General features: G+C 34.3%; 9 protein-coding genes and 1 pseudogene across 12 annotated transcripts; 8 read left to right on the top strand and 2 right to left on the bottom strand.

Annotated features, from left to right (window-relative positions):
- The first annotated feature begins 2,120 nt into the window (after positions 1–2,120).
- Positions 2,121–4,205, top strand: LOC125424211 (probable amidase At4g34880; annotated as a pseudogene).
- Positions 4,206–5,242: 1,037 nt separating this feature from the next.
- On the top strand, positions 5,243–6,013 carry LOC107427588 (dirigent protein 4-like). Its single transcript, XM_016037976.3, has one exon. It carries the CDS (start codon positions 5,279–5,281, stop codon positions 5,849–5,851), a length of 573 nt encoding a protein of 190 aa, XP_015893462.1. The 5' UTR covers positions 5,243–5,278; the 3' UTR covers positions 5,852–6,013.
- An 11,719-nt stretch (positions 6,014–17,732) lies between these two features.
- On the top strand, positions 17,733–18,502 carry LOC125424314 (dirigent protein 23-like). Its single transcript, XM_048481380.2, has one exon. The coding sequence runs from the start codon at positions 17,762–17,764 to the stop codon at positions 18,329–18,331; it is 570 nt and encodes a 189-aa protein (XP_048337337.1). The 5' UTR covers positions 17,733–17,761; the 3' UTR covers positions 18,332–18,502.
- Positions 18,503–21,612: 3,110 nt separating this feature from the next.
- Positions 21,613–22,480, top strand: LOC125424373 (dirigent protein 22-like). The gene has a single exon (XM_048481619.2). The coding sequence runs from the start codon at positions 21,661–21,663 to the stop codon at positions 22,234–22,236; it is 576 nt and encodes a 191-aa protein (XP_048337576.1). The 5' UTR covers positions 21,613–21,660; the 3' UTR covers positions 22,237–22,480.
- Positions 22,481–26,316: 3,836 nt separating this feature from the next.
- On the top strand, positions 26,317–26,904 carry LOC107427544 (dirigent protein 22-like). Its single transcript, XM_048481027.2, has one exon. The coding sequence runs from the start codon at positions 26,317–26,319 to the stop codon at positions 26,893–26,895; it is 579 nt and encodes a 192-aa protein (XP_048336984.1). The 3' UTR covers positions 26,896–26,904.
- Positions 26,905–36,286: 9,382 nt separating this feature from the next.
- LOC107427543 (mitogen-activated protein kinase kinase kinase 20) lies at positions 36,287–37,237 on the top strand. Its single transcript, XM_048481025.2, has one exon. The coding sequence runs from the start codon at positions 36,287–36,289 to the stop codon at positions 37,223–37,225; it is 939 nt and encodes a 312-aa protein (XP_048336982.1). The 3' UTR covers positions 37,226–37,237.
- A 727-nt stretch (positions 37,238–37,964) lies between these two features.
- On the bottom strand, positions 37,965–43,951 carry LOC107427577 (translocase of chloroplast 120, chloroplastic). Of its 3 annotated transcripts, none has more exons than XR_007242804.2 (3): positions 43,787–43,951; positions 39,661–43,408; positions 37,965–38,467 (listed from the first exon to the last, which is right to left on the bottom strand). XR_007242804.2 is itself a non-coding variant. In XM_048480213.2 (2 exons), the coding sequence occupies exon 2, from the start codon at positions 43,377–43,379 to the stop codon at positions 39,753–39,755; it is 3,627 nt and encodes a 1,208-aa protein (XP_048336170.2). In that variant the 5' UTR covers positions 43,380–43,408; positions 43,787–43,951; the 3' UTR covers positions 39,253–39,752. The 3 variants fall into 3 exon arrangements, 1 of the variants encoding a protein (XP_048336170.2); XR_007242803.2 differs by lacking the exon at positions 37,965–38,467 and adding an exon at positions 38,625–39,084; XM_048480213.2 differs by lacking the exon at positions 37,965–38,467 and having other exon boundaries at positions 39,253–43,408.
- Positions 43,952–45,352: 1,401 nt separating this feature from the next.
- LOC107427559 (pentatricopeptide repeat-containing protein At2g21090) lies at positions 45,353–47,846 on the top strand. The gene is made up of 2 exons (XM_016037945.4): positions 45,353–47,460; positions 47,575–47,846. The coding sequence occupies exons 1-2, from the start codon at positions 45,611–45,613 to the stop codon at positions 47,579–47,581; spliced, it is 1,857 nt and encodes a 618-aa protein (XP_015893431.2). The 5' UTR covers positions 45,353–45,610; the 3' UTR covers positions 47,582–47,846.
- A 1,555-nt stretch (positions 47,847–49,401) lies between these two features.
- Positions 49,402–50,792, top strand: LOC107427591 (uncharacterized). The gene has a single exon (XM_016037980.4). It carries the CDS (start codon positions 49,592–49,594, stop codon positions 50,546–50,548), a length of 957 nt encoding a protein of 318 aa, XP_015893466.2. The 5' UTR covers positions 49,402–49,591; the 3' UTR covers positions 50,549–50,792.
- A 1,172-nt stretch (positions 50,793–51,964) lies between these two features.
- On the bottom strand, positions 51,965–56,928 carry LOC107427563 (uncharacterized). Of its 2 annotated transcripts, XM_016037948.4 has the most exons (8): positions 56,565–56,921; positions 55,460–55,665; positions 54,904–55,357; positions 54,595–54,802; positions 53,411–53,518; positions 53,173–53,322; positions 53,017–53,086; positions 51,965–52,347 (listed from the first exon to the last, which is right to left on the bottom strand). In XM_016037948.4, the coding sequence occupies exons 1-8, from the start codon at positions 56,795–56,797 to the stop codon at positions 52,262–52,264; spliced, it is 1,515 nt and encodes a 504-aa protein (XP_015893434.2). In that variant the 5' UTR covers positions 56,798–56,921; the 3' UTR covers positions 51,965–52,261. The 2 variants fall into 2 exon arrangements, 1 of the variants encoding a protein (XP_015893434.2); XR_009634255.1 differs by lacking the exon at positions 51,965–52,347 and having other exon boundaries at positions 53,443–53,518; positions 56,565–56,928.
- Between the last annotated feature and the right edge of the window lie 5,706 nt (positions 56,929–62,634).

The raw sequence follows: 62,634 nt of genomic DNA, 5'->3' as shown, positions 1-62,634 counted from the left end.
AGCATTAGCAGCAGGCTCCTGGGGTTTCGGAGTTGTTGTAATGAATTTAATTCTCTCAAAATCAAGGACAATATAGAGATTGGTTTTCCATAGCTCGTAGTTATTTCCATCCAATGGTTTTTGATTCAAAATTGTAACAAGAGGATTAAAGGATGTCATTTTCTGAAAATTAAAATGCACACATATTAACACGTAATCAATACAACAAACATACAAATATGTAGATCCCTTACACTATTTATTATTAATATTTATTGCAACAATAATTTAATTTCCATTACAAATACTTACGTTGGGCAAGACATTTGTAATAAATTAAACTTTGAACATGGTATGTTTTAATGTCCTACTAAGTTAGCTCCCAGGAAATGTGAGATAGGTCTCAGATTCCTTAAAAATCTACCTCCTTAGATAGAGCCCTCTTAGATAACACCAACACACACCACTCAAAATTGATTTACAAAATTAAAACTTTTTGAACCCAATATGTATAGTGTCCTATCACATGTCCAAATTGGACGTGCCGCTAGTCTACGGACTCGTATCGACGAGCACTTCACAACCATGCATGAGTCAAAGCTCAACCTTGCATGAATAAAAAGTCAACCCCGGCACCCCTTGGACAGTTTAGACCTCAACTTGTTTTGCTCATAACTTTCAAACCGTAGCTCCGTTTTCAACGTGCTACCAGTCTACGAACTCGTGCCAATGTGTACTTCGTAACGGTACCTCAGTCAACCTAGAATTCCAACCGGAACAAAAAGTCAACTTTTGACCCCTTGGTCAACGGTCAACCTCGGTCAACGTGCGAAAATTCCGACATGATTCGGGACGGGGTGTTACAATATTCATATAATTTAAACAATTATAAAAATAGAATAATTAATAGGCCATAATCCATGGTTTCCTAGAAAAAAAAATTACAAGCCCAATAGGGCTAAGAAGCCCAACTTGATACCTGGCCCGTTCTTCTCTTTTTCTTCTGATCTTGCAAGTCTATGGGATGTGGGCCATGTTAGAATTGGTTTCTAGGGTTTTTGGCCCAAAAACACAAAACCCTAACATGTCCTATATTGATCCCGAGCACCATAACCGCCACCGGCCGCCACATAAAACTCGGATCCTTACGAAATTTTACAGGGAGGTAGAAAACCATCCAAAGAACCATCCCACCAAATATTATCAAAATCCGACCATTCACACGCCCCCACGCGCCTTATGAATTCAGGCGCGTGAATCCCACTCTCAGCCACTTTGGATGGCGCGTGTAGGCGCATGAAGGTGTTTCCGGCGACCGTTATCCTCCCACCGGTCCTCCTTCGTGTCCTTCAACTGCTAATGGTGTTGGTTTATCAGGGCGCAGCTCCGATCCGCATGAAAAATATTGAACAGTAACGAGTATGCAATTTTTTTTTCGGGTACTTTTACATATTTTTCTAATAAATCCGAATTTACATATAAAAATTCAAATAAAATTGTAGGAAAAATAAATAAATAAATCAATCAAGGAGGAAACCCTAATGTTATGATTAGCCTCGTTCTTACATCCCAAAAAAAAAAAAAAAATACAAGCATCTACCATGGATTAAGACCAAAACCAAATCATTCATTCATAATACAAAAAATTATAAATAACATGAATAATAGAATACTAGGTGCCATATATCTAATATACATCACATATACATGAAAATAAAACTTGTAAAAAAAAAAAATAGATTCGATTTATCACACACCGATTCAATCACGGCTTTGATACCAATTGTTGGAATCATATATACAATGGAAGCCTGATCGAGATTGAATAAACCATGTGATAAATTATGTCATTATCCATTAATTTTACTAACCTTTATGTGCAGGACCTTCCAAACTATTTTCTAGTGACAGATCTGCGGGTGGACGCACCTGGTCACAAAAGAAGTAAGAGGGTTAATCTGAAAAAATCCTGAAACTCACAGTTTCTGTTTTTCTTTCAAGATGTTTTTAGTTCTCTACTGAGATTCTCAATCTCTAGAAAATAATACGTAAAACCTCTTTTTTTGAGGCTAGTAAGCAGTGTATTTATACACTGCTAACCCTAATCCTCCTAGAGTTTCATAACACCTTAGGCCCACTTAATGGGCTCTTTCTTGTATCTTAATAATCAGTTAAATGGGCTCTGTCATTTAATAAGCTAGTTTGGGGATCCCACGACCCATTATTAATCAAGATTCCTGATCATGGATTAGCTTGCTCCAAGAGTATAAATCCAACACTTTCAAAGAGAACCAAGTCACTTCGAGACAACTCGTTGAGTTCTACATTGAAGAAATCAACTGGCTCAACCCGATTTTTAATAGGGTCATAGAAGTGAACCCAGATGCGGTTTACGTAGTCGACAAGGCTGATGTGGAATGGAAGGCTAACTTCTATGGCTCGCTATCTAAATTGCATGGCATTCCAATTCTTGTGAAGGATCTAACTGGAATCAAGGATAAGCTCAATACTACTGATGGCTTGTATGCGTTGCTTGGCTCAGTGGTGCCTCGGGATGCTGGTGTTATAAACAAGTTGAGAAATGCGGGTGCAATCATACTAGGAAAGGCCTATTTAAACTAGTGGTCCAAGTTTAGATCGCTTAATGTACCCTATGGCTGGAGTGCGCCAGAGGTGGCCAAGGAAAGGTTAGTGCACATGTAGTCTTTATATACGTTGACCATTTCATGTTGTAATAAATGATTTTTAGAAAATGGACTATCATTAAATTTTGGACCATGATTGTTACATATAGAATCCATATGTTCTATCAGCAACACCTTGTGGATCTAGCAATGGATCATCAATGTTAGTTGCAGCAAATTTGGTAGCAGTATCATTGGGTACTAAAACCGACAGCTCCATTCTATGCCTGCCAGTTGTATCTCTGTAGCTAGGGCTATCCCTATCATGCCAACAAGACAGGACACTATTGGGTTAAGTTCTGTTAAAACCCCAATTTTAATGAAATTTACGTTAATGTTTATGAATAATATTTTTAAGAATAGTCTGTTACAGTCTAAATAATGAGTTTAATGTTTAATTGAACTAGGCCAATCAGCAGGATCGTATCGGATGCTGTCGTGGTTCTTGATGCCATTGATGGATTTGATAACAACAGCCAAGTGACTAGTGAAGCATCAAAGTACATTCTGCCTGGTAGTTATGAACAATTCCTCAAAGTTGATGGTCTACATGGCAAGAGATAAGGTATAGTTAGGGACCCTTTCTTCACTTCCGGAACTGGATCTTCCCAAACAGAAGCATTTAAAATCATTTCCAAACTTTAAGGTATCAGACTGCAGTGAACTACCTAAATCATTTAGGATTAACCAAGAGAGTTGCTGAATCTATAATTGATGTTTGTATCGATTAATTACAGTTCACCTTTTTTAAGTTCTAAACAAAATGGATTAATTTCTTCATATTAGATTCTATTTTGCCTAATGATGATCATCAACATTGACAAAATAGTGAAACTTATTAACAATGTGATGAATACACTTAATTCTGTTGATTATTAAAGGGAAAAAAGTGCAATTTTGATTGACAATTTAGAAATAGCCAACATTTACGAAATCTTGAAATCCATGGCAAGCAGAAGCAATAGCCTTACTGGCCAAGTTCAAATTATCCTTGAATCAATATCTACAGAACTTGGTGATTTCCCCTGTTCAATCCTTTGCAGATGTGAAAGCCTTTAATGGAAGGTACCCAGATTTGGTATGTATATATTAAACCATGAAACAGAAATAAATAAATAAATAAAAGAGTTCTTTATTTTGTTATTTCCACTAAAAATTGGTGCACTGGGTTTTGTGTAGGAAATGACGGAGGAATATGGGCAAGAAATATTTCTTGCAGCACAAGCCACAAATGGAATTGGGGACGTAGAAAAAGCTGCAATATTGAATTTGGAAAGACTGAGTAGAGAGGGATTTGAAAAGCTGATGTTAGAGGAGAATCCAGTTGCATTAGTGAGTCCTGGTCCTGATGTTTCACCCGTGCTTGCAATTTGGGGATTTCCAGGAATTAATGTGCCTGCTAGATATGACAGCGATGGTGTTCCATTTGGGATTAGTTTGGGGGGTTTAAAAGGTTCAGAGCCTAAGCTAATTGAGGTTGTATATGGTTTTGAGCAAGCCACCAAAGTTAGGAAGCTATCCATGAATCCTGAAATAACGTGATGTGAAATCATCTATATATTAGCCAGTAATATTTATGAATAAATGCCTCTATTAGTTAAGAAATCACGATCCTTAATTTTTCTTTCAATTTGTCCTAACTAGGGAACAATATAAGGTCTCAGTTATTAATCAAATATATATATATATATATATATATATCATTTTTAGAGTTAACGGTTAACCACTAATTGCTTGAGTAATAATTTTGAATTTAAATTTCTACATTTAAAAAAGGAACGAAAAAACTATCAAATTTAGTTGTTACTTTGAAATTCTAAACAATTGAAACACAAAATTGTCTATTTTTCAGCACATAGATGACATATGGGTTTGCCAATGGAATAAATTTCTGGTGCTCCGAAGTACCAACTCCCGTTAAAAATATATGTTCTTTTCTGTCTCGGCTTAATCTGATTAAATTGTTCGATTAATGTCATTGCATCCTATTAGCCGGCCCAATCGCCATCTATTTGATTGAACAGCTGTAGATTAGGAGAATGCACGATATTCTTCACTTGCCATTTTGGAAATATTTATGATCTTTGTCATTCATGTAAAAAAAGGGAATATATAGCAACCCAACCAAAAAAAAAAAAAAAAAAAGTTCTACAATATTAAACCAAAATCCGTATAATAATAATGATAGTATAAGGTAAATTTTTGGTGTATCTCTAAAATGCCAGAAAAACAAAAGTTAATTGCCATATTTGTTTGGCACTTTCTTTAAAAATCAAGAAAATCTGAGCAAATTAGCAAAGCAATGAATCGGAAAGAGTTATTTTCAGAAACTTTTTAACACTAATCCCGCTCTAGGATAGAATACAAATTTGATGAGCACATAAGGATAAGAAGTTTTAACCTTTTCTGTACCCTACCACTAAACAAAGATAAGTATCTATAAACATCTTGTATACATGATTTTGAGCCGTTGGATGAATTAAATTTTAGACTTTGTCAACGGTTAGGATCTTCTTGATTCAAAAAAAGAAAAAGAAATGTAACAAGCAGCATATATCTATAAAACCATATAACCTTAAGGCAAATCTCATACCCAAAAGAAAAAAAAAAAAAAAATGGAAGGAAGATTGATCATATTGGGATTGGCTTTGATCCTTATTAGCATTGCAACCATACCAGTAGCAGATTGTGCTTACCACTCTGAAACTCTGCCTAATGTCATGAAGGAGAAGATCACAAAGCTCCACTTCTTCCTTTTCGATATCCTCAGTGGCTCCAAACCAAGTGCAGTGGAAGTAGCCCGTGCCAACATCTCCAAAGGTGACACGTCACCGACGCCGTTCGGCAGCCTGTTCGCCATCGACGATCCTCTCAAAGACGGTCCCGAGGCGACTTCGAAGGTCATAGGCAATGCACAAGGGCTCTACGTATCATCATCAAGTCAGCCTGGCACATTGGGATTGGTGATGTATGTGGATTTTGGTTTCACCACCGGTAAGTTTAAGGGAAGCTCTTTCACCGTGGCTTCGAGAAATCCGGTGACGGAGGGTAAACGTGAGCTGGCCATCGTCGGAGGGAGAGGTGAGTTTAGGATGGCTAGAGGGTTTGCGAAGCTTAACACCTATTTTTTGAATACTACTAATGGTGATGCCATTATTGAGTATCATGTGACTCTCATTCATTATTGATGAGAAGGCATCCAGGAATATCTAAATTTGTTTCTTGATTATTATGACTAGAGTCTAGGAAACGGCTGATATAGAATTATATATAATAATGATGATGATTTATTATATGGTTGATCGAATATTACTATGGTAATACTAATATGATACTCTTTTGTGTATTAAGTGTCCATTCAATTTTACATATTTCCGTGGGATTCGCTTTCTTGAGACCAGCTTTCTTCACATAAACATATAATTTTGTTTTAAAAAAGAGAGAGAGAGAGAGAGTGAGAGAGAAAATAAATCAGACAAAGATATATATTGAAGAAAATTGCGATGATATTATGTTTTTTGTTTTTTCTATTTAAATGTGTGCGTAATTTGTTAATCTTAAATGTTGATTTGTTAATATTAATTTATAGTGGTTAGACTTTAGTAGGCATTTCAATTGACTACAAATTTAAATGTAATAAAAAATTCAACACAATTTGAAAGTTGTAATTAATCTGGTATTTATGATTTTTTTTCTCCCTTAATTTCGTAGTTATTATTTGTAGGATAACCTAATGGTAAAAATCATTATTTCTAAAGTAATGATCTGAGTTAGAATTCTCATATCTCCAAAATAATAATAAAAAATAAACTTTGAAGTTGTTGTTGCTGTTATCCATACAGGGATAATCCAATGGTAAAGAATCCTCTTACCTCCACAATAATTTAAAAAAATAAAGGAAAAAAAAAAACCTTTGAAGTTCTTATTGTTATTATTATTATTATTATTTTATATTAGGTTTTTCGCATTCAACATCATTGTTCACGAGATTTCCATATGAACCCACGAAATTACCACTAAAAAAACATTTTAGATAAATAAAATACAGATAATTAGGTAAAAAAATAAAAACCATCATATACCGAATGGCAAATAATTAATTTTACTAATTTAGGGTTCGGGGAATATTGCTTTCATCTAGTTTTGTACTCGATGTGAGATAATTACAAAAATCACTCCTATATTTTGGGTCCTCAATTAGGCTTCTTAACTTTTTTGTTTAAGCAAAATTTCACACTGATTCTCAAATGGCTGTTCGTTTAATTATGGAGCCTATTCTAGTTTGGATGTGAATTATTATTTTTGCTCTTATGTTGGAGGGTCCAACTTAGTTTCTCCAAGCACTTCAGGCTGACGTTTTCAATTCTTTTATTTAGCAATGAAAATCGTCTACCTTCATTTAAAAAAAATAAAAAATAGATAAATAAAATAAATAAATAAATAAAAAGAGCAATATTTTCACTTGGACTATAAATTATTCCCTAGAGTTTAACAAAATTGATTAACTAAAATGCAAATAGATAGCTTTTGTATAATTAAATTATAAAGTTTTCTTGCAGCAAAATACATACAAATTGTAAACAAAAATTACATATTATTCATTTTGTCTGGACGCTACAAGAAAATTGAGTATTTGCCACAGACTTTTTAGCACTGAGGAATGATCATGGCTAAAATAATTTTGGTCATATATGTAGTGATAATTTTTATCCATTACTACATATGTATTTTTTGATAAATGTACCAACTATATGTTAAAATTAAAATTTTGTAGTCATGGTTTAAAATATAAAAAAAAATATCCATGAAATTTTCATTTTTTTTAGCATATGGATAGGAAACTTAACTCCTAGATGGAAATAATATAATTTTAATAATATCCATGGAAATTTTTGATATTTCTTCATAATTTCCTTATAAATTTATATCAAAATATCCATATCCATATCAATTGCTTCACAATTATTTGGATAAAAAATCCACAATTTCAATAGAAATTTGGAAATTTCAAAAATTTCCATAAAATTTTTGGAAATATGATCTATTAAATTTTACTTTTTTAAAATTTTTTACCAAAAAAAATAAATATTAATGATGTTTGGTAAAACATTTTGCCATATTAACCTTATTGATATGTTTCTTTTACCTTTTAATTGTTTTCCAAAAATTAAAGAAAAAAAAATCACATTTAACAAATAATGTTCAAAATTATACCAGATAAGTCTATGTAGGATCCGTTTGGTATAGCAGATGAAAGTAAAATTTTGGTCAGTAGACCTTTCTATAATAGATCTTTTTGAAAAAAAAATTTATTAAAAAACTAATAAGTATTTGATTGTAAATAAAAAAACTGCATTAAATGCTTATTAAATTTTCATATAAGATAAAAAAAAAAAAAAAGAGTTTTTTTAGATAAGCTCAAAATTTGGGCTTTTCTAAAACAGTTTAAAAAAAAACTTATTTTTTGATCAATAAGTACTTATTGACTTTTGCCAAATATTTTTATTTTTTGATAAAAGAACTTTTAGTCGTCAAGTAGAGCTTTTAAGCCCAAAAAAAGCCCTGCCAAACAGAACCCTATTTCATTTTCAGACAAAAATTAGTATGACAAATCATAAGCCTATCTACCTATTATTATACTTTTATTACAATAATAAACTTTAAGATTTGTATAAATATTATAAAGTAAATAAAATTATTGTAACAGCCCAGACCACCCGCTTCAAAATATTGTCCGCTTTGGGTCCGACCCGCACGGTTTTGCTCTTCCCGACCCCAGAACAACGGTGGGTCACAGGAAAAGACCTCTTGAAGGGAAAGGTATCCACGCGCTTATAAGTCATGCTTCGTTCTCCTAATTTCTAACCGATGTGGGATGTTACAATTATAATGTAGATGAAAATTGAAAAAGATGTAGAAAATATATTATTTGCAAACTAAACCAATAAAAAATAATAGTTATGCATAAAGTTAATATATATTATACAATGATTATTATCAGCTATCACATTTAATACAAGATCTATATATAATTGGCATATTAACAATTATATGCAAATTATCAAGGAGACATACATTTTAATAAGTATTTTTCACATCTCATATCTTAAAATGAGAATGAGAAAAAAAAGTAATAATTTTTAACTATCCAAATGTTTTATATAATATTGTGATGTTATTTATGAAATATAATGTACTTATAATAGTTATTTTATATACTTAACGTAATAATAATTTTATTAAATATGTATTCAATTTTGCATATTTTTATTTATAATGGTAGATTTGTGGATATTAATGTTTACCACAAATCAAATAATTAACAGAAATAGAGTATCCATTTAATATTTTTCAATTTTTATAGTTAATTTGATAATTAATTAATTAAATAAGTTAATGCTAAAGTTTTGATAAAATATTTTTTAAGTAAATTTATGTCAACTTCTGTCATTTTTTATTAATTCTTATGGATATTCAATAATTTTTTATATTTTCATGAACATTTTTATATTTTAAACTTTCAATATCTCTATCCAAATATAGAAATTTTGAGCCTTGTTCATTGTAAACACTTAATATATATAAATTGTTTTTATTAATTAATTAGGCGCAACATGTTAATTTGTTGCATATTGGATGCAATGACACATGCAAGGGAACATGCTACAGGAACAAAGGATCCATTTTTTTAACGTCTTTCAATTAATTGCATTTTTCATGTGTAAGCATTAACAAGGAATCTAACTTATATAGGAACTTTTCTTCAAAAAACAAACAAAAACAAAATAAAACATCAATAGGAACTCAAAAGAAAAAAGGGAAAAAAAATAGTAGGAATATTATTTACTCACAGCCTCTCTAAACAAAATGATAACGACTACAAAAGTTGCAAAAAGAAAAATGTTACTCTTGTAGTTTGAGCATTGTTGGACGGTGTCTTAATTTACTTTTTTAACTCTAATTTTGACAGTCCTTGCAAGACAATTTTTCCTCCATCAATGACTCAAATTTGAATCCCTTCATCTTTAATATTGAAAAAAATATATACATTTTGATTTTGAGTTTGATACATTACCTTTTTTTTCAAAAATATTCACATGAATATGTTATATAGACAGTATATTTGAGTTACAAAGCTTTTTTTTTTTTTCTCTTTTTTTATTTAATAAAAGTGATGTTAAAATTTTTATAAAAAAAAGATAATATAAAGTTTGTAATAAAATTAATCGAATAGAACACGAACTAAGTTATTTCCTTTTAAAACATATTTACTTTCCTAATTCAAATTTACATTACTTTTTAATTCGTGTATGCAACCTTAAAAAACAAAAGAGTTGGTGAAGGTGATCAAATATATATGCACACTTGGAACCTTTATATAATGTAGCATCTTAATGTACTACCAAGCTCCTTGGTCCAGGCATTTCGTGACATGAAAAAAGTTGAAATTCTTGCTAATTATTTGTCCAGTGCACCCAACGTTGACCAGATTCATCACCCAATTCGCTGCCAATTCTTTGAAATATAATTTAACTACAAATAAACATAATGATTAAAAGATGAGTTAGGTTGGCTATATAAGACTTTGATTTGAGCCAACCCTCCCTCTTTTTTGATTTGAATCTAGATATCCTTCTGCTAAATACTGCGTTTTGAATATTTGAAGTTTAACGGGAACCACCAGCAGCATGTTCAACTAACGTTCCAAAATTTGAACAGACGAAAAAAAAAAAAAAAAACAGAGCACCAAATCATTGAGGCTAATCTCATTAATTTCTTGCTAAATCTAACAGCACTTATTTTCCTGAAAGTTCTAATGATGCTTTCCTGATTTATGTTTTACTACAAATGGGAATTATTCATTAGGCTGTTATAAATATGAATATGTTTTGCTTAATTTATTAGTTCTGATCTTTTTTGAGTTCAAATAATTACTCTTCGACCTTAGATTGGAAAAAAAATATATCATAATACTTAGGAATAATAAGTTTTTATTTTTTAATAAGGTTAACTATAGTTTTGTGCTCTCTGTTTTGTCCCCAATTTCAATTGAGCGTCCCAAATTTTAATTTATTTGAGTGTCCCAAGTTTCATTTTGATTTTAAAAACAAAATGAAAATAAAAGCGCTCAATCTAAAATTTTGAAACGTGGAGCACTTAATTAAAATTCGGAGCAAACTAGAGGGCTCGAAAGCAGTTAACCATTTTAAATATATTCCACATGCTTATCCCTCCCGCACAATAGATTTTTGAAGCTACATATATATACACACACGCATAGTGTAAGAGTCATACACTCCTCCGCATTTTGATTGTAAATACCAAGCCAAGTTCATCCAGGGTCATTAGTCAAGCCCATGGTTACTTGCTTGGATCTCTAGCTTTTGTTATTCGAAATAGTGCCATTATGATTCCTCGTATATTTTGATATGTATTCCTGTCGGAATGAAAATGGCTCGATAAGCTCTTTGGAGGGGGGTGGCTAGTCGGCGAGTTGTTAGGCTAGACCACTAGCATAGGCGAGAACTTGTAATAGCGTGCTTGTAAACCTCTCTGCTGTTCTCTCCATCGAGACCGAATAAAACGAACGCATTTCTAGTTCATCGTATTGTTGCCTTGTTTACTGACCCCATTTTCTAACGATTGTGTGATTACATGCTTTATTTTATTGCTTGCTTGGTGCATGCACAATACTAATATCGTGTGGGTTATTTGCTTGCGAGGGACATTAACGGTTGGCTTACTACCCGCGAGGGGCGAGTAAGCACCGCACGGCCCCGTTGTACGCTTAGAGCGGTGGGACCGTGACAGTTGGTATCAGAGCAAGGTTGGGAGTCACTCGCACAAGATGCCGAAGCTGACAAACGAAATGCGGTTCGATAACATCAACCAGCAGCTTGGGGAGCTTGCTGGCATTGTAAATGCACATATTAGAGGCCACAACTGGCAGGAGGCCTTCGAAAAGATGGAGACACTCGATGACATAGCCAGTCGAGTGAGCGCACTCGAGAGGAATCAAACCACATGGGGCAATACCGGCCCTTCGAGCTCCACTGCGGGTGAGCGAGATGGAGCAATGGAAGAGGCCATAGAGAGATTGATGTCTACGGTCAACGAACTGATGGAGGACTTTCGAGCCACCGTGGAAGCCCTAAAGATTGAAATGGGGCAAATAAATACCAAGCTCGCCATCACCATGCAAGCGGTAGAAAATCGACCTGCTGTCCCAATGGGCGGGGACTATGGATGAATGAAAGTGCCTGAGCCCTGAGCGTATGGAGGGGCACGAGATGCGAAGGAGCTCGAAAACTTTTTGTTTGATATGGAACAATATTTTCGAGCAATAAAACCGGATTCGGAGGAAACAAAGGTCACCATGGCTACAATGTACCTAACCAATGATGCAAAATTGTGGTGGCGATCTAAATACGAAGATATCAAGAACAACAGGTGCATCATTGACACATGGGACCAGCTACAGAAGGAACTCAAGAACCAATTCCTTCCCGAGAATGTGGACTACATTGCCCGACGACATTTGAGAGAATTGAGACAGACGGGTAATGTAAGGGACTACGTGAAAGCTTTCTCGGCCCTCATGCTCGATATACGCGACATGTCTGAGAAGGATAAGCTCTTCTACTTCCTGGAAGGGCTGAAACCTTGGGCTAGGACAGAACTTCAACGACAGAGAGTACAAGACCTAGCCTCAGCACTAGGGGCAGCGGAGCGCCTAATGGACTACTCAACAGAGAGCCCCATCAATAGAAGGCCCCAACCGTCTCCTTCGAATGCCAATAGCAGTAGACCCTTCAGGCCTGCCAATCTCCCAAGACCTGGGGGAAGCGACAATAGGAAACCTCCGAACACGAGAGAGCCTCCACCGCGGAACCCCAATGCATTCGGATTTAGACCCCGACCTCTTACATGTTTCCTATGTAATGGTCCCCACAGAGTGGGCGAATGCCCCCATAAGACCGCTCTTAGTGCTCTATAAGCATCTATTCGCTCCCAAGAGCACGAGGGAGGGCGAGAGGAGGTAGTAGAAGAAGGAGAAGACGACGCACAAGTGGGAACGCTGAGATTCTTGAATGCCCTTAATGGACAGGTCGTTCAGGCCAGGAAGACCAATGAGAAAGGTCTTATGTTCGTGGATGCGGCGATAAATGGAAAGGCCGCAAAGAGTGTGATGGTGGACACAGGTGCCACCCACAACTTTTGTTCAGAGATTGAAGCTCGAAGGCTGGGCCTACGCTTACAAAAGGATGCGGGGCAAATGAAAGCAGTAAATTCCAAAGCCTTACCTACGGTGGGCCAGGCGAAACAAGTGCCTCTCAAGTTGGGAACTTGGGAGGACCGGGTGGATTTGATTGTAGTACCAATGGATGACTTTGATGTAATCTTGGGAATGGACTTTCTAGTGAAGAAGAAGGCAATCCCTATTCCCGCCGCTAACAGCCTGTTGATGATGGGGGAACAAATAGGAGTAGTTCCCGTACAGAGGAAGCAACTGAACAACCCCAAACTTCTATCGGCCCTCCAATTTAAGAAGGGAGTAAGACGCAAAGAACCCTCTTACATAGCATTAGTGGTAGCGAGGGAGGGTGAAGATGATGAAACTACCCCTCCTATGGTGCTGGATGCCTTAAAATCATTCAATGATGTGATGCCGGACAACTTACCAAGGAACCTACCTCCTCGACGAGATATTGACCACAACATCGAATTGATACCAGGAGTAAAACCTCTAGCAAAGGCACCCTATCGGATGGCCCCTCCTGAGCTGGCAGAGCTACGGAAGCAACTCGGGGAACTTTTGGAAGCAGGGTTTCTGAGACCCTCGAAGGCACCTTACGGCGCTCCCGTATTATTCCAAAAGAAGAAAGATAGAACTTTGCGCCTGTGCGTAGATTATCGAGCCCTGAACAAGGTCACGGTGCGAAACAAGTACCCGATCCCTTTAATAGCTGACTTGTTCGACCAGCTAAGCGGAGCCAAATTTTTCACTAAATTGGATTTGAGATCGGGATACTACCAAGTGAGAATCGCTGAAGGGGACGAAGAGAAAACCACCTACGTCACACGATACGGAGCCTTCGAATTCCTGGTGATGCCTTTTGGGTTGACGAATGCACCAGCAACATTTTGCACCCTCATGAACCAGGTATTTCGAGACTTCCTTGACAAATTTGTGGTGGTGTATCTTGACGACATTGTAATCTTCAGCCCTACCTTGGAAGAACATGTCGAACACATTCGAATGGTACTCCAGAGACTCCGAGAAAATCAATTATTTGTGAAGAAGGAAAAATGTGCTTTTGGCAGAAGACAAATCAAGTTTCTGGGACACATCATCGAGGAGGGGAAGATCCGTATGGACATGGAGAAGGTTAAAGCCATCCAAGAGTGGAAAACTCCCGCTAATGTGAAAGAACTTAGATCATTTCTGGGATTGGCAAATTACTACCGCCGCTTCGTAAAAGGATACTCGAAGAAAGCAACTCCCCTAACGGAATTGCTAAAGAAGGAGGTGCCTTGGGAGTGGAGCAAGGAATGTGAGGGCGCATTCCAGGATCTAAAGGAAGCTATGATGAAAGACCCAGTGTTGGCCCTGCCGGACATCACCAGACCCTTCGAAGTCCAAACCGATGCATCTGACTTCGCTTTAGGTGGAGTCCTACTCCAAGATGGTCATCCTGTCGCTTACGAAAGCAGGAAGTTATCAGCGGCAGAAAAAAACTATACGGCTCAAGAAAAGGAGATGCTTGCCGTAATTCATTGCTTAAGAACCTGGAGGCACTACTTATTGGGGTCAAGCTTTGTAGTAAAGACTGATAACTCAGCCGTTAGTCACTTCCTTACACAACCAAAACTGACCCCAAAACAAGCTCGTTGGCAGGAATTCATTGCGGAGTTTGACCTTCAATTCGAGCACAAAGCGGGGACCAAGAACCAGGCGGCGGATGCCCTAAGTCGCAAGACGGAGCTTGCGGCACTAAGGGTGGTGGCTAACATGGCTGTGAGTACTATCGCGAATTCAATGCGAGAGCTGATAAAGCAGCATTTAGGGGGAGATCAATGTGCCCAGAATATCCTCAAGCTGTGCAAGGAGGGAAAAACTCGTCAATTTTGGGAGGAAGATGACCTGCTGTGGACAAAAGGAAATAGGTTATTTGTCCCGAAGGCTGGAGACCTAAGAAAGATGTTAATGAGAGAATGCCACGACACTTTGTGGGCTGGACATCCGGGGTGGCAAAGGACGTATGCCTTAATCAAACAGGGTTATTATTGGCCACAGATGCGTGACGATATTATGGACTACATCCGAACCTGTCTTGTGTGCCAACAGGACAAAGTTGAGAGGCAGAAACCACAAGGGCTGTTGGACCCTCTATTCGTCCCGTCATGCCCATGGGAGAGTGTGTCAATCGATTTCATCACCAACCTTCCGAAGATCGGGGATCTTTCAAGTATTTTGGTTATTGTGGATCGATTCTCGAAGTATGCAACATTCATCCCTGCCTCAAAGTTCTGTACGGCCGAGGAAATTGCCCGCTTATTCTTCAAGTATGTGGTGAAATATTGGGGTGTGCCGCGCCACATTGTAAGCGATAGAGATGCCAAGTTCACGGGATCTTTCTAGACAGAACTATTCAAGCTTCTTGGGTCCCAGCTCAACATTTCCTCCAGTTATCACCCACAAACGGACGGGCAGACAGAAAGATTCAATGGCATGTTGGAGGAGTACCTACGACACTTTGTGAGTGCCAACCAGAAGAATTGGGCGCAACTACTTGATGTAGCTCAATTCTGCTTCAATGCACAGAAGGGATCTCCCACAAGTAAGTGCCCCTTTGAAATAGTTAACGGCCAGAAGCCCTTACTTCCACACACAGTCGATGAGTACCAAGGAAAGAATCCAAGGGCTTTCAATTTCACCAAAGAGTGGAAGAATAACATGGAAATAGCCAGGGCCTACTTGGAGAAGGCAGCAAATCGGATGAAGAAATGGGCAGACAAAGACCGGCGACCCCTAAAGTTCAATGCGGGGGATATGGTGATGGTGAAGCTAACTCGAGAGCAATTTCGCTGGCTAAGGGACAGAGACCCCAGGTTGATGAAAAAATATGAGGGACCAATGCCGATCATTGCCAAAGTAGGGAGGGCATCATATAAGGTGGTTACCCTAGGATGGATGAGAGTGCACCCGGTATTCCACGTCAGCAACCTCAAGCCATACTACGCCGACGAGGAGGATCCAGCGCGCAACACTCCAGCAAGAGCCGAAGTCAAGACCAAGCTGCCGAAGACAACCAAGGAAGTGGAGGAGATCCTTGCAGAAAGAACCAGAAGCGTGCATCGTCAGCCAGTACGAGAATACCTCATCAAGTGGAAGGGACTAGGAGAAGAAGAAACCAGCTGGGAGAAGGAAGGCAACTTAGCAGCCTACAAGCAGCAGATCGAGGAGTTCAAGGCAGCGGAGTCGTCGAGGGCGTCGATGGAATGAGTGGGGGAGGATGTAAGAGTCATACACTCCTCCGCATTTTGATTGTAAATACCAAGCCAAGTTCATCCAGGGTCATTAGTCAAGCCCATGGTCACTTACTTGGATCTCTAGCTTTTGTTATTCGAAATAGTGCCATTATGATTCCTCGTATATTTTGATATGTATTCCTGTCGGAATGAAAATGGCCCGATAAGCTCTTTGGAGGGGGGTGGCTAGTCGGCGAGTTGTTGGGCTAGACCACTAGCATAGGTGAGAACTTGTAATAGCGTGCTTGTAAACCTCTCTGCTGTTCTCTCCATCGAGACCGAATAAAACGAACGCATTTCCAGTTCATCGTATTGTTGCCTTGTTTATTGACCCCATTTTCTAACGATTGTGTGATTACATGCTTTATTTTATTGCTTGCTTGGTGCATGAACAATACTAATATTGTGTGGGTTATTTGCTTGCGAGGGACATTAACGGTTGGCTTACTACCCGCGAGGGGCGAGTAAGCACTGCACGGCCCCGTTGTACGCTTAGAGCGGTGGGACCATGACACATAGCTTTGGGCCCGACCAAATGAAAAACGTAGATCAAAGTTAACGAGAATTTGAAATTCCCTGTAAAATGGATTTTTCTAGTATTTGAAAAGTTTTTAAGAGTGGAAAAATATGTACCATGCAAAGTTATTGCCATCCGTGTTATTCTAATATCTTCTTACAAACTTGTTTTATATATTTTATTAAAGATAATTTTATGCTCAATTTTAAAACATAAATCAATATAATTAAGTTTTTATATTAAATTAATTTAATTACTTGTATATTTGAAAATTTTCATTACCAATCAAATACCAAAAAAATAAATATCCTGGAAATTGATTCTTATGAAACTAATCAGGGGTACACTATTTTCTTAGATTGATTTCCTTAAAATTTTAATACTTCTCAAGTAAAACTTTAAGGTTATCACTAATTGTTATTACCATTTATTTCAAAAAGTTGAATGATTTTGAATTTAAATTTTCACATATACAATAATAAAAAATAAAATCATGTAAATATGTTTTTAATTTTTAAAAAATAAATTCTATAATAAGTTTCTAATTGTATATTTAAGAAGAAAAAAAATTATTTATCATAATCAACAGTGAATAATCACTTAATGAAATTTACATAACAATTTAAATAATTACTATTAAAAAATTAAATATTAAAATATTAAAATAATAAATAATAAATAATAAAATTAAATATGTTAATTAAAATTTATAATATAAAATACTAATTATGACAATGATATCAAATTTCAGCAACTCGCAAATGTGAATGATTATACAATCTGAGGAGGTGAGGTCGTGCGGATCGGACTACCAATAACTGGCTAGTAGGACCCACCAAAAGGACCAGCCAATGAGCCAAAGCCACATATATTTCTTTCCATTTTAGTTCACCTGTTTTGAATCCCATACAAGACTTTTTTACACAAGCCCAGATGCTCCATCTATAAAGCCACTCTAGCGCCCTTGTCTCTTTTTCTTTGTCCCATAATTTGGCTCTTTCTTTAATCTGATTCTTTTATCTACCCGAATAACTGACAAATTTAAGCCATGGCAAAACTAGGCATAGCTCCTCTGATGGTTGTCATCTCTCTAATTGCGACTATTCCATTTCCACGGACTACCCAAAGCTTTGGGGTAGAGAATTGGGCCAACAAGCTTGATGCCGCCAAGGAGACAGTCACCGACATTCAATTTTATTTCCATGACACAGTCAGTGGCAAAAGCCCAAGTGCCATCAGGGTTGCACAAGCTACTAATACTGAGAAATCTCCAACCCTTTTTGGTGCTTTGCTTATGGCGGATGACCCACTGACTGAAACACCCGACCCGAAATCCAAGCTTCTGGGTCGAGCTCAAGGACTATATGGGTCGGCTTGTCAGGAAGAGCTTGGATTGATTATGGTGATGAACTTCGGATTCACAGAAGGTGTATACAATGGTAGCTCAATTAGCATTCTCGGTAAGAACTCGGCTTTGAATCCTGTCCGTGAGATGCCGATTGTTGGTGGTACCGGGCTTTTCCGATTTACACGTGGTTATGCAGTTGCGCAGACTCATTGGTTTGACATTGCCACCGGGGATGCGATTGTAGGACATAATGTCACTGTGGTTCATTAAGTAAAGCTTATATTAGTTTACATAGCTTTTTTTATGCACTGATTCCATCATATATATATATATATATATATATTATGAAATGTTATGGCTAAACTATGCCTAGTGGAATTTCAAGTTTGCCTCTATTCCATGTTTATTTGAGCTGGTCGCCTAGGTTCATCAGCCTCACAATTTTTATGTACGATTCACTTCCATGAAGGTTAAAGTTGGTTGCCTTTCTTTTGAAGTTCTTTCAAGGAAGCATTAAAAAATACAAATAAAAAAAGGTTTATTGATAGCTGTGTGGGGTCCTATTGCCTTTCTCTTAATAATAATTTTGTCAAATTCGAAAATGTAATGGAGCACCATGGTCTTACACAAAAAGTATACCTTTTTCCCTTTTGGGCTCTATTGCAGATATTGACTAGAATTTCTTTTGTGATAATGCAATTCATTTGACCCCAAAAAAAAAAAAAATATATATATATATATATATATATTGACTATTATGCCCCAAAATGAATGTATACATACATACACAATATATATATAGATACCAGAGTTTCTTCATGAAAATTTTCTCACACTTCTCACATGACCAGCTTATTTATTTATTTTTCCAAATAAATAACCATCTTAATTTGGAGAAGAAATTATAGATGACAATAACATCTTTTAATACATCCTGGATTTGATGAGACTTTGAAAAATCCCATTCTATTATTTTGCATGCATCCAAATATATATACATATATATCTATTATATTACGCGGTAATTGATATTTATTTTATTTTCTTTTTTGAAAAATGGCATGAATTATTTTCTCTTTGCTTTAATATATATAGTTAAGATTAACATGTACATACATTATAATCAGCAAATCACAGTAAAAAAAAAAAAATTATCACAAGTATATATGAAAAATATCCCCATATTTATTTATTTTATAAATAAATAACTGAACAATAAATGGGCAACTCGGCTCTAGTCTCTATCCCAATCACTAAAAAATTAAGCCACGTAAGTAACTTGTTGACCTTTGGACTTGTCGGTGGTCTGGTACAAGTACAATTAACTACGTTTTGGTCTTGTATGACTCATTAATTAGATTTTTCAAAAAATAATAAAACTTTCAATAGAAAATTTGTTTAAGGTACAAATATAGGGAAAGAATTTATTATTAATTAATTTAATATTATTGTAACTTTTAAAAGAATGTTAAGAAAATATGAATTCTACAATTTATGCCATGTGGAATTATTTTATGGTTTTGAGGATTTTGAAATTGGTGTGGTTTTAATGGTAAATTGGGCACTGTCAGGACCCGTCCAGAATTCCTCCTCCGGAACCCTAGACAGTCCTGATCCCAGGGAAATACCACCGAATCTTCCAACGGAAAATCCGGCAGCACCTCCCCTAAGGGATTTACTTACCACAAATTTACCTGCACTGAAAACACACTTCAAAAATATCCCCTTATTCCTCCCACAAACTACAAATTTAGAAGTGTGTTTTCAGTGCAGGGAATTTTGTGGTAAGTAAATCCCTTAGGGGAGGCTCTGCCGGATTTTCCGTTGGAAGGTTCGGTAGGGTTTCCCTGGGATCAGGACTGTCTAAGGTTCCGGGGAAGGAATTCTGGACGGGTCCTGACAATGTGTGTTAGGTTTTGTACTTGACACCGATATTAAATTGCTATTTATATTTACCAAAAAAAATATTTACTGGCTATGTATTTGTTTTGGTTAAAATATACTTAAGAAAAATGCTATATTTAATTGCTATTTATATGCAATAATGCAATGATCTAGTTACGTTTTGGTAACTTGACATCAATTTGGAAGATGCCTTATTCACACCTTCAATTGTGGTTGTCCAATTTGACCCAAGTTATTAGTGAAATAAAGAATAACAACTCAAACCCGTCTACGTTTCAAACTATAATATTATATTATTTATTTGATCTCCTTCTATTTTTTTTTTTTTTAATATATTTGCTCTCTCGAAATTAAATTAGGTGATCTTTGGACCATCTATTTTTATATGATTTTTTTATAAATTTTTTAATATGTTATAAAAGTAGAATAAAAAAATTAAAATATTAAATCACATTAATTATTTTAAAATCACATCAATACTTTTTTACTACGTGTTAAGAATAGAATTTGTAAAAGGATCATATAAAAATAGGTGATTCAAAAACCATCTATTTTTTTCTGCTCATCATTAAATGGTATGAATTTTAATTTTGGACTTTAGGAATCCTTTTGAAATTCTAAAGAAAGTGAATAATTTAGAATTTTAAGAATTATTATATTAATATATATATATATATATATATTTAAATTTACTTTGATGAACCGAATTAATGAGAATTGTTTTTAAACTGAGAAGCAAAAGTTAATCTTTTCAGTCCTTTTCACTAATGGTTAATAATGACAGAGAAATCCTACATGATGTGGAAAGATCTAAGCCTTTAATAATTTGGACATGTAACCCAAAAAATTGTACCTAGTACTGTTTTTAAAAACAAATTAAAAAATTACCATAGTTTCCTCAATCGGCTCAGCCTGCAGTTGTAAAGCATGCATCTTCAAGCAAAATAATCATAAACTAACCAATAAAGAAAACAAACGTATGTGAAACACTTACAAAATGATTATCCATCGCAACAACCCATAACTCATAATCGAGACAACCAGACCACTCACAACTCGAGGAGTTTAAGTTGATCTAACACTGGGTATTATATAAAGTAACCTTATAGACACCAAAGATCTACTAATTATTTATAATTATGTGACAAAATGATGTGCTTGGATGATTAAAAAATTAAAATAATTTAAATATGGATAAGTAAATTATATAGGAAAAGCCATTTTATAAATGAATTTGATAAAGGTTTTGGAATCTCCAGCAATATTATTATTATTTTACATATAATTTTTGGCAAAAAAATCTCGGGGACTTGAAGAATCTATAAGAATTAAGAGCTGCTATAGCCTCTCCACTTGGTTACCCACCTAGGTTGCAAATTCAATATGATTTGGACAATAATTTTCCCTCTAAAACAACTCCAACTTTCCTTTTCTTCGGATGGGGCTCATTAATTCCCCAATGATCATCAAAAACCCATCAAGACCCTTTGATGAGGTTGGCCCACCTAAATGATCAATTGGTTAGGGTGTCTCCAGTTCGATCAATTCTTTGGGGCCCATTACCTATGATTCCCAGCTAAGATACACTAATCCCACTTAATTATAAAATAGACATAGCTAGCCTTCATTTTTGCATAACAAAAAACACACCCAAAAAATAAAAAATAAAAACAGAGAGAGAGAGAGAGAGATAAATGGCAAAGCTTGCTCTAATGCTTTCCTGCTTGTTCCTTGGCATGGCAGTACTAGTGGTGCATAGCACCAATATTCAAGGACCAAAAGAGATCGACGAATGGTTCAAAACTCTGAACAACTCGAAAGAGAAGCTGACAAGGCTCCACTTCTACTTCCACGACGCCATTTCGGGCAAAAACCCTACCGCAGTGAAGATCACCGAACCCGCCGACGGTTTCCGATCACCGACTTCCTTCGGCCAAGTAGACATGATCGATAACCTTCTCACCGAAGGTCCGGAGCCTGATTCGAAGCCAGTGGGTCGAGCTCAGGGTCTTTATGCATATGCATCTATGGAGGAGTTTGCTTTGCTTATGGTTATCAACTTTGTTTTCACCGGTGGTGACTATAACGGAAGTTCTCTCGCCGTTTTGGGCCGCAACCCTGTTCGTCATCAGCTTCGCGAGATGCCGATCATCGGCGGCACTGGTGTTTTCCGGTTGGCACGCGGTTCTGCCACCGCCAGGACTTATTCTTTTGAATTGGAATCCCTTGACGCTATTGTTGAGTACGATATTGCAGCTATACATTATTGAGTGTTGATCAAGACCAATAAAAAGCATATATCTTTGTTTGTGGTTTTGGGATTATACATATATTTTGTAAAATTTCTGGGTTTGGTTTCATCAAGATTTGGTAATTGATTATGTCACGTGTGTGATTGTCAATTATGTCTTGTTTTTAATTCTTGCATGCTTGTGGGTTTAACTTTAAGTAATTAGTTTGTTTGTTGTATTATTAATTTATTATTTATGGATAGAAAATTATATCTTGATGCTCTCTGAACAACTTATCAGAATCTCTCAAAAGTTGCACTATTTGACTATAAACTTCCTAAACCTTCAGCTTGATAGCTTTGATATATAGTACCCATTTCACCACTTTGAGATGTAGTTCTAATATTTAATCCTCTCCCAATGGCCAAAGCCTATAGTAGCTACGAGTACGACCTAAAATATAGTTTCCTACCACTGAGCATTGTGCTTTAATGAAAAATGTATTCATATATCTTTGGTTAAGGCATGGATTAATTCTCTACACACACCTTCCAGGCACCCAAATCTCAATAGTGCTAAGTTTAGATTCTTCCAGGCGCTCGATAGGTAAATTGTATCTGTATAACACTTGTACAATTATTAGAGTGATTATTCTAATTTTGTACCAATGGAGTACACTACAAAACTAAGCGATAAGGATCTATTTTCGGATATTGGACCTGTAGTCATTTTACTACATTGAAATGGACTATTTACTGATTCAGTGCATTCCAACATTGGAAACAAGCACCAAAAGTTAAACCCACCATGTTAATTATTGGGCCCAATACTTTCTGGGTGCCAGCATTCTCTACGTAATTTCTAAACTATACGATATCATGTATATTGTTCACTCCTTTAGACTTTTCTATCGAGGTTTTATGAACATAACCATGTAACATTCTAATTCAGAAAAAAAAATTAAAAAAAAAAATCCATGCAACATTCAAATATTGAGAGCTTAAAAAATAAATAATACTTTTCTATAATCATAATTTTAATCCAAAAAAAAAAAGGTTTAAAAAAACGAACAGAAGCAATTAACAATATTGCCCCTTGTTCTCTTTGATTTATTTATTATTATTATTATTTTATCAATATTGTGAATACAAGAAGTTCTTATTTTTGCAATTATTTTGAGAGAAAGTTTTGGTCGGTTGTAATCCCTAGTGGACTTAAAAAGTGAAGAAAATGTGTGATACGAAATGCTCATTATCGATGGACCACAACCCATAAGAAGCCAGGCGGCCGAACATCGTAACTTGCAAATTAGTGCAATTATTTTTGCCATTGCTAAGTTGAACAGGATAATATTATATTAGAACATGTTGGAAAAACAACTACGAACTTAGTTTGCAAACTACCTAAAAGACCTGCGATCCTTACCCACACGGTTACCCAACTAGATTGGCAGATTCAATATTTGATAAGATAACAATTGTCCTTCACAATCAGTAAAGCAAGTTTATTGTAGAGGCTCATAAATTCCCTCTCATAATAAAAAATAAATAAATAAATAAAACTAAACTAGCAAATGTGGTTTGGTTATGTGGTTGGTTTTTTATTTTCTATTTTATAATTTACTTATTTCAATGTTTGTTAGTTTTAGTCAAAGTTTGTTTGATATTTCAATTAATTAATTTTTTTATTTATAGTTATTTAAGATATTTAATAAATTTTAGAACTACCAATCAATACCAATAAACATTTATGACAATTAAATTAAAAAATAAACAAAAGCAAAATTAAATTAAAAAAAAATACAAAAACCGTGTTACTAAACAATACTTAAACATGATCTAAAGTTGTTTCAGGAGTACTGCAGTGCCTCCAGTTAAGCCATCAATTAGATCTCTGGTAGACAACCATCTCTTACTCTATATATCCATTAAATATATATATATATATATGATAATTCTAAACAAAATTGGGTCTTCCTCTATCATAATTCATAACCATCTCTTACGATATCCACTAAAAAGGCGTATTAGCTCTTCATTATATGTAATTCTCTGCCAAGACCTACTGTAGAAACGACCTAAAATATAGCTCCCTACCACCGAGCATTGTGGTTTAATGGGAAAAGTGCTCATTATCTCTGCTTAAGAGTTAAATTCTTAATAGAGAGATTCGATTTATATTGTTCCCATGGAGTATGCTCTTCCAAGTCTAAATTACTACCATAAAGGATCACCAGCTCACCAATCACTATGTTAAATATTGAGCTCAATTTAGAAGTGCTACGACAATGGTACGGTTTCTAACGTGCCATTTTGAACACAAGGCTTGTAGCGGATCATATACGGGCCTTAAATATGGATCCATCGGTTAGGCACCGTACAAGTCCGTAATTGACAGTACACGGATCTATCAGACATTATCTAATTTATAGATAAATATAATTATATATATATATATATATATATTTTTTTTTTTTTCTAGTTCATCAATATAATACTTTATGATCTTAATATTTAGTTCCATTTAGACTTTTTAGTAGTTTATTATCATATTTCTACTTATTTAAGTTTTTTTTTATATTATCTAAGTAATTAATTAAATGCATTGACACAAATACAAAATGTACCTATGTAAATATAAAATAAAATATGTTTCAAATCTATATTCCTCCAAGAATAGATATAAATAGCTTATCAATTAAGCTAATTTCACTTTGATGACTAACATGCCTCTTACCTTCTATCTAGTAACAAACACAATTGTAATCATTTATATTGGTTTTTTCTTAGGACGATGAGGTAAGCTTTTCCATATTGTTGCATTCTTTACATTTAAATGGGCTGAACTGGTATATGAAGAATTTTTTACACCTTAGGTCCAACAATATCCCAGTGCCTCACTGCTTACATACCCATTTTCTATACTAAACTGACAAAAAAAAAAAAAAAAAAAAAAAGAGGAAGTTCCTATTTATATATTAAGATTCTATAAATGAGAACATAGGAAAAGCATTAATAAAATAAAATAAAAAAATCCTACTATATTTTTATTATTAAATTTCCGCTCAACTTTTTTTTTTTTTTAAATCAATTTCTATCTTGAAATATGGTATGATATCATGCATATTGGTCACACCCTTAGGCTTATGGTGAAAGTTTGACTGAATTAACCAAACAATCAAATAGATAGCTTATATAATAATACATTTCTAAATCATGTTTTTTTAAGGAAATTGAAACAAAAAAATTACATATGGCCTTGTTCGTTGAAATTTTTTATCATAATATTATTGTTCCAAAAGTTATTATTTTTGCGATTATTTAGAGAGAAAAGAGTTCTTGCTCGGTTGTCATCCCTAGTGGCTGAAGATCACTTATAAAGTGAAGAAAATGTGAAATACGAAATGATCATTATCTTTGGAAATTAAGGACCATAATTCCATACGAAGGCAAGCTTGGCTGCTCGATTCTAACCCTACAAATTTATTGCAATTACTTTTTCCCATTTTTATATTTGAGCTAGACAAATATTACACTACAACATATTCTTGGAAAAACAAATACAAAACTTGGATCGCAAACTACCTAAATTCCATACAAAGGCAAGCTTGGATGCCTTTATTTGACCCTACAAATTTAGTGCAATTATTCGATCCCATTTTTATATTTGAGTTAGACTAATTTTATATTACAACATGTTTTTAGAAAAACAAATACAAAACTTGGATTGCAAACTACCTAAAAGACATGCTATCCTCACCCACATGGTTACCAAGCTAGGTTGGCAGATTCAATATTGATAAGATAGCGATCATCCTTCACAACTCAATAAGCAAAGTTCATTGTAGAGGCTCGGAAATTCCCTCCCATAATAAATAATAAAAAAAACCACCCAGCAAAACCTACCGCTAAACGGTCTGTTTCAAAAGCAGAACTAGTGCCTCCCAATTATATTTTTCTCTCCCTAGATCAACCATCTCTTACGAAATCCATTAAAAAAGGAAATAACATTATTCATCAGCAAATGTTGGGTTAATGATGCTGTTGCTTCGTGCTTCCTCTATAAAACATAGACTCGATTGGCCGGCATTTTCCACAGAATTACAGAAACAAAAACAAAATGGCGAAGCTTACTTTCTCTCTGATGCTTTTATGCTTTGTCTTTGCCATGGCAGTGGTGCAAAGCACCGTTCAAGGATTCGAAGAGAACAACCATGAATGGTTCCAAAAACTCCAAGATGCTAAAGAGAATCTGACCAAGCTCCATTTCTACTTCCATGACGTTCAATCCGGCAAAAACGCCACGTCGGTGAAGGTAGTTGAGGTGGCTAACACCTCTAAATCAGCCACCAGCTTCTTCGGCGAAGTAAACATGATCGACAACCTTCTAACGGAAGGTCCTAAACGAAGGTCGAAGCTGGTGGGTCGAGCTCAGGGGCTATATGGGTTCGCTTCTCAGGAGGAAATGACCTTGATTATGGCCATGAACTTTGTTTTCACTAGCGGCAACTACAATGGTAGCAGTCTTACCATTCTTGGCCACAACCCGGTTCTGCATCAGCTTCGTGAGATGCCGATCGTCGGTGGAACCGGTGTTTTCAGGTTGGCACGTGGTTTTGCGATGGCCAAGACTTTTTCTTTGAATACTAAAAGCGGTGATGCTATTGTTGAATATAATGTTACAGCACTACACTATTGAAAGATTGCAGTTCGGAGTTTTTAATGAATATTAATTAATTTTATCTCTCTCTTTTTATGGAAAAATAATTCTCTGGTTTAATAATGTAACACAAATTTGGATTTTTTTTTTTTTTTGGTTGTTTTTGCAAGAACAAATTCGGATGTTTAAGCTGCGTATAATTTATTCTTTTTCTTTCAAACAATTGTTTGAATAGTTGGTCCTTTTCTTTTTCTAGCTAAAAATCTTGTTAATTTATTATTAACTAATCATGTGCATTTGACAATTAATATTTTCTAGCTAAAAATCTTCTTTCGAACAACAATAGTTGGTCTTTTTTTTTTTTTTTTCCCTTTTTCTATGTAAAGATCTTGTTAATTTACTATTAATGATGTGCGTTTGACAATTAATATATACTAGTTGAACAACTTAAGTTGTTCGATGTTGCACAGTAGAATACGTTTATATTATATACATTTTGTTGCAAATAATTGATAAATTAAAATAAGTGTTAGAAAATCTTAATATTTATTAAAAAAATATATATTGATATAGTAATATCAATTTATACAAATATATTTTAAAAAAAAAACTTTTTTTAGGTGCTGTGTGAGATAAAATCTCATGTACGGTTTTGAATAAGAGAAAAAAATGAGAAATCCTCTTTTTACCCCCACAGTTTTCATTTTCTTTCTGTTACTTCGAAAATAGCCGCTTCAATTTTTAAAGTTCTGTAATTTCGATAAAATGATTCTTTTGCCTTTTGATTTTAGCTGTTTCAGTTTGTACTTTATAAATGACTTTGACACTAAATAAGAACACCATTTCCCTTAAGAAAAATTATAAAAACCCTTTTGAAGTAATTGTTTCTTTTAACTTTCCATTTTATCGATTTACAAGTATTAAAATTAAATTTAATTTTCTTTTAATTTTTATTTTTTTTGGATTTTTCTTAACTAGTAAAATAGTGGAGTAAGTTTAAATTGGTTGAAATATTTATATTATTCGTACTTTTTATTGAAAGAAGAATCTCAATTTGAATTAACCATTTTATGCCATGTAGACACATGAATTTAATGGTTAAAATTGTACCAAATCAATAAAGATTTTAAAGTGAAAAATATTGTAATATCATTGATTTGATTTTAATTTTCTTTTAAATTTCTTAAATGCGTGTTAAATCATTATATCTCAATTAAAAAAGGTTTAAATATAATATTCTTTCAACCATTAATATTAATTATTTCAATTTATAACATTAATTTAATAAATTTTGAAATGATTTATTTTATTTTCTTTACATCACGATTTATGAATATTTATATTATTTTTCTACTCAAATATTATATCCATAATTAAATTTTTTATTTAAAGATTTGACATAGTAAATTATTAAATATATCAATACATATGCATTAAATAAATAAATAAAACGTGGAATTATAACATAACAACAAATTCTTCTTTTGATATAACTTTCACTTTTATAATTTTGATATTAAAATATTATTCAATTTAAAAAACTGTAGTGAGTTTTATTTTTTGAGTTTGAGCCAATTTAAGCGTGATAGAGTAAGATGTTTAATCTTTAAAGCAATTTTTTTGTTTTTCTGTTATGAATCTATTATTTAAAATTTACAAATAACTTTTCTAAAATTTATATTCGTTTTTTTTTTTCTTTCTAGACGACATCTTTATTTTTATAATTATTATACTTAAACAATAAATTTCAAAATTTTAAACGTTCAAAATATGTTTACAATTAGTTTACATTCAAGTATCATGATATATTTGGCACAAACGAAGGAATATAAAAAGCAAAATTATAACCATTATTAAAATATTATTATATATATAATATTCCAATTAGAATATTATTAAAATATTCCAATTTAAAGATATAATTTTTTATGTACTAGCTATTGTAATTTATTGTATTTATTTTATAAAAAAATAATGGAACAAAATTGAGGTTATTTTTCTGTGGAAATAATTTTTTAAAAGAAAATTCTGGTCCTTTGAATCATACAAAACAAGTATAAAGAGGATAAATTAGTATAAGTAAAGTGGATGAAAGAATAATAATATAATTTTGAGATTGACTCTTAAATTATAATGTTATAAACTTAGAGATTAAATCTTGTTTGGAGATCTTAACCAAAAAAAAACAGTCAATTTGACCTAATTATTAACTTAAACAATTAAATAAATGAAAGGTTAATATTATTGAAAATAATATTGATGTAACACCCCGTCCCAAATCGCACCGGAATCCGTGCACGTTGACCGAGGTTGACCATTGACCGAGCGGGTCAAAAGTTGACTTTTTTTTCAGTTGGAATTTCTAGTTGACCAAGGTACCATGGCGAAGTGCATGATGCCCCGCGTTCGTAGACTGGTAGCACGTCGAAAACGGAGCTACGGTTTGAAAGTTATGAGCAAAACAAGTTTCGGTCCAAACTGTCCAAGGGGTGCCCGAGTTGACTTTTTATTTATGGGGAAATGAGCTTTGACTCATGCGTGGTTGTGAAGTTCTCGTCGATACGAGTTCACAGACTAGCGGCACACTTAAAACGGACATCCGGTCAAAAAGTTATGGACGCGTGAAGTTTGTCGGATACAGTAATATTTTAATGTTTTTGAATTGATGAACAGTGAAATGCCACGTGTCAGCTTCTGATTGGTCCACGTGGCATGAATAGTGTCGCACAGTGGTATTTATTTGACAAAATGCTCGGGGAAGAGAGAGAAAGAGAGGGAGGAGAGAGAAAGAGAGAGAGAGAGAGTCCGACCGGCGCCGGAATTTTTCAAATTTTCCGGCCAATATACTGTACATGCACCGGCCAGCAAGGTTCCCCTCCCCATTTCCGGCAAAACCTCAAAGTTTCACGGTGATCGGCCGCCGGAAGCGCCCGGATCGGACGTTCGAAGATCGGCGGCGAGTTTTTCCCTCCACCGCCGGCCACCGCCGATCGAACCACTTCCGGCCATTTTCTGGCCACATGCACCTGACACCCTTGATCCTCTCCTCAAGTCCGGCCGACCCACCAAGTTTCACGGCCATCAGACCACCGACGCATCGGGATCGGAGCGTTTTCCGGCGAGGGGCCGGAAATCTTCAAACCGTGATTTCTCCGCCGTCCGGCCTCCGTTTGCCTCACCTCCGATCCCGTTGGATTGCTCTCCCCACGATCTATAAATCTGCAAAAAATCACAGCCAACGGCCACCGCACGCGCCGCCTCCGGCGACGATTGCCGGTGACCTCGGCGGCTCGCCGAAAAGTACTGTTCCGGCGAGTACCCAGTTTCCCGGTCGGCTCCAGTCCACTATGTTCGACCTCCTGAACCCGAATCCGGCATCCGTTTCTGCCAATTCGCGACGGTTTGGGAGAATTTCGGAGCCGAAACCCGAAAAGCTTTCCGGCGAGATTCCGACCCCGTCGGGTCCGATCACCGGAAAGTAAGACCGAATCAGTGATCCTCATCACCTGAGCTTCGATTCGGTATATAACTTGTAACCTTTAGATATCGTTTGGTGTTCACTCCCCCGGTACCCATTTGGGAATTACCCGAATAAAATATTAATATTTTTGATTGGTACACTGTGGTTGTTTAGTTGCGCGTACGAGTGGCGGAGTTGATCCCGAGGAGGATCTTAGTTGATTTACGCGCTCAAGATGAGTGACCCACCTTCAAAAATTATTTTGGGCAATTAATTATGTTTAATTGGTATTTAAATTGATATTTAAATTATGCTCGTGTGATGTGATTTAATTATGGTTTTATTGTGGTTTAATTTATTTATTATGCATGAGCAAAATAAATTTTGGTAGTATTTGCACGTGGTTTTAAATTTGGTTTTTCGGGCATAATTGGGTTAAAGTTTTTACGAAAATATTTGTTTAAATTTTATAAATTATGCCCGCGGTATTTTTATGGTTACATTTCGTATTTCGAGAAAATTGTGGTTTGTTGTTATCAATGGTTCGTACCGGTTTATTAAATAAAAATATGTGGGATGGTAAGTGTGAGAATTTAATGTATTTCCCACGGTAATTTTGGAAAACGGTACGGTTGGTTATTAATGTTTATGTTTAGACGCACTCATACAGTATTGGTGTTCTGGTGTATGATGTATGGACACGTGGTAGCGCGCGGTTATTATGTGGTTTAGCGCGCGGTATTACTTCACCCGTGAGTTGCCATTGGACCATGGGCAGGCAAGTTTGTTGATGTGCACAGCCGCCCCCCTCCTTAGCCGGGTGATGGTTTCAGCAGCGGTACTGTTGGGACGCCGAAGTGCCGTTGCAGGTTTCTCTCTTTAACCCCCCCGCCAGTCGGTGCTCGGGACGCTGGATATCGGAGGGCATCACCGGTATATGGTGTGGTGCGTCAGTGTAAATTGCAAATAATGTTTTAAACCCCAAAGGTGTTCAAAGTTATTTACTATAATTTATTACATTTTAATTATATATTGGGGTATGTATTTATTTAATTATTGATTATCAAATGGTTTAATCCCTTGGTTTTCGGGAGGTATGTACATTAGGTTTTGCGAAAAGGTTTTAAAAAGGGAACATTTCAAACGGAGCGATTGGTAAGAGTTTTGAGGGAAATTATTATTTTCCAACAGTTATTATTATTAATTATTAATTGTTGGTATTTGTTCTATTCCTTAATTGTTATTATTATTATTTTATTATTATTAAAAGTGTTTAGTAGTTAGGGTCACTCACTGAGATGATTAGCATCTCACACTCTTAAATTCCGTTCCCTTACGTGCAAGTGGTGGTAGACGTTCTTCCGGAGTGAACCAAGTTTTCCGCTGCTGTTGTGTTTCGAGAAGTACTTCTGTACTCTTTTAGTTCAGTGTATTGTTTCTTTCAGCCTTGTTGTATTTCTGTTGATTAGCACTTCTTAAAGCTCTGTATAATATTGGGACATTTATGTTTTATTTATGCACTGGACTGTTGTTGTTTTTGAGACGTGCTGAAATTTGTGGAAACAATTTGTAGTTTGCGGGAGGAATAAGGGGATGAGTATAGAAGTGTGTTTTCAGTGCAGGTAATTTTTGGTTAGTCCTACCCTTAGGGGAGGTGCTGCCGGATTTTCCGTTGGAAGGTTCGGTGGTATTTTCCTAGGATCAGGGCTTGTCTAGGGTTCCGGAGAAGGAATTCTGGACGGGTCCTGACAATTGATGTATAATGTTAGTCTTGAATCCCATCAACTTAAATTTTGGGGACCAATTGTGATTTATCATTGAAAATAATATTGATGTATAATGTTAGGCTTGAATCCCATCAACTTAAATATTGGGGACCAATCGTGATTTAGTATTGTATCAAAGCCATGGTGAACGAAAGGTTTTGTGTTCAATCATTGGTATTCCATTTTAAATTTTTGTTTACGTTGTTCGGTATGTGTAAAGCTCAATTTATTCTCTCTTTTAATGAGCTTATATGTAGGGATGATAATTTGTTCATGTTTGGCAAAGTCTCTAAAACACCTGACTCAATCAAGTGGGTATGGGAAACTCTAAACAAGCTTTCAGATTGGGTTGGATTTAATTTTATATCCATTTTGGATTCGAGTTGGATTCGAGTTTCCACCAAATATACCTATTTTTTTCTTTTAAGGAAAATGCAATAAAATTTGAATTTTTCTTAACAAATCTATCGATTCGAGTCGGGAACCCGGCATATCAAGTTTGGCAAAACTTGGTTAACAAAAAAATTGAATCAGGTAATAATCAATGCGAATTGTTATGAATCGACTCTACCCAAGCTTGGGAAGACCAGCCTTGATTGCCATTTCTACTTACACGTACAGGGGGTTTATTGAAAAGAAGCATGATTTACATTGTTAAGCATATTTTCTATCAGTTTAAGTTTTTAAGATTAGTGGTGATTTAACAAATATCATTTTACTTTTTACCCTATAAGATGTCTTTCACTTAGCTCCTAAACTATAAATTTTCTCATAGTCCTCATAAATTATTGTTTTTGTTCATTTTAGACCAATTAAGCATTTCCGATGAATGAATTTGATGAAATTAATTGTACACAACATATGCAATTTTGATTATCAACAATTTTATTTTGTTTTTATGCAGTATGTTGGAGACTTTGACCCAATCCATTAGAGATGCATGTATAATTGATCTAAAATGACGTATAAACAATATTTTAGAGGAAAATGTAAGAAAATTTGAAGTTTAGAGACAAAGTAAAAATTGTATCATAATTTAGGAGATAAATGAAATTAACTCAAAAATTAATATAAAATTACAAATCTTATATTTCTAATTAAAGTAGTCCTAATTATAATTTATGTAAAAAAATTATAAATATAAATACAACAGAAAAAAGGGCCCTCCAAAGTATGGCCCCTAGCATGTTCCTTGAGCCATCATGGGTAGTAACTTACAGTGCGTTTGAAATTATTTTTTTTTTTAAATAAACATTTATTTTGTGTAGCACTTTTATTAATAAGTACTTCATAAAATAAGTGATAGAATATTTAGCTATATAAAATAAAAAACACTTTTAAATTTATATTTGGTATTTTTATATTTTAATTAATGCAATGAATGCCAATTTTCTTACGTCTAGAAGCACTTATTTTTTAGGTGCTTCAGCACCTAAAGTGCTTAATTTTTTAACAAAAAGTACTTTCTAATATTAATTTTGTCAAACACGTAACAATAATATTTTTTTTTTCTTATCTTCTGAGCACTTATTTTAGCTCAAAAAGCACTCTAAAATTCAAAAGTCAGAAATTTATATAGATTTGTGAGCCTCTATTATATAATTAATAGAAATGCCCTGGCATCTCCAAAGCATTTTTTAAATATACCATTTTTTATATTTTGGAGAGCCAACTCTTAAAAAAGAGCTTCAAGGGATTTTTTTTATTTTGGTTTTTTAAAATGAAAAATTGATTTGACTCTTCAAATGTAGAGTCAAATTCATTATTTATTCAATATCATAATAATATAATTTAATACAATACATATTCTCATGCCACTATTATAATATATAATAGATAATTCATATATAAATAAAAAGATATTATAACTAAAGGAATAAATGTTTATAAAGAAAATAAAATTAGAAAGCATAGACAAAGAGTGTTGTTGAAGAGTCTTTTAAATATTCACTCTTTATTTCAAAGACGTGCCTTATAATGAAAATTTTGCACTTAAAAGAGTACTTTTGGAAATGTTGTTAGTGTTGTACATATTGGCTACTTCTAATCGATAATAATATCTTTCCGCTGAACTTTTAGTCTGCATAACAGTAAAACAAGGGTGGAGCCAGGATCCTTTTTAGATTGCATACAAGAAATTCCAGGACAGAGCCAAGATCTTGATTATATGAGGGCTAGATTTTTTTTTTTTTTTCCCCAAAAGAAAGCATGGTAAAAAATTATTAAGATACAACATTCTATTTGAAAAAGGAAAAGCTTATATATATTTTAAACTTAAAAAAATATAAATAAAAAGAAATAAAAATTTAAGAACAAAAGAAATCATATTTTATTAATATTTTAACTCAATCATATATCAATTCATCAAATCTGTAAAATGATTTTTTTAAAAAGAAAAAAGTAGAAGACAAATTATGAAGTCAATGTACCAAGAACAATAAGAAGATCGATCTTGGTTAGTTTATTGTTTATATTTGGTTGTTGCTATCTGCTATAATAACAAATTATTGGTTTAACTGCATAAATAAATAAAATAGATAGATATTTTTCTTCGTCTTAGATAGATGGATTTTTTCAATTGACCTCTATATGGATAATACACATTCCAAATGACCGATCGAACACTACTTGAAATGAAAATGACTCCTCGGCTTAGAAATGAAATGTTCTAAATGTTCCTGTAAATTATTGATCCCATTAGATCATTTGTATCTATTTGCATTAGGATCTCAATTCATGAATCTCTCAGTTTGAGAAATAAAAATAAAAGGAGCGAACCATTTCTTTTGACTCTTTTCCAAATTTGATAAATATTGGTGATTGTATATTTCATTATAGTTTTACCATTCAAATTATCATTTCAAAGGATATATAATTTATCTAGATTAGTTTTTTTTATTATTATTATTATTAATTGGCCCCTCTTGCTCCTCTTGCTATCTTGAAGGTGTGTGTGTGTGTGTGTGTGTGTGGATACATACCAAGAGTGTGTGTGTGTGTGGATACATACCAATTAAGTCAATTTCATTTAATTATCTAAATTAAACTAAGAGATAATTATAAATTCTTGAAAATAATATTTTATTATAATAAATTATTTGGAGTGCAAAAAATACTAACTTACTTATGAGGTGGCATAAGGGAACCACCCAAAAATAAAAAATAAAAAAATAAAGGACAATTTTCTAGTAGGGGCAATAAGGTAAATTAAATAAGATACATTTAAAAAAAAAAAAAAAATTGATAAGGGCTGGGGAACCATGGCTACGCCCAACCTAACGTTCTTTTTTAAGTTGCTGCCGTAAAATCTTCCAAATATTAGTATTCAAATTGATTGTTTATATAACTAAAATATGTTTTGATTACAAAAATTTTTAATCAAATTTAACCAAAAAAAAATTTATTCACCTGTACAAATGAACGAAAATTGAAAGATAATAATGAGAGTAAATTCTTCTTTTAAAGAGAAGAGAATAAACTGTTAGGGACAGTTTTTTGAAAATGTTGTTTTAATAAATGTTTTGATTTAGATATTTTATTTATTTAAGCGCGAGAGAAAAGAAATCTAATAAAGGTTTTGATTGGCCAATTTCGTTAAAATCAAACAAAAAAATTTCAAGATGGGTAAACTGACACTATGCCAGAATTTAGGAGGAAAATTGTTTATATATACATATACATATATATATATATATATATATATATATGGTTTAGGGGCAAATTGAAACTTGGGTGAAAATACAAGAGATAATTTTTAATTTTTACCTTTTCTTTTTTTTTCTTTTTTTAATATAAAGAGGGGTAAATTGATATTATGCCAAAAGAATAAAGTTAATGGACAAATTGAAGCTGATTAGGCGAAAATACACAAGTGCATTTTTTGATTTTCAGAGCGATAGTCAATTATTTAAAAAAGCAATTATTCATAAAAAATAATAATAATTATTATAATTTAAAAAAAAAAAATAGGCGTTCATACACAACGGTAATATAATATTATATACCAGTTTATTAAATTAGGAAACTAGCGATTCGCGATATAATATTATATACCAGTTTATTAAATTAGGAAACTAGCGATTCGCGAGCTAGCCCATTATTTTTCATATATATATATATATATATATGAATATATATGATACCAATTAGTGCCATAGTTGTTTAATGTGCAATAAATAATCACTGATCACACTGATTGACAAATATGTGCTCCAGAAATTGGAAGAAGATCAAAGTTGTTGGTTCAGGTGCTTATGGAACCGTTCACCTGGCCATACCTCTAAACCTTCGCCTTTCTTCCAAAACCATCGCCGTGAAATCTTCCACGCTCGAAGACTCCGAGTCTCTTCAAAAAGAACAAAGGATTTTGGAACACTTTTCGAATTGCTCTGAGATCCTTCAATGCTACGGCAACGAATTGACAATCGAAAACGGCCAAAGGGTTTACAATTTGCTACTTGAATACGCCAATGGCGGTGACCTAATGGACTTGATCGAATCCCGACAAGGTAGATTACCTGAATGCGAGGTTCAAATTTACACCAGGATGATATTGAAAGGTCTTCTTCGCATTCATGAACATGGATACGTTCATTGCGATCTTAAGCCGGAAAACATCCTCGTATTTAGGTCTGATTTCGGCGTGCAGCTTAAGATTTCCGATTTCGGATTGTCCAAAGAACCTGGGAAAGAAGATGATTTCTTTGTGAATTCTAGTAGTGAGTTTAGGTTCCGTGGAACTCCACCTTATATGTCGCCGGAATCGGTTGCTTTCGGTGAGATAATCGAAGCGCCGTTGGATATTTGGTCGCTTGGTTGCATAGTGATTGGGATGATTAGTGGAGAGTTCGCATGGCCAAGCTTGGACAACAAGGATTTGGTTCGTTGGCTTGCTTTTAGCAATAAAGAGCCTGAATTGCCACGTAATATGTCTGCCAAAGGGAAAAATTTCTTGAGGAAGTGCTTCATAAGAAATCCTAGAGAAAGATGGACGGCTGAGATGTTGTTGGATCATCCATTCGTTGCTGAAATTGAAGATCACCCACTTAAGTTGGAATCCATCCCTTCTTGCTCACATTCAAAAAACTTTTGCAATCTTTCTCTTCATCAAGTTTCAAGGCCCGGCCAATGTGGATTTATGTAAAAGATTCATGAAATTCGGACACCCAAAAAACATAAAAATAAAAAAAATAAAATTGAAGTTTTGTGCGTTTTTTATTTGTTGGAAAGAAACAGAGTGTATATTCTTTTGTACAGATTTTTGGGAGTGTTAGGAATTGGTTTTGAAACAGTGCTATGTCAGCTTAATGTTTATCTAATGTTACAGAATTAAGCTTTGCAATTATCCATTTAATTCAGTTTTCCCTTAATTAGCATCCGAAACATTATTTGGGAACAAAAGATTTGGACCCACATCATAATTTTTGCTAAAATTTAATTTTATGATTGAGACATGTTCTGTAATATACATTAGTAAAAAGCAATATGACAATATATTACTCTGCATTCCATTTGATTAATTTGATAATACGGCAAGTAATATTGGAAAAGACATAATCAACCGCGTCCACAAGTTTTCAGTATCAAATAAAATGGCTATGGAGCATGATAACAAATTCTTTTTTTACTGACATCAATAGTAAATATAATTAACCAGAAAGGAAAGGTAAATGCAGTTGCATCCTAAAATTAAAAATTGCTAGCCTGCTACCATAAAGTGCCATGTTTATCAAAAACTTTCTGTCTCTTCTTTTATTCTCTTGATTTTGCACTTAGCCCCACATTTAGTTTGCTAACAGTGCTATTTAAAAGAAAATAATAAAATATATATGCACCACATTGAGTCTTTGAGCAGCCCAAAAAGCTATTTTCTACAAAAGTAATAAATAAATAAAGCCTTTTACCTTTCGGCCCAATCCAAGAAAGTTTACAGTTGAGTGTTGACTAAGATATTTTATACTCTTTACATAAGCAATAATAATAGAAGTCGATTTACTTCATTAAAAAAATCATTAGAGAAAAAACCACAAGTTGACTGTAATTTTGTAATGTTTTGAAGGCCCGCTATGCTTTTCAATAATTTATGAGAATTCAACATCAGTAATGAATCCAAGTATGACAATAACATAGATCCGGAAGATGCTGACACTCCAAAATTACAAATCCTTGGGCCTCTACTAGGTAGAGCATTCCAAATGGCCTTTTCTAATCATTTAAAAAAAGTAGCTTTCACTTCAAGTGCACAAGATTCTCTTTTCGTGAAACTTGGAAACTGGACACTGCAACTGAGGACCAAAAGGCAACAAATACATACAGCTATTTCCCCATCACAAGGGATGAGGCTATCAAATCCCCTGGGACCATTTCTCTACGGACGGTTGAGGGCCTAAAAAGGGGAAAACACCAATTATCTTTTAATAAACTGAAACACAAAAGAAATAATGACTAGGAAGAATCTTTTGGAATATTATGATACTTGATGCCCAAGACAATAAAAAAAAAAAGCCACTCTTTATTATTCACCCAAACAAAAAAAAAAAAAAAAAAAAGAAATAGAACCATTCTCTATCCATGTTCAAAATCTTATTCTATCTTCTACAACCAAAATCAAACAGAATTTCTAGCTTCCATAACACAAAGTTCCATTCAGGGAAGGGCTTGAAGGAATGCTCAGCACCAAAGGTGGAATACTTTGGTAAGAACCAAAATTTAACTTGTACAAGATACTTGGATTCTATCCAAGAGCAAATTGTCGGGAACAAGTACAAAAGAGAGTACAAAAATTGAAGCCTGATAGGCAAATCCTGAATGAACTCCATGTACTCAAAGTAGAAAAGAACCTGACTTTCTTATGGGTCGGGGTTGATCACCCAAAGGTCAAACAGTCCCACGGGTTGCTGGAGGATAATCATTCCTATATATATTTCCCAGCATACATTTTACAATAGCGGATGAATCATCTTCACAGAAGCAAAGCCCCACCCACAGAAAGAAGGAAGAAAACTGGAAAAGATAACCCATCTCAGTGGCAAATCTAAAACAAGGCATATAGACAAGCTAACTGAAGTATACTTCCTAAAGCACACAAATTATCCCAGATTGCGTGAAAAAAATCAAATGCAGATCCAAATTATTTTTTCAAGCAAATTAGTTCAAAATTTGCACTGCATATCAACAAGATCATCGATAACATTCTTATAAACAATCATCATATTGATGAATGGCAGCTAACAAAGGAAAGGCATATCAGGATCTTCTACTTGGACAGCTAATGCACAAAGGAAAACAATCTAATATTTCTATAACCTAAATTAAAAGAAAAGGTGATCTCTATAGCCTGGAAAAACATGAACGATCAGCAAACTCCATGTGCCTAATAAATTTGCAATGAAAATCAATTTTCACACACGGAATTTAATAAAAGGCATGATTGAACAAGAAGCAACCCTTGGTCCAGTACCTTAATAGGAACAAAAATCACCTAATAGATTATCTAATTAGAAGCTAAAATTCACCACTATCAATGGACGACACTTTTATGTTGACAAAGGCTTAAACCAGCAGCATAAAATCACTCACTTCTGGTGATGACCATCAACAGATGCCACATTCACTTTGATGATGACCTATTACCACAAAGCTGCTACAGCACATATATGACCGAACCTTCATCATTGCCCTAACTGCGGTTGCTGATGATAACTGAGTAACTTTCTGAGTAGAGGAACAAGACCCACCAAAGCTATTTGAAGCTGTTCTGAGCTATTTAAGCGAATGCTAACTTGTCCAGCCCCTCTATTATTCAAATTGGCACGAGCAATCAAATTAGAATAGCGCCCAACTGGAATCTGGGATTGTATGTTGCATCCAATAGCTAGATCACCATGCCAATCCATGATAGAAAGTCCAAGAGTTGACAGTGAACGACCCAGAGGATAATCTTTATCTCTCAACTGGGCCTCCAGGCTCCCACCACAAGCAATATCACCTCGACCAGTCATCGCACCACCAGTCACAACCAATTGGAACCGTTTGTTGGCAATTAATTTGTCTTCCATTTTCAGTCCAGCTGACAAGGAATCACCTAAAAGAGTAACTGAGATACCAGCGGTTGCCTTGTTCTTCCTAAAATTAGCAAACTTTGTCTCACTTCTTAGCGTATAAGCCAAATCCTTCCCAACAGTTTGCATATCAAAACCTAAGGAAGTTGCTTTGCCTTCTCCATGCTTTAATGAGCTTGCCACTTCCATTTGGACATTGGCATCCTTCTTATCCTTCGTAACTTGCCCAGAAAAGGATAAGGGTATTTTGCCTTTCACGACAAACAATCGCTCAACATTTATTCCTTCATAACCAACATCATGATCCCAACCATGAGTTTCTAGAACAGGCCTCACAAGCCACTGGTTGGAAGAATCAAGATAGCGATAGCGGTGAGTAGGATTATCAGAATCAAATGAAGCAGGTAAGGCCAAATCTGGCATCGGAACAGGAACAGATGCAGCACCAGCACTTTCTTCCTCTGTATTTTCACCATAATCACTTGGCATATCCTTTGCTGCAGCTGCCATCTTTTTCATCAACTTTCGCCGCTTTCTCTCTTCTTTCAATTGCCTCTTCATGAAAAGCATTTCCCTATACTCTAATTCATCAAAATACGCCTTCTTTTGAGCTTTGGAAAGCTTTGCCAGCTGGGCTTTGGTCAAACGTTTAAATGGCGGCAACTCATCAAATTCTGATTCATCATCAGAATCTGATGATTCATCTAGATCATCATCTACACTATCATCATCACCAAACTGCTCTTCGGGCAGCTTCAATTGTGGTCTTGATTGAAGCAGGGATGAAAGAAGGAAAGGTAAAGGAGGTGCCCTAGATCGAGTTGAATAAGGCTTTCCAGGTGGAGTATCTTGCAACTTCAAAAGTGCATTAGCTTCTGCTAGAATTTTTGATGCAAAAGATAGCAGCAGCAAATGCGGCTTCCAAACCTGACCATTTGGCAACACTCTTTGCCCAGCCCTATTTGTTCTACATGCCGAGTGATTCTCCACTAATGAAACAGGATTCATCAGTCGCATATCACCAGCTGCCTGACGGATGGCTTGCTGAACAACATGAGAACGTTGAGTGACAAACATGTCATAACTAGAAGCGGTACCATTTGGGCCCTCAGGTGGAGCAGATGCAGCATGAGTCAGTACCACAATTGCATTAAACCATATAGAAGGTCCAAATATCTCTGTTATAGTACGCAAGAGAGGCATATCACTAAAATCCCTGCTTTGCATGTCCAGCCTATCAAGATACAACACAATATCTGGAGGTGTTTTCTTAATAAAGCGCTTAACAGAGTGAAGAATCTTCTCATTTTGACGTTGATCAGACCACGACGATAGAAGGCCTGGAGTATCAATAACCCTTACCTTAATCCCTTGCACAGTTCCCACAACATCCTGAACCCTCTTAGTACCCGTCTGGAAAGCATCAGTGCCAAATTTCACTTCATCAAATATGGAATTGATTGTCGCACTTTTACCAACCCCTGTCTTTCCAAGAACCATAATTGTGCAAGAAAAATCAAGGGGTTCATTCCCTGCGGCCTCAAGCTGCTCTGCCATGGCACTTGCACGATCAAAACTAAATGCACCAACACGGCCCCCATTTCTCCCACGCAGCTGCTCAGCTAACCCCAGTCTATACAGAACCTGAGCCACAACAACATTATGAGGAGTCTGCCCAAGCCTATGAGCAAGCCGCAAAAATTTCACCCTTATCATTTGGAGTTGCTCACGAGTTTCACCATGCTCCTCAGGATCACCATTAACAGGCTCCTCAAGTTGCTGGTTTTGCATATGAGACAGAGTACCATTTACCCGAGGCTGCTGCACCACCCGAGGTGCAGGTTCCAATAGTGGGGCAGCACGCCCTAAGCCAGCTGGACGAGCAGGAGCAGGAGCAGGAGCAGGTGCAGAATCAGTAGATTTTGCAGATGATGATGCATGTTCTTGTGCTTGCTGAATCTCCTGGACCCTTTTCACTTGAGTAGTTGTCTGCGCTTCTGGATTTTTTCCATCTTCTTTTTCTAGTCCCTTAGCAATAGCATCATCATTGCTTACTTCACGAGCCTTGTCAACAACTTTCTGAGATTCAAAATCCTTGTCATTCTCCACTCTCGAGTCTGCAACACTAGCCTGGATAACCTGCGCTTTCTCAATTGTAGACTTGTCAAGAGAAAGTGGGTCACCAATATCTGATTTTACTGACCTTTCCTCAACAGATGTCTGTAGGTCAGATAACGTGTTCTTCATTTCTCCAGATTCCCCATCATGCTCCAAAAGCAGTCCATCAGCAGCATCTTCTTTCACATCCCCATTTCTGTAATCTTTATGGTCTCTATTAGTATTACTCAGCTCCAAACTATTATCCTCACCATGTATCGCATCAACACTAACTGTAACATTTTTCAATTCATTGCTATCAAGTTCCCGATATTCACTATAGATGTTTTCTTCATCCCTTTTCATGCCCTTATCATCATGTAGCTTCAAACTAGGACTAGATGAGGCGTTTTGCAGCTCCCCTTTCCCGCCATCTTGACCTTCAGTGACCAAGGTATTTATATCTAATTCCTGGACACTAGTAGCTTTCTCCAGAATCTCCATAGTGGATGCAGTTTCTAGGTGAATTTCATCCTTTATATCAATCTTGTCCCCACTTTTGGTAGCTTCTATTTCTCCATTAGCACCAATCTCGAAATTCTCCTTCCCCCCATCATCTCTGCTGACAACCAATCCATCATCCGATCCATTCACTTCATTGGTCATTGGTTTTATATCAGTCCCACCATCATCAATCCCACTTGTCATTTCAGTTCCATCAACACTGTTCCCACCAACCAAATCTCTTACTTTCCCTTCATTAATCACAACTGCCTCGTCCTCTTCCTCATGTTTTCCAACCTCAATCAGAACCCCAATTGCCTCTTCGAACTTCTCAAACTCATGACCACCAGAAGGACTCTTATCAACCCCTTCCAAACCCAAATCATTAATCGTCTCCGACTTCCTATTTTCACCTACAACAGCATCATCCCAAAAACTAGCTTTCGTCCCTTGCTCCTGTAAATGTTCCTGGACATCCATTGCCTCCTCAAAAACCTCCTCCCCTTCTAATTCATTCAATCCATCAGACCCCAAAACTGCCTTCTCCTCTATCCTCTCCTCAGAAACGCCAACTTCCACACTTTTTTCCTCTGGCATATTTGAGTTATCAACAAAAATCCCGGCCGCATTCTCCATCCCAAATTCTCAAACGATGCTTCAAAACCCTAGATTCACAAATACCCAGGAATTAGAAGAATCATTTAACAAAGTTTGATTATAAAAATTAAAATTAAAAAAAAAAATTATAAGCGTCTCATACTAGTTACAAACCCAATAAACCAATAAAAACTAAAATCTCAACAACAAATTACGCGAGAAAAACGAAATTGCAAATGTTGGAATAAAAAAAGAAAAACAAAAACACGATGAACATTTATACTTCGTGATAATTAACTAATACAGTATTGGAACAGAAGCGAACAGATCCTGACAAAGTTTCCACGGCTTCTATTAGGGTTTTTGCGTAAAATATCATACAGGGCAGAAAAAACAATATCAAAAAGATAACGAATAGCAGTAAACAAATAGCAGAGAAGGCTAACCTGGTTCTGTGAATGACAGTCTTCTAGAGAGAGAAACGTAATGCTTCGAGTCTCAGAAAGATTGAGAGAGAGAGAGAGAGAGAGAGAGAGAGAGAGAGGGAGAGAGGGGATCACTTTTCATATGCTTATTACTTCGTATATTTCATTTGTACTGCTTTCATTTGCTAACCAGCAGACGGATTAGAGGATAAGAGCTGATCAACGGTCGATGATGGTTCAGGGGCTTCTATCGGACGGATGAGAATGATGCATCGGTATCATCCTGAAAGACGCCAATCGTGGTGACGTGGACTTGAAGTGGAAAAAGGTCTACCCTGCTCTCTCACACATCCGGTGGTTTCCTCATGTGTCACGTGATTAAGATTTTGCTGAAAATCTTGACCGTCCATTTGACACTTGATGGATTAATCAGAAGCGGTTTAAATGATGAACATCTTCCTTGCTTTTATGTAGTCACCTGAGTACCACGTGGTGAAAAAATATTTAACCCTTTTTTTCTTTTTTTTTTTTATTTGTTTGGTGGAAACCCTCCCAAAGTTTTTTAGAAACTAGTAACCACATCATGAATAGTAAGAGCATCGTTTCCCAAGATGGTGGCAGATTTGCCTTTGATTTTCTTGCTTCGTATACTTGGATTTTATACTTTTCTTCGTTTTTAGTAAAAAGATTTTTTGTTTTTAAGAGAAAAAGATTTTATGCTTTTTAAAAAAAAGAAAGAGATTTTATACCTACATGTGGACAAAGAGATCGTTTATACTTATTAAATTTTAAAGTTATCTCAAATCCAATTTAAAAAAAAAAAAAACAAGAAAAATTTTACCAAAAATAATAATTTTAAAAAATATGAGAATAATTTCAGTGTTAAATACTTTTATCTATATTATAAAAATATAGATTCAAAATCATGAAAATAATAGAGTTTAAGATAATTTATAATTTTTAAAAACGAAAATAATTTTGAAAACAATAAATAAATAATTACAACTTAGCATGAATAGTAGATTATTGTGTAAATTTATTCCTATAAAAACAACCAAGTAACAAAATTATTATTTATTCCCATAAAGTTTTAGAGTTCATATATTTGAATATTGCTAGATACAATCCAATTGAGAATGAGAGTTGATGTTACCAAGATTTTGGATTGATCATAACCATACCTACAAATAAAAATAATCCTTTAATTTAGTATGTGTTCGAAAAAAATAATAAATAAAACTTTGGAGTATGAAACTCCCTCTAATATTTATAAATAAACAAAAGGAAAGTGGATGGGGTAAACTTATGCTTTCTATAGAAGATCATAAAAATGGGATTTGCATGGTGATGAGCAAATGTCTAAAAAGGAAAATGTTGTACTAGCTCTCATTAGTCTAATGTAATGTTGGCCTGTTAAGAATTAGTTTTGTGTCACAATATCAATTTTTTTTTTTCAATTTCAGAAAAAAAAAATTTTTTTACTTGGTTTCACTTATTGGACTGATATGCCTTTGGAATCCAAAATTTAATAAATTTTTAAATTTTCTTAAATTATTTTGTTTCAAAAAAAAAAAATCCATTAAAAAAAGAAGAAGAAAAGATTTTGATGTTTGGTTATTGGTTCACGGGGTAGGCCCAATAAGAAAGTGGACGACCCACATTCCATTGAAAATTTGCTCGGCACCACCACCAACACATCGCCAGGCCCACCCACACAATCATTTCTCACAAACGGCGGCGATGCTCGGCAGAACTGATCTCGCCGATCCAAAATCGGAAACGCCATTTCCGACCCTCCATTGATGAAGACTTCAACACAAAACCCTCCTATGGTTTCGACCTGCAATGCCCCCTTTCTCTTCCTCGACTCCCAATCTAACCTCTCGATTTCGCAGCAGCAACAAACCCAAGAAACGCAATTCCACCAAAGCTTACTGCCTCGTCCAACCCATCCTCGACCTGTTATCTCAGGGCCATCTCTCACATGCTCTTTCTTCCCTCGAGTTGTTAGTACGCAAAGGCATACGCTTGCCTTCTAGAACTCTCGCCCAACTCTTGCGGCATTGCGGAAACAGTAGGTCCTTAAGAGAAGGCAAATGGGTTCACTTACATTTGAAGGTCACTGGGCTCAAACACCCTTCTACGTTTTTAGCGAACCATTTGATTAACATGTACTTCAAATGCGGCGATGACGTCGAGGCTCGCAAGGTGTTTGATAAAATGTCTATCAGGAATTTGTACTCCTGGAATAATATGCTTTCTGGGTATGCTAAAATGAAAAGGTTGAAGGCCGCCAGGGGGTTGTTTGATAAAATGCCGGAGAGGGATGTTGTTTCGTGGAATACAATGGTGATTGCGTATGCTCAGAATGGGTTTGCTGATGAGGCTTTGAGTTTTTATAGAGAGTTGCGGAGACTGTCAATTGGTTATAATGAGTTTAGTTTTGCGGGTGTTTTGACTTTATGTGTGAAGTTGAAGGAATTGGGGCTTACTAGGCAGGTTCACGGACAGGTTTTGGTTGCTGGTTTTTTGTCTAACGTGGTGCTTTCGAGTTCTGTTGTCGACTCTTACGCTAAGTGTGGTGAGATGGAATATGCAAGGAGATTGTTTGATGAGATGAAGGTGAGGGATGTTCTTGCTTGGACCACTCTGGTTTCAGGATATGCCAAATGGGGGGATATGAAATCAGCTAGTGAGTTGTTTGACAAGATGCCAGAGAAGAATCCAGTCTCCTGGACAGCTCTTATTGCTGGCTATGCTAGAAATGGTTTGGGGCATGAAGCTCTGACATTGTTCTCCAAAATGGTAATGTTTCGGATAATACCTGATCAATTTACGTTTAGCAGTTGCCTTTGTGCTTGTGCCAGTATAGCTTCACTTAAGCATGGCAAATCAATACATGCCTTTTTGATACGTACTAATTTCAGACCCAACACAATAGTTGTGAGCTCTCTCATCGATATGTATACAAAGTGTGGGAATTTGAGGGCTGGATGTTTGGTTTTCAATCTTTTGGGTAATAAGCAAGATGTTGTTTTGTGGAACACAATGATATCTGCCTTAGCTCAGCATGGTCTTGGTGAAGAGGCAATGCAGATGTTTGATGACATGGTCAGATCAGGAGTGAAGCCGGATAGGGTCACCTTTGTGGTAATTCTCAATGCATGTAGTCATTCTGGTCTAGTGCATGAAGGACTTGGGATTTTCAAATCCATGGCTACAGAACATCACATCGTTCCTGATCAAGAGCATTACGCTTGCTTAATTGATCTCTTGGGTCGAGCTGGATGTTTCAATGAATTAATGGACCAGCTTGAGAAGATGCCATTTGAACCTGGTGATCAAGTTTGGAATGCCATACTTGGTGTTTGTAGACTTCAAGGAAATATTGATCTAGGAAGAAAAGTAGCTGAACACCTTATCAAGTTGGATCCCCAATCTTCTGCTGCATATGTGTTACTGTCAAGTATATATGCTGCTCTTGGGAGATGGGAATTGGTAGAGGAAGTCAGACATGTTATGGACAAGAGACATGTAAGAAAAGAGCGAGCTATTAGTTGGATAGAAATTGATAATAAAGTGCATGCATTCACTGTGTCGGATAGGCTGCACCCTCTAAAAGAAGTAATATACTCAGTTTTGGAACAGTTAGCTGACCAGATAGAAGTTGATGCTTCATTCCTAAACAACGAGAGGTAAATGTCTTGCTGAAATGTATCCTCTCGAAATTAGCAGCTAGAGAGGATAAGAGAACAATATTTCAAGTCGATTTCTTGTAACGTTTTCATTCTTTTAACTATTATGTTCAGATTGTAGAATTGGTCTCTTCAAAAGCACAACCATTCATTCATGACATTTCATTGAAAAGATTGAAGAAGCTGAAGCAATGGAAGATATTTTGCATCCTTTTGTGTAATTGTTCTGAAGTATACCATTCCTTCCTGTCCTGTATTTCTGTGACTTTTGTTGGCGAGATGTATTGGTTAATGTTTGTCTGTATTACTAAGATTAGGTCTCAAACTCAGACAAGCGGTACACCTTTACTACACTTCTACTACACTGGAGATTTTTGTTTCAATCACTGAACCCTAAACCCTAAACTTTCAATCACTCCCCTGCAGGGTTAAAAAACCCATTAGTAAAACGCGAATGATTTCCAACCATACAAACATACTAAATTGCTAGGCTTCAAACACTCATATCTCAGAATTTGAATAGGGAAAGATAGGGAAAGCTTGAGGAGGGGACCAGATGATGTGCACAAAATCCATGAGACTGACATGTAAATAGACTGCTCCGAATTGACCAGAGGCTACAAAACATTTTGGATAAGGAAACAACTTGTAAAGAGGTGGAGCACATGTTTTGCATCCGAATGACAGAGAACAAAACTTTATTCTTCTTCTTCTTCTTCTCCTTTTTAGATTCACTGGACGCTATAATTTTAATTTATGGTTATATTCTAAAGTATTATAAAGAAAAACCAAGACAACAACAAATGAATAAATCTGACATGCTACCATGTCAAACAGGTGAATTTTACCTGATAATCTCTAATGGAAGTCTCCATCATCTCCCTAAACTTTTTTGGTGAAGATCTCTTTATTTAACCTTCTATCTTTTTTTTCTTATAAGTTTGCTATCTACTCTCTTTTGGACCCAATCACTACCGTGAATCATTGAGCTTATCGGCTTTTAAATGAGATTAATTGCACATGGTAGGCCCGCTAAACATATAAACGTGAAGCTCACAACAATTTTGTAGCTCATCTAATTGATGAGTTAGTAGATATTATCGTCGGTGGACCTGGACCAATTTATTTTTGCTTCAATGATCTTCCAGCTCATTCCCTTGGATTTTCAAGGTCTTGAATCAACCACAAAATAGGTAGAAAATTATTTTTTTTTATTTTTTCCTTTGTTTATTGGTTTTCATACTAGATTGCTATCTCAGTTGGATGGTTGTGATGGCTTCGCTCTTTAGACCTAATGATTATAATAAGATGATTGATGAACCAAACCTTTGTCCTTAAAATAGGAGCATCTTTTCCTGAACAATGGTATCAAAGAACTATATAGCAATAATTGTGTTAATTTCCTTCAATTATGGCATCTGTTGGTTTATAATTATTTTAATGGTTGAACCACCAATTTGAATTGGCGCACTGGGATTGCAAAACAAGCTGTAATTAACACATTGTTTCATTCATCCAAAAAAAAAAATCAACACAGTTTCTGCTGACATATGGCAAATTTTTGCTTAATTTTCTTTTCTAAAAATAAATAAATTTATTAAAAAATTTATTTCCAAAAAAAAAAAAAAAGCATATATCAAAACCAACAACGTCAGAAATGTTTGGATAGCCAAACAACTGGACCAACCCAAGGAAAATATCGTTCGCCACAGGTGGTCCAATCAAAGAGAAGCACTAATTTTCCATTATTTATTTATTTATTTTTTAAAAGAGAAACTGATACATCGATTATAACTCTCCACCAATAATTCAAAAAAAATGGCCCACAAAAACAAAGACAAATCAGCTCGTCCGATTGCAAACCAATATCTTCAAGATAATTGAGACAAAAAATCAATACAAAAGAAAATTAATCTATTGAGTTTTTGTTACATAATTCAACAAGACCAACAACATAATAAAATCCTTATGACGTTTACAATGCTTTATATTAAAACCCATCAGTTTGATCTGTATCTTAACAAAGCCTACAAGACCTCCTCCTGCAACCAGAACCAGAAAGAAAGGAAGAAGAAGAGGAAGAAACTCTGAATTCTTCTTCTTCCTTCCTCTTCATTTTGATATCATAAATATGGGTTCTCAGATTTCTAAGCAGCGGGACCGAAGAAAGTGCATCTCAACAGAGAAGAAGACTCTTTGTGATCTAAAAGGAAGCTGTGGTCAAGATTTCCCTGGTTCTGAGTACAGGCCTTCAGACAGAAAGAATTGGATGGCTGGTCTGAACCCAGAAAAAGTTCATATCAACAAGATTGTATGGCCAGGAACCCATGATTCTGCAACCAATAAGATTGGTTTTCCATGCATAACCAGGCCATTTGCTCAATGCCAATCTTTGTCCATCTACCAACAGCTGGTCAGGGGCGCCAGGGTCCTTGACATAAGAATTCAGGAGGATCGTCGTGTCTGCCATGGAATCCTTCTTACATACAGCGTTGACGTTGTCATCAATGATGTCAAGAAGTTCTTGTCAGAAACACAATCAGAGATCATAATCCTCGAGATTCGAACTGAATTCGGGCACGAAGACCCTCCGGATTTCGACAAGTATTTGGAAGAACGACTCGGGGAGTTCCTCATCCACCAGGATGATCATGTCTTTGGGAAGACAATTGCTGAATTGTTGCCAAAGAGAGTTATATGCATATGGAAACCGAGGAAGTCTCCTCAGCCTAAAGCAGGGGGACCCTTATGGGGTTCAGGGCATTTGAAAGACAATTGGATCGATACAGATTTGCCATCGACGAAATTCGATAGCAATCTGAAGCATTTGAGCGAGCAAGCTGCAGTTTCATCAAGGAAATTCTTTTACAGGGTAGAGAATACAGTGACACCACAGGCTGATAACCCAGTACTGTGTGTTAAACCTGTGACAAATCGTATTCATGGATATGCAAGATTGTTCATAACTCAGTGTTTCTCTAAAGGCTGTGCTGATAGGCTGCAGATATTATCCACAGACTTTATTGATGAGGATTTTGTTGATGCGTGTGTTGGACTCACTTATGCAAGGGTTGAAGGGAAAGCATGATTGTGTTTTTCGTTCTGTGCAGTTTTTTTCACATTTTGTCCTTGTTTCAATAGATCATTTTCCCACTGCATAATTCAGTCTGTTTCTCTCGTCTTTGTGACAAATTTCTGCATATGAGTCAGATTATGGTGTCTGGTTTCCGATTCGTTCGTTTGTACGTTTATTGTTTGTAATGTGATGTATGAAGGATTGTAAATTGCTTGTTTTTGTATAAAATCTATGTTTTGGAGTTTGATTAGCAAAATTTTCTGATCCACTTCTAACATTTTTTTATTTTTTTTTCCCTCAAAGGAAGCTACTCTGACGCTGTTTTTGAGAAGCACTAGCTGAAGAAAAAAAAAAATGGAAATTACTGGAAACTTTGAATTTTCAGATACTTTCGTCGGCAGGGGAAAGAAGAAGAGAACGACAAAAAAAAAGGATTAATTAAAGACATGGATGTTTAATTAATAAACAAACAGAATTTCTTGTCCATAGAAAAGGATGTGCAGAAAGCGATATTGAATGTTTTTTCCAACTCACACCCCTTGATGGATAGGATGGCACACCGCACACCAACTAGAAAACCTTTGGCAAAGCCAAAAAGCCAACCATTTTGGACCCTGAATGAATGTGCCAAAAGCAACCCTCCAACTGGCTTTGCATACATTTCACCAATTTGGCTCACAAGCTTAACCACTCTGTCTAGAAATGCTCACCTGCTTTAATAGCCTTCATTGATAAACGGGTCACTAAAAGGAAGGAAAGACCTTAGTAGGAAAACTAATATACATAGTCCCCTTCTGTTAGACAGTGTTTCCACCAGCTAATGTTAGATGTTTAGCGTCTCATTACATATAATCTGTACCATACTTCACACGGATTACATGTAGTAATCAGTGTGATGCATCAGACGCCCAACATAAACAGGATAACAATATCCAGCAGAATAAAATGTGTATCTATATATATATATATATAAGGGATAAGACACTTCGATTTTATTGTATCAGATCAATCCGATAAGAGAGTAAATACCTTTATTATATATGTCTCCTCATCCTTTAAAGTTGACTTGAAACAATCATATCCTGTTAGACTAATATATCAAAGGAGAATTTGATGGTGAAATTCCAACTTTCTAATGTTGTGTGTCTCGCCTTAATAATAAAAAAATCTTCACCAGTTTCTGATTTCCATCAGAAATTTGTCATGCTTTTTTGACAAGTGGAAATTTACAGTTCAAAGCATTAAATATTGTGTGCCTACATTGTTTAATCATGTGCAAAATAGTCGTGGCACCATTAACATATTAAATGGTTAAGGTAACGTCACTGAATAACAAGCTGAAACTGAAAGGTCGGAAAAAAAAAAAATGTACAGGATTATGCTTCTTTGAAAACGTGTTAAATACAGCTTCAATGTCGAAAAATGGAATGATGAAATGAGAATAAATTCATAATTTTCAAAGTGGATAAGAGCAAAATCAGTAAGATCAACAAGCCAAAGATGATTGTAAACTGATCATATTATGAATACACAAAGAAATTAAATTACAAACAGCATCTACTACTGCCCAGTATCTAACATTTTGTGATCTAACATTTTGACGGCAAAGCCCCTTGGCATGCTGTCCCTATATATGCACTGAAAGGCAAACTAACAAATCCAATGCTGGTTTACTTTTCTTTCTATTTCTCTTTACTTCCTTTTTGGTCCTCCGTTGCTGGTAAACTAGGAAGGATATACAGTGGTCTTTTCTCTACAAAATTTATGTCTCAAAACTTCCTCTAACCGCTTCAATATCAATGAGAATGCTCCTGTAATATTGCAAACATGTTAAAAAAATATGACAGACAGCTAAAAATGTAACATGCATATAAAAGGAGGAAATAGTTTCGGAACTAGTGATAATCTATGTTGTGAGAGATACTGAATTATGTTCTTATAATATGCAAATTTAGATAACTTAAACCAATCCTCGACTCCTACTCCTAAAAAAAAAAAAAAAAAAAAAAAAAAAAAAAAAGAACTTTTTCCCCATCACAAAAAACAAACAAAAACAAGAAAAAACAAAGGAAAAAAGAGGGAGCCAATTTTTGGTGGTAAAATAGAACACAATTTGGTAGAGAAAAAGTAACTAAAATGTAAAAGAAAAATCATAGGTCAATATCATGCAGAAATAATTCAGCATAGAAAATCCAGGTAATGAAACTTTGCCATAAGGAGATACAACAATCAATTGTTTTCACCACTAGAATCCAGTCAACATGTACAAGGGAGAGATCCAACAATATTTCCACTAGCAACTCACCATATTACCAGTCTCCAACGTGAAAACGAAAGAAACTTATGCCATCACAACTTATGAATATATAAAAGCATTTGATGCATTTTGGTAGCTTTAATATGCATGTGTAGAAGAGCCAGCATACTGCAGTAATATGAATAACTTGAAAATAATAAAAACTGAAAAATGCGAGAAAAACCTGAAATTTTACTATCTGCTTGTTTTAGTGAGCCTCTAACCAGAAGTGTGCCAGGCGTTTGCTGAAAGACCTAAGGAAAGAAGCAGTAGCACAATCAAGTACAAATTAACAGCAGAAGTCATCTCATTCATTAAAACCAATGAAATAAGCATATACCGAGATTCGAAAACACAGCTTATCCTTGGGCAGGTTCAAGCAGCTTGAAGTTATGGATGTATCTTGCACATCTTCACAGCTAGCAGCTCTATCACAATGTGGTTCCTCACTCTTTAGGATTGCCTTATAGTGATCGTTTGAAGCAGTGATCTGTTAAACATTATGCCATATGTGATCACAGAGCCATTTTCCCATAAGCTATACACAATGATAATATTAACAGCTAAAGAAATCATACATCGACGGTAAACAAGGAGGTATTCAGGTTACATGATGCTCCACTGGTGCAGAAGAAAGACTTGATAGATTCCAATACATTTATGGCACTGTATTGGCGTTCAATACCCTGTGAAGTAGATTAATTTGCACCATGAGATTTCATATTAGAAGCAGAGATTAGTAGTGCATGATGATTCAAAGATTAAATTATTTAGTGAAGTTTAGAGGTGTCAAAATTTTGGGGTACCGTATGCTGATAAATCATGTAATTGCTTGTAGTATAGGAATAACTCATAACATTACTACATCTAATTTTGCTTGAATTAGGACAAATTCTTTTTCAGCACATAGCTTTTATGGTTAAAAATTGTGTATAACATGGTTTACTTTAAAATAAAAACATTAAAAACCAGACTCAAAACCTAAATAGATATTGTATTGGCTTAATATATGTTTCAATCCCCTTCCTATCTGCTTTAAGTTTTTGGAATTGATGGCCACTCAACAACCTACAATGAAAAATGATCATCCCTATCTATCTATTAGGCCACTAGGATTCAGAAAAACACATGATTCATAACCTGCAATTAGAATTTATAATCCCATTCTTCTTTCTAATAGAGAGTAGAACAACTTTGTAGAAGTCAATGCATGCAGGTATGCTGACACAAGCAAGTAAAGACTAAAGGAAAATGCTCGCTGTCACTAGATGTGAGACTTCACAACTGATGTGGCAGCATGAAATGGGTTAAGAGTAAAGAATTTTGTTTATTCAACTATCGCATCAGTCATGAAATCCCATGCCTTGTAACAGGCAGAGGTGCTGGACATAATATCTCAAAAGCCATTTTTTAACCAAAGAAAAAGTAAAGAATTCCGAAGAAAAAAGACAATAGAAGAAAAAAGGGTAATTTTTTTAACCAGAGAAAAAACAAAGAATTCGGAAGAAAAAAGACAAAAGAAGAAAAAGGAGTAAAGGTCTGATTTGGAAAAAGAGCTAAGGGTATTAAATAATCCAATTAGCCAGGTAACATGAAAAACTTCTGCATGTGGAGGGACCAGGATTTCTTGTACTTATATTAAATTCAGTTGGATACCGCACCCATCCTAATTAAGAGGCTCCTTCTCCTCAAGCACAGAATACAAACATTAGAATAAATAAATAAACATTTAGTAGGGCATAATAAAATAAGACATCCAGACCTCAAGCATGAAAGAAAGGTTATTCTTCTCAGCAACATGAGGTGAGATTATCTTCCTGGCAGGTGGCACAAAAGACCAAGCCAGCCCCCAACGACATGTTTGACCTTGGACAAATTCAGTTGTTTTAACAATGGTAACTCCCACCTCCCATAGCTTTGATATTAGGAATTTAAGGTTCAATTTTCTACCGAGCATTGTAGTGTACCATCTGCAAACAGTGACTAAAATATAAAAGCATAATTCTAAGAAGAGTACAGTGAGAAAGAAGAGATTAATGTGAAGAAAATGCTTTAAGAAATTACATAATACCGAAAAGTATGCTTCAATATGGAGCTATCTTCAATAATACGAGTGATAAAAGCCATTTCTCCACCAGGACAAACCATCTCTTCTGGGGTCCCACCGCATGAAGTTTTGGGATTTAGTCCTGCTTCCTCTATGGTCTCAAAAAATGGAGGATTACACATGCAGAAATCAAACTTTTCACCATCCTTTACCACACCAAGAAGGACAGGTGGTCCATAATAACTCTTGTTGACACCAGCACGAAGATCATATGAAGAGGAGAAAGGTTTGCCTTCAATACCTACATTCTCAGTCAAATCTAGTTTGCTTTCACAACAATGAGATTTTCCATCATGCGAATTTTCCACTGAAAGGGTATCATTGCCCCTTTCAACTTTTCTAATTTCAATTAATTCTGAAATGTGTGGATTATCCTTCACATTTCTTTCTGCCCACTCTAATGCTACATCGGTAATGTCTGGAAAAAAAAGTTCACCGAAAGTGAAATACTATCATGTTTCGAGACATAACAGAAAGTACCACAATTTGAAATTATTAAATCTTAAAAATAAGAAGCTACCTGACCCAACAAAACTCCATCCCAGTAGAGAAGCACCAAGAAGAGGGTATATGCAGTTAGCCCCAGTTCCTATATCAAAACCCCTTACATTATCTCCACTTGCATTAGTCTTTGGGATGATTTCAGACAAGAGAAGATCTTCAATCCAGTGTATGTAATTGGATCTATTTGGCACTGTAGGGCATAGCTGCCCATCAGGAATCCACCTGAGAAATTTAATTTATATAGGAAAGTCAATTTCTAATACGCTGAAATACCTTCAAGAATGAGGTAAGGCATAGACGAAGGAAAAAAAAAAAAAAAAAAAAAAAAATACTCAAGGTGGAACACTCTATTTGATGGCTGATCATCTGAACTCCCTAGACACATTTTACAGGTTGAGAGTTTTGAGAACTTAAAATCATGAAAGCTTCATCTAGTTACTTGTCGGCTTAAAATCATGAAAGCTTTATCTAGTTAATTGTCTTAACTAAAGATATTCAATTGGTTAAAAAGATACCCAAAATTCTGTTTTCTCCTCTTGTATTATCCAATAGCAGAACGAGTAACAGAGTAGGGGTAAACTCATTCCCAATTACAGAATTTATTGGCTATCATACAAATTTAGAAGCTATCAAGGGTTATAAACAATATTGACGACCAAAACAAAACAAATTTCTGTAAAATTCCATTAATCAAAAGTGAGTTCATTGCAAGAAGTCATTCCAATATCGGACCGTGCCTTTTTGTAACCAACTCATCTGAACATAAAACCTCCAATATATCTTTCCTTCTAAGATTTCAGGTAAAGTTCGAATGAATTAGTCACGTGTCATATAGGCATCCTACATGGGCATTTATGGTTCCAATTCCATAATTAGTACCAAATGCTCACTATTCAATCTCCACGAAAAACACAAACTTGCACTGGTTTCCAAACTCCACTCATTACATTCCATAAACAAAAATAAATAAAAATTGAAGCAGACCACACAAAAAAGCAGGAGCTGGGCAAACTCCAATAAACATAAGTTACCAAACAACCCAAGAACCAAGTTAAAAAGCTGAAACCCAGTAAGGAGCTATAAAAGGCAAAGAAAGTAGAGAGAGGAGTAAAATTACTTACCATTTGAGGCCGTGGTCGTGGAGGAGCAAGACCCGGGTGAGTTCTCGGGTGGCGTTAAAGTCCGTCCAGTCGATGGTGGGTCGACCATTGCGGGAGTAGAAAACATAGGGTTGGAATGACGGGTAAAGAGAAGCTAAGAGAGCGAAGTCGGGTGGGTTATCGGAGTACTTGTTTTTGGGGTGAATCGTGGGTCGCTCCCTCTTCTTCCTTTTTCTGTTGTTGTTTGAAGGCATTATTTCAAAAGCTCCGATCAATTCGACTGCGAATGTACACTATTGCTGGGTCAGTGATAGATTAGTCGGTATCGGATATTTTTCATCCGGACCCGTAAATATAGGTGACCCCGACTGTGCCTAGAAAAGAATTTAAATATTTTCTACTCTATTTGGGAATAAAAAATGTAAAATCAATTTTTGATCACTTTGTTATTAGAAAATCAACTATTTTAACAATTATAGAATAAGCAGTAGTTAGATCATTTTTGATAAATCACTTTCTAATGAATATATGATTTCAGATCAGCTTAGGCCCCTCAATTGTGTTTATGGCTTGTTTGAACTTGCTGTAGGTTATGAAAAAATATTATATTAAAAAAAAAACTTTATATTAAAGCAATAATCAATTTTTCTTGACAATTTGATTAGATTGTCTTCAATAATTTCTTAGACAGCATTAAAAAAAATTTCTTAATAAATCTATTTAAACATTCTATCAAGCTATATATATACTGCCAAAGTAAAGCTCTGCCTGATATTTTATGAATTTTTTTAAAAAAATATTTTTTTTAAAAAAAATAATATAATATATATATATATATAATTAATTAATAATCATAAATATCATTCTGCATATTATTATTAGCGAATAATATTTAAAATAAATTGTATTATCAATTTTTTAAAATCAGAAACAGCAATATATACATTCACAATTAAAGATTCTGTTAGTATTTTAAAATTGCTAAAAGTTATAAAATTAAAATTTTAATGTTTGGTTAAAAAAAAATTGTAACTATTTAATTATAAATAATGGTTAAAATATATATATGAATGATTATTTCTTTATGTATTTATGATATTACTATATATAACTAAGTAATATTGAATTTTATTATTAGTTAAGAGAATATAGTAGTAATTTGAATTTCAAAATTCTGATTATGTTAGAAGAAGAATTTGAGAAGCTACTAAGAATGCCAATTGGGTCGAGTTGAGTCGAATTTTTGGAAGGCCCAATTCGAACAATTCGGGTATGCATAGCTCCTAAACAGGCTTTGGAGTAGGTCGAATTTAACAAGTTTATACTCGATTCGACTACAAGTATATATGTCCCGCACTTGGATGTATATGTATAAAAGTGCTCTTTTTGGAAGATTTTTTTGTTATATTTAAAACTGGATCGATGCGAAATGGGATGACTAATCCAATAGGTTGAGGCAGGTAAAACCAACAAATAAGAATTCGAATTAAGATTTTACCAAGATAGGTTATAAATAGGGTTGAGTCGAGTATGTCCAGATTTGGGTAAACCTGACCCAGTTGTCACTCATATTCTAACTTATAAATAGGATAAACTATTAAAAAATATCAAATCTTATATGTTTACTAAACACTATATTTAATTGAAAATTCTTTTATAAGCTTAAAGTGGGGTTTAAAGAAACCCAAAATGCATACTATGTCTAGAGACAAAATTATAAACAAGGGCAAAAGGCAAGATTTTGAAAAAATAGAGGCAAATTTATTTTTTTTATCGATAAATGAAAGTAATTAATAAATAAAATTTGTAAAAACCAAAAAGTTGAACATATGTCCATAGTTTAAAAAGTCAAAACTTTCTATGAAATTTAGGCAAAATTTCTATTTTTTCAATGTAAATAAAGAAAAATTAGTTCTCAAGTTGAAATAAACATAACTTCTATAATATTCAAAGAAATTGTTGATATTTCTCAATAATTTCCACAAAATTTTTTATAATAATAGCTATATTAAATTCTTCACAATTTGATTAAAAAATTCATAATTTCCATGGAAATTTTCTATGTTTTCATATAAATTTTGAATATATTTATAAATATTTTTCTTTTTTTTTTTGTAAATATTATTGATATTTAGTAAAAAAATTTTGCCAAATTAACATATTGATATATATTTTTTTTAACTTTTTAATTGTCTTTCAATAATGAAGCAAATAAAAATAAAAGATTTTACTTTTAACATATAATGTCCAAAATCACGCTGAATAAGTCTACCTATCATGTCCTTAGAAAAAATTAGTATCACAAGTTACCAGCCCACCTATCTATTATTATTTGCTTAACAATAATAATTTTAATATTTGTATAAATATTATGAACTAGATAAAAATTAGAATGTAAACAAATATTGAAAGATATGCAAAAAAAAAAAAAAATATATTCTCTACAAACTCAATTATTTTTTTTTATAATAATAACTTTAATATTGTATAAGTATTATAAACTATAATAAAATTAGAATGTAGATAAAAATTAAAAAATATGCAAAGGAATATATATTTTACAAACTTAACTATAAGATATTCATATCATTAACATATTAAAAAATTACATGCAAAAATATTAAAAAAATACATATTTTAGTAAATACTTTTATATTTTACATCTTAAAACAAGAATGAAGAATAAATAAATAATTTTTAACCATTCAAGAGTTATTTATGGTATTGAAATAACATTTGTGAAATATAATATAATTGTAATAATTATTTTAAATATCTTAATTAAAAAATAATTTGAACGAATGTATATTTTTTGTATTTTTTATTTAATAATAGTATATTTATAATTATTAACTTTTACTGTAAATCGATTGATTAAGAAAAATATAATATTTATTCAATATTTTTATAATTTTCATAATTAATTTGATAATTAATTAAATAAGCAAATCCTAAAATTTAGTAAAAAATTCTATTTTTTAAGTAAAATTGAATCAAATTTTTATATTTTTTTATAAGTATTTATTGATATTTAATAATTTCAAATATTTCTGTGGATAATTTTATATTTTAAAATTTTGATATTTTCATCCTATCAAAATTATGAAACTTGCATATGGTTCATTTTAGTTTGTAAATTATTATAACCCAATAAAAAATAAAATTGTAAAATGCTAATTTTAGATTATGCAATTTTACATTATAAAACGAAAATACCTGATAAACACTCTTTGAAAAATTAGTGGGGGCAATAATATATAAATCTATTAAAAAAAATTAAAATTTTGAATCATAGCTCCGGCCATGATTATTACTTGTAAGCGTTTCACCACTAAACTTTAAACATTTTTTTTTTTTTGATAAAATAAACTTTAAACATTTTATTTACGTTGTAGGAGGTCTTATTTATATTTAAGCTTTTTTTCCCTTTTTTGTTTTTTTTTTTGTTTTTTTTGGTAAGTTCCATTTTTTTCTTTTCTGATATTGGAATGGGAATTTTAGATCTCTCATAGTCCAAGAGGGAGCAGTAGCTTACAATTAGGTTAGAGGGAATAGTAGCTTTGCTATTAGATTCTCGGAAAAATCTTATTTAAATATAAATTTAAGTATTTAATTATAAATTTTATTAATTTTCAATTAGGAATAGATACGTTGCCAAGTTCTTAATTTTTATTATTATCTTTTTAACCAAGCTCGTAAAAATAAGTTTTAAAAAAACATTAGGTAACCCAATTTTTAGGTACAGCCCCTAGTTCTTAATTTTAAAATAATTTTTATTCTTACGTTGCATATTTTAAAATCTCAGATGGGCTTTTTTTTAAAAAAAAAAAGAAAAAAAAAAGGAATAAATGGATCCCAATTGTTTGGGCCAATAAACATGTGGCCCAAATATGTTCACAGATATCCAATATTGGCCTGTTAAGACACATAAAAGTCCATCAAATACAACTCATTGTATTGGAAATTGAAAAAAAAAAAAAAAAAGAAGAGAAAATATGTTTTCTTTTCATTTTTAGTGTGTGATTAGCAATAGAAAAATGCAAAATTTAAATATAATTAAAAATTTAAGTGTATTAAAATACGGATAAGATTATAATTTAAAATATGTAAAAATCAATTTATTAGAGGGACAGAGAATGACAGTTTATTTTGAGAAACTATTTTCTTTTCAACTTTTCTAAACATTAAGGAACAAATTTATCACAGGCTTACATTTTTTGCATGCAAATACTTACCGAATAGTAATACTTCATTTTCGCAATAATAATAATAATAAATTTCTATCAACTTTAAAACAAACCAAACAGATCTAACAACAACCGACAACAATATCAAATATCTAATTGGAGAAAAGCACTCATCTAAAAATTAAATTTTCAAAAATTTCTTTCTATCACTATCACATACACAAAATGGTAGGATGAAGATGCCATTTTTTATACATGGTTTTCAATATGTTACTCTAGGTGGAATTATTAAATTTTAAACTTAAAATCTTTTAAATCTCTAATGCCAAATTCTATATATATATATATATATATATATATATATTTTTTTTTTTTTCTCTAACACCTCATTGAAGATCAAGTTTAAGATTCCAACCAAATTTTTTATTACAAAAAAAACAAGAAAAGAAAACCATTCATCCACTTACCCATTTTTTCCCTTTGGCAAACACGATCTTAGGTTAATATTAAGGTGGCGTTGGTGGATTGGACAGACAGGAATAATTGCTACCTAATAATGTAAAACATTTTTAACCTTACCGAAAACGCCAACTCTTTTTACCACCTTGAATCTTGCTAAATACCATCTTGAACGATAGTTGGGAAAATGGCAAGGCCCACAAATATTTCAGTGTTGGTACAGGCTTCGACCAATTCAATCAGAAAAATAATAAATACGTCTGAAACTTTAAAAGCAATTTCTTCTTATTTTCAAAAAAATAATAATAACAATAAATAAAATTACAAAAGTTCATCAAAACATGAAAACGCGTGCAATAGACAAATGAATTACCGAAAAGATATATAAGAGACAAAAAGGACTGAGCTGGTTTCTATACACCAAAACTTTGATTGGCCATTTTCTTGCAATAAAATAATAATTTTTACCAATGACACCACAAATATACAGAGGTACGGACAGCCAGTGCCTATGAGGCTACTGATTTATATTTGATCTTTGAAAAATGAAAATCGAGATTCGGATCGGATATACAAAAAAAACCCGAAAATCAAAATCAAAATTTTCAGGGACCTGAGAAATGACACGGTGGTAATACGTGGCGCAACTGAAAAGGTGTTTTGGTTTTTCTGAGACGGCGTCGTTGGAATTACCCCTAATTCCATGCAAGTTCTGTGCTACCGCTAATATTTAGTACGTAATGGGTAACATGTTTAACAATGAAGGCTTCACGCGTTTTGTTTAAGAAATTCAGTGGCCAACTTAAATTTTTGATGAAGAAAAAAATTAAATTTGTAAACAATATTTCATATAAATTTACAAAAAATATTTAATATTCAAATTAGCTGTGAGTCATGTGAAGAGATAGCAAATTAGAAATTAAAAAACACAAAGTCATGTAAAGATAAAGATTGATAACTTGGATTTTGAAAGTAGGACATTCTAGTGACAAAGACAGATCATAGATTGGTCAGCTTGCATAAATTATTGAAGAAAGAACAATATTACAACAGTAATAACCTAATAGTAAAACTACTATTTCCTTTTTCTTTTTCTTTTTTTCTCACCTCCACGTCAATACTAAATCATCAAAAAGCACTATCTCAATGATGTTTGGTTAATAATGAAAAACACCACAATATGGGATTATGGTTTTACTGTAGCCATTCCAGAATCTCTAATTGTATATTTGGTTTAGTTTGGTTCAAGAAGTCAATAAACCAGAAAACCCGGAAAACAAAAACAATGGAACTTTTGTACACCCAATCCCAAAAGTTCCTATCTTTATGGAAATAAAAAGACAGTGGGACCCTACAATAAAAAAAAAATAAATAAATAAATAGACAGTGGGACAGACCACAGAAAGGGTAAACCTATCCATATGAACAGTAGCTGAGTCAGCGTC

Source organism: Ziziphus jujuba, chromosome 9 (assembly GCF_031755915.1).
Source record: "Ziziphus jujuba cultivar Dongzao chromosome 9, ASM3175591v1".
Lineage (NCBI taxonomy): Eukaryota > Viridiplantae > Streptophyta > Magnoliopsida > Rosales > Rhamnaceae > Ziziphus > Ziziphus jujuba.
Note: the sequence above shows the minus strand (reverse complement) of the source record. Positions and strands in the feature narration are given on the sequence as shown.

Excerpts from the sequence above, each read along its gene's own strand:
- LOC107427588 (XM_016037976.3), top strand. The coding sequence starts at position 5,279 with ATGGAAGGAAGATTGATCATATTGGGATTGGCTTTGATCCTTATTAGC.
- LOC125424314 (XM_048481380.2), top strand. The coding sequence starts at position 17,762 with ATGGCAAAACTAGGCATAGCTCCTCTGATGGTTGTCATCTCTCTAATT.
- LOC125424373 (XM_048481619.2), top strand. The coding sequence starts at position 21,661 with ATGGCAAAGCTTGCTCTAATGCTTTCCTGCTTGTTCCTTGGCATGGCA.
- LOC107427544 (XM_048481027.2), top strand. The coding sequence starts at position 26,317 with ATGGCGAAGCTTACTTTCTCTCTGATGCTTTTATGCTTTGTCTTTGCC.
- LOC107427543 (XM_048481025.2), top strand. The coding sequence starts at position 36,287 with ATGTGCTCCAGAAATTGGAAGAAGATCAAAGTTGTTGGTTCAGGTGCT.
- LOC107427577 (XM_048480213.2), bottom strand. The coding sequence starts at position 43,379 with ATGGAGAATGCGGCCGGGATTTTTGTTGATAACTCAAATATGCCAGAG.
- LOC107427559 (XM_016037945.4), top strand. The coding sequence starts at position 45,611 with ATGCCCCCTTTCTCTTCCTCGACTCCCAATCTAACCTCTCGATTTCGC.
- LOC107427591 (XM_016037980.4), top strand. The coding sequence starts at position 49,592 with ATGGGTTCTCAGATTTCTAAGCAGCGGGACCGAAGAAAGTGCATCTCA.
- LOC107427563 (XM_016037948.4), bottom strand. The coding sequence starts at position 56,797 with ATGCCTTCAAACAACAACAGAAAAAGGAAGAAGAGGGAGCGACCCACG. Across the intron at positions 53,519-54,594 it reads ACCTTTCTTTCATGCTTGAG|GGTATTGAACGCCAATACAG; the intron begins GTCTGGATGTCT and ends TCTACTTCACAG. Across the intron at positions 52,348-53,016 it reads AGCAGATAGTAAAATTTCAG|GAGCATTCTCATTGATATTG; the intron begins GTTTTTCTCGCA and ends GCAATATTACAG.